General features: G+C 39.4%; 2 protein-coding genes across 21 annotated transcripts in view; both read right to left on the reverse strand.

The window, feature by feature from the left end:
* Positions 1 to 17,611: 17,611 nt before the first annotated feature.
* Positions 17,612 to 50,752, reverse strand: LOC103711972 (RNA polymerase I termination factor). 17 transcript variants are annotated; one of them, XR_005507306.1, is made up of 12 exons: positions 50,550 to 50,752; positions 48,310 to 49,730; positions 44,352 to 44,436; positions 42,784 to 42,895; positions 42,354 to 42,466; positions 39,108 to 39,205; positions 38,784 to 38,860; positions 21,527 to 21,601; positions 19,248 to 19,310; positions 19,117 to 19,178; positions 17,924 to 18,065; positions 17,687 to 17,821 (listed from the first exon to the last, which is right to left on the reverse strand). XR_005507306.1 is itself a non-coding variant. In XM_039116874.1 (11 exons), exons 2-10 carry the CDS (start codon positions 49,624 to 49,626, stop codon positions 17,930 to 17,932), a joined length of 2,076 nt encoding a protein of 691 aa, XP_038972802.1. In that variant the 5' UTR covers positions 49,627 to 49,730; positions 50,550 to 50,752; the 3' UTR covers positions 17,612 to 17,821; positions 17,924 to 17,929. The 17 variants fall into 17 exon arrangements, 13 of the variants coding, with proteins under 13 accessions (XP_038972802.1, XP_038972806.1, XP_008796534.2 ...); XM_039116874.1 differs by lacking the exon at positions 19,117 to 19,178 and having other exon boundaries at positions 17,612 to 17,821; XM_039116876.1 differs by having other exon boundaries at positions 17,727 to 18,065.
* Positions 50,753 to 66,959: 16,207 nt separating this feature from the next.
* LOC103711970 (myb family transcription factor PHL7-like) overlaps positions 66,960 to 72,089 on the reverse strand; it is an 8,021-nt gene continuing 2,891 nt past the window's right edge. For all 4 annotated transcript variants that reach the window (XM_039116882.1, XM_008798305.4, XM_039116881.1 and 1 more), the window contains 6 exons: positions 71,953 to 72,089; positions 70,377 to 70,453; positions 70,227 to 70,269; positions 70,017 to 70,074; positions 68,228 to 68,297; positions 66,960 to 67,721 (listed from right to left, as the gene is read on the reverse strand). The exon at positions 71,953 to 72,089 is cut by the window's right edge. In XM_039116882.1, coding sequence (XP_038972810.1) covers positions 67,302 to 67,721; positions 68,228 to 68,297; positions 70,017 to 70,074; positions 70,227 to 70,269; positions 70,377 to 70,453; positions 71,953 to 72,089 — 805 coding nt within the window. In that variant the 3' untranslated portion in view covers positions 66,960 to 67,301. The remainder of the gene's footprint in view (positions 67,722 to 68,227; positions 68,298 to 70,016; positions 70,075 to 70,226; positions 70,270 to 70,376; positions 70,454 to 71,952) is intronic.

A 72,089-nucleotide genomic window follows, 5' to 3' on the forward strand; every position in this document is an offset into this window, starting at 1 on the left:
ATATGATTTGTTTCGAATCAGATTTATGATCATGTATGTGGATATTTGAAAGATACGGATTTTAATGAATTTGTGCTTGAAAAGGAATTGATTATGTTATTATGTTGATTCATCGTAATTTGTATTTATATTTTATGTTATTATATGAATTGACTAGTTAAGGTGTTTATTACTTACTGGGCTGTCTAGCTCATTATACAATTTCTTGTTGTTTTACAGATTCCGAGAACTAACCTATCGGGGATTTAAAATGGGAGAGCGACTAGAAGAACTGAAGCACAAGTTATCCTAGATTAGGCTTTATTTAAATTGATGTGTTATATTTATTGTTCCGCTGCGTATTTAGAACTGTGAGACTATATAATTTGTATCAGTCAATGGTTGCATTTATTTCAGCTGAATTATTTTATTTATATAACTGAGATGATTGGTTAAGATGCCTTGCATGCTCGTGGGGAGAGTTTCCTACGGGTGTGCGGCGGTTAGCACGGACCCCCGGCTCGCGATCTCGGGCCGGGGGCGTGACAACTTTTATGGTATCAGAGCATAATTGGATAAATTATGAGATAAGAAAATCTGACATGACTTGAGTGTAGGTGGGTAGACACTAGGGACATTGGGACGTTAGTTTATGATGATTATAACAACCATTCTATGTACTTGTAATGAACTCGTAAGCTTATTATTGGCATGCTGCTATCTAATAGACATAGGTCAGGATGCCTCCACGTCGGACGAGAAAGACTACTCGCAGAACTACTAATAAGGCACCCAACCCGCAAAATGACAGCACGCCCCAACAAGTTGGTAACACCCCTCAGCAGGAGAGAGTTGTCAATCCTGCTAGTGATACTCAGACAGGACAACAAGAACCGGGCCTAGGCCAGGTTATGCAGACCATAGTGGGCCTTATGCAGATGCAACAGCAGGTACAATAGCAGTTGCTCCAACAACAAGCGCAGTTGCCCCAGACACAGCCACAGCAAGGACGAGGGGAACAGTGTGAACAACGTAGCAATATAGCTGAATTTAAGAGGCTGGCTCCTCCAGCTTTCAAGGGGACTACAGAACCGTTGGAAGCAGACAATTGGCTTACAGAGATGGAAAAAGCATTTGCTGTCTTGAGATGCCAGAATGATGAAAAAATTTTGTTTGCATCATACATGATGCAAGGTGAGGCATTCAACTGGTGGCGGATGTTGGAACATAAATATGAGCAGGATAGGGAGCCACTCACTTGGGCAAAATTTCGAGGAGCATTTTATGATAAGTATTTTCCTCGGAGTATAAGGACGCAGAAAGAGCAGGAGTTTATTCATCTAAAGCAAAAAAATATGACTGTTGCAGAATATGAAGCTAAATTTACCGAGCTAGCCAAATTTGTTCCAAAGTTAGTCGAAGATGAACTAGATCGAACGCATAAATTTGAGATGGGACTAAAGACTGAAATTAGAAAACAAGTGGTACCTTATGAATTGACTACCTATGCAGCTGTGGTAAATAAGGCTTTGATAATTGAAAGGGAAGTTAATGATGAACGGTTGGAAAGGGAAAGAAATCAAAAAAAGAGGAACAGGTCACATGATTTCCAGGGGCAGAGCAATGAAAACGCTGAAAGTTCAAACAAGAAATCTACGAGTGACAACCCTAAGCAGATGAATATCAATAAATGTTCTAGATGTGGTAAGGCTCATGCTGATAAGGATTGCTATTGGAACACCGGTGCCTGCTTTAGATGCGGTAAGTTAGGTCATAAAATTGCAGATTGCCCACAAAGAAACGAGAATAGATCTACTCAGGCAATGGAAGAAAACCAGGGGCCAAAGACTCAAGGAAGAGTATTTGCACTTACACAGCAAGATGCACAGGCTTCTGATGTGTTGACGACAGGTACTAATCTAGTCTCAATATTTATTTCTATTTATTGTTTTGCCATGCCCACTGCTCTTTGTTAGACAACTCATTATGCTGTTAGAAAAGATTAAATAGTTACATAACATTTTTTTGATTGATTGTCAAAAGAAGAATATAAACTTTTAACTTTCGAAAGTGTTCACACGGAATAAGACATAATAATGAATGTACCAACAAGCAAGTAATTCTAGAAAAAAAAAAATCTAGACTTGACACGGGTATGTTGAGGTTTAAATCAGAGTGTGCAGAGAAAGTATGGTGAATAGAATTATTTGACATTGGTCAGACAAGACGACTTGGATTTGAAGAGTGTTATGACTTGATTTGGAAGAAGTATTCTCAACTTTTTAAAACTGCAGGTACGCAAATTTCGGGGACGAAATTTTTTTAGGAGGGTGGGATGTAAGACCCCGGAACTGGGCCCGATCCAAATGACCGGCCCAGTCCCAAAACCCCAGCCTCACGTGCGATGCACGTGAGGCGACAGGATGGACTGGTTCCATCCCGAAGAAGAAGGAAGCCCTGTTTTTAGGGCTTCCTCTCCTCCTTAAGACCACCGAGAAGAGCCGCTAGGGAGAAGGGGGAGAGATTTTCTTCGCATTGCCGGAGAGAGAGAGAGAGAGGAAGAGGGAGAGCCAAGTAGCACGGGTGACCCTTTTCCTTCATCGCCGCCGGAGAGGAAGGGAGGCGCCGGATCTTCGTCGGGGCTAAGGTAAGCTTTTTCCTTCTCCTTGCTTGGTGATTAGCCATGGTGGGTGGTGATTTTGAGCCGGCCGATCGCCGGATTTTGACCCAAAAAGGGATGCTTCGCTTCGGCTAGAGGCGTTAGTGCCAGCGTGCTCGCCGCCGCCAGCCGCAGGGGGGTGGTCGGGCTTGCTCCGCCGCCTCCTGCCGCCGTCGGGGCCGGCTACCATGGCCGCCTTGGAGTCCGACCGAGAGGGAAGAAGAAGAAGAAGGGGGGGTCACGGGACCCCCTGTTTCACCGAAGGAGAAGAGGGGGAGTCGGGAGAGAAAAGAGAAGAAAAGAAGAAAAAAAAGGGAAGGAAAGAAAAGAAAAGATAATAATAATAATAATAGTAAAATAAAGGGAAGAGGGTGGTCTACGGGTATGAACCCGAACCCGAACCCGAACTCAGAGTGCTAGGCACTCCTGTAGGGTCGGCCATGGGGAAATATTAAATTTAAGTTTTTTTATATATATTGTGATTAATTTTAAAAGAAAATATGATTTTTGGATATTAGGTCCTGCGAGAAATTTGTGAGATTAATTGGATTTGTTGTGGATCGTGTTCAATGTAAGTAATGAACTGCCTTCTCTAGACTCTTCATTTATATAATATTATTTTTGCAACGAATAAATTGTTAATGAATTTATATGTGATTTATGAATTTTACGAGATGATGCTTTGAATGAAAAAATGGATATGCAAATTGGAATAATATTTTCGGATTATTGTTATATTACTGTTTTTGCATCATATATGCATATTTAGATCGGATTATGATACATGTATTATATTACAAAAAGAATTTTGATGTGCATCAGATTTATAACTCTCAGCCTGGCTATGTTCTGGACCCTGCCAATAGGAGGTTATGCATTGGCAATTCTGGCCCCACCACAGGATATAAATGTGGTATTCTGGCCCACTCCGCAGGGTACAAGTGCGGTATTCTGGCCCACTCCGTAGGGTATAAGTGCGGTTCTGTTTCTGGCCTAGCCACAGGGTATAAGTGTGGTCGTAGCTAAAGGCTGATGAGATGAATATGATTTGTTTCGAATCAGATTTATGATCATGTATGTGGATATTTGAAAGATACGGATTTTAATGAATTTGTGCTTGAAAAGGAATTGATTATGTTATTATGTTGATTCATCGTAATTTGTATTTATATTTTATGTTATTATATGAATTGACTAGTTAAGGTGTTTATTACTTACTGGGCTGTCTAGCTCATTATACAATTTTTTGTTGTTTTACAGATTCCGAGAACTAACCTATCGGGAATTTAAAATGGAAGAGCGACTAGAAGAACTGAAGCACAAGTTATCCTAGATTAGGCTTTATTTAAATTGATGTGTTATATTTATTGTTCCGCTGCGTATTTAGAACTGTGAGACTATATAATTTGTGTCAGTCAATAGAATAAGATTGCATTTATTTCAGCTGAATTATTTTATTTATATAACCGAGATGATTGGTTAAGATGCCTTGCATGCTCGTGGGGAGAGTTTCCTACGGGTGTGCGGCGGTTAGCACGGACCCCCGGCTCGCGATCTCGGGCCGAGGGCGTGACACGAGCGGTTGTGCCAGAGTTAGCATGCTCGGTGGAGCGACCTCGCCAGGAATGGGAGACGACGCACTCCAAGCCTCCATCTCGATGGGAACTTTGTCCGAAGCCACCCACCTGTTCATCCCATGGAGGCCCCACCTTAGCGGGTGTCGACCCTGATAGGAGAATTGAGAAAATAGACCGCCAAATTTAAGCCCTCAAATGGCAGGCTTTGAGGATGAGCAATGACCTCAACTTTTTCTCGGAGCTCCTTTTTCTGCCAGATCATGAAGGAACCAATCCTACATTGGTTCAAGATGCTTTTAATGGAGCTGTACGACAGCACCTCGGATCTCTTGGACCACCTTGAGAGCTTCAAAGCTCTCATAATGCCGCACGGAGCCACTGATGTCGTGCTTTGCAAGGCGCTCCTTGCGACCCTTCACAAGGTGGCTCGATTCTAGTTCTGTAGGCTTCGGCCCGAGTTTATTCACTTTTTCAAGCAGCTCACTCGCCTCTTCGTGGCACATTATCTCCAATAAAAGACGCCGCCGCAACTCGGACATGTTGCTCGACATCAAGTAGAGGGAGAGAAAATCTCTCAGAGAATATGTTAGCAGCCGCTTCAACACAGCGATATTGGATTAGTCGGTCGCAATGTTTGCAATAAAGAGTGGCTTGCGGCCATTAAGCTTCCTCTTCTCTCTAAAAAAAGTGCTTCCCCATCGATTTCGGTGAAATATTGGCATGAGCCAACAATTATATCAGCACGTTCGTCCTCTCATGAATTTGGGAGGGATCGAACTTAATGTCAGCGGGAACTACAAAACCAAGGACGAAGTTAGAAAGGAATACGATAAGGTGATAAAGGAAAAGCTCAAGAGGAGCTTACCTAGGAGTTCAACTGGACTTAGACCGATGTTAATAAGTTTCTCCTCGGACAGTAGCTCCTGCAAGGCGGGAGTCTTGGATCGAGACTCAAGAAGCTTGTCCAAGGCCCTTTGATCATCGCCAGACAACTTCGAAGGCCGACACAGTCAGTCTAGGGTACCCTCCATGCGGTCTCGAACCCCCACGGCTGCTCGGAGCAGAAAAAAAACCTTCTTTTCTAAGAAAAAAAATACCACCAGCTGCTGTCTCGGAGATGCTTTTGCAAAGTGAAGCACCCTTGGAAGAGAAGTAGAGGCTCAGATGCCATAGAGAAGACAAAGAGATAAAAAACCGATAAGGACCCACCAGGAGTTCAGCACTACTTGAGTTGGGATAAAGCTGTATGTCCTCATCAGCTGAACGAAGAAAAGATGGAGAGGCAGCCTCACTGTGCCCTCAGAGTTCCCTCATACAGGCTGAGCAAAGAAATAGGAGGTCTGGTAACCTGAAACTAGGACCGACGAGCTCGGAGATGAACTCGAGAGGGATAAAGTTCTGGGCTCGAACGAGGTCCATCTCCTCTTGTGTGAGGACAAATACCTCGTTGTCCGAGCTCGGTTGGGCTCCAGACTTAGCCGAAGGTGACGACCGCCAAGCCCAGAAAGAATGATCCGACAACCGACTCCCCTTTAGGGTACTAACCTCACGGTCACTCAAAATGAGGAAGATGAAAATGAAGGAAAAAGAGACAAGGTAGCGAGGGAGAAGACGAGAAAAGAGTCGAGTAGCCAAGGAGCGAAAACCTACAAAAAATAGAGAGACATAGAGAACGCTGAAGTCGGAGATGGAGGATGCCGAAGCCCAAAACAAAAGATTTTGTCGGAGCACTACCTGGGCGCTTGAACGATTCAAGCACTCGGATAGAGAAGGGAGATGGAGCGAGAAGTGGAGTCTGAAGGATGAAGACACCCTTATATATGGGTGCAGACGATCCTGATTAATATATCGATTCGTCTACTCAGGCGTCAACGGAGGGTATGGCATGGGTGATTCGTTGAATCGTCGCATTAATGAGGCCTCGGAGTCCTGAGGATAGGACTGAGGCCCTTACGGCCATTTTAGGGAGTCCACCCCAGTCCCCACTCGATGAGGTGTCCGCTAGTTCACTGTCAATTGAAATGCGGCTCCTCTTGAGTATCATCTCTAGGACCCTTTTTCCTAAGACCGGCCGCTTTGATTTTGTATCTGAGACGGACCTAGCCCTTATGTTCTACATCCTTCAGGATACTCCAATTAACTTCCCCAAACTCATTTACAGATACCTATGTGAGCCACTAGACAGACCTAGGCTCACCCTTCCTTATGGGATGCTATACACTCTTATCTTTAGGGAGTCTGAGATCCCCATTCCTGAGGGGGAACCCTCTCGCGCACTGCGATGGACAGATCGCATGGGTGAGGGAACCCTACACAGGATGGGATTTCATAAGGTAGAGGGAACCTAGGTCAGGAAACCATCCTTCTCCACACCTACCACTAGACGCTCCCCCAGTCCTGATCCAGATTCAGACTTTCCTACCTTTTCCTCCACCTCAGCACCCTCCACCTCAGCCGGACCCTCCTCCTCAGCTCCACCCACTCAGCCGATGGAGGTCCGGATTTCTCCTGAGCAGCTCCGGGAGTTGCGGCAGGAGATTGTACGGGACCTTCGGGACGACCTACTGAGGGAGCTCCGAGGTCCAGCCACTGCCCCATCTTCTGCATTAGTTCCCTCCCTATCAGCCGTGACCGAGATGACGGCCCATCTGAGGGAAGAAATCTACAATGTCAGAAGTCTGATCCAAGCCCAGTTCTCCAATATGAGCGATGTCACAAGCAACACAAGGAAGATGCGAGATGACATCAGACATGACATGGGCACCCTGAACTAGGGGGCCGAGCGTCTGGCGAACGTGTTGATCGCCAAGCTGGACACACTCCAGCAGAGTGTGACTGAGCTCTCCTCGATTCACAGCAGGGCTACTTCGGCGATCATTACACAGCTAGGGCACGTCACAGATGGGGTCTCCCTACTCATGGAACAATCCAGACTGCCCAAGGGAGCCACATCCTCCTCCAAGAAGCCCTAGCTTACTTATTGTATTTTGACATGTATTTATTGCTTTCCTTTTTTGTATTCACAAATGTACTCACTTATACATCAATACAAGGAGTAGACCATTTTCTTCAAAAATGTGCAAATTGATCTCTAAATTGCTTGTGCGATGTGCTTTCTTCCTTTTTGGTATGATGACAAAAAGGGGGAGAAATATATTGAATAGACATGTAAAGAGAATTAATGAAAATCAATAAAAAGAAAACTTTTAAAACACACAATAATTTGTTCTTAGTGGATTCGATACCTCGAGGCTCATTATCTCTCAGTTGGGGCTCCTAATGGAGTAATCTCCAGAATCTATTCTAGGGATATTCGGAGATTAGTTGAATCATACTTAAGAACAAATTGACAGATTTTTCCTCTAAAAACCAAAAATCTAAGTTCAAAGGCTTCAATGCACTAAAAGAAAATTCTGAGATTCAAAACAAAGTTGAATGCATGTGTTGAGGGGGAGAATCTGAATTTTTAAGAAAGCAAAATCATTAAATATATATAAGCCAAACAATTGATTGCATGATATGAAGGCTTATATAATTCCAAATGAAAGGGGGAGCCTTAACGTCGAAATTTATTGTTTCACACCTTTCAAGTCTGGATAAATTAAAACTAACTAGACACTTGAAGTCATTTTCAAATTTTACTATAATTCTCCTTGTTTGTTGAGCAATTCACTTTACATATACTCAATGTTTTGTCATCATCAAAAAGGGGGAGATTGTGGAGTGATTGATTATAACCCTATTTGATTTTGATGAGCTCAAAGCATTTGAGTATATCTTATGTTTACTAATGAATTCAATCTAGTGTTTCAGTGATATCCTTGTAAATTTATGGCTAAGTGTCTCTAGATTTGGTTCAAGACAATTTGGATAAGTTAAGAAGTCAATGTGAACCAAAGTCTGAGACTCGAGTCGACTCCGGGATATTTCGAGTCGACTCTAAGCGTATCAGAAGCACTGGCACAGGCTCGAGTCGACTCCGGGACATTACGAGTCGACTCCGACTAAAAACAGACAGACGAACAGAAAGATACAACTCAAAATCTGTCAGCGAGTCGACTCCTGAAAAGCGCGAGTCGACTCCGATGCTTGCCGAGTCGACTCCAGAGTAGTATGAGTCGACTCCAGGGAGTTACAGACAGAAAGACAGAGAAGTCATTTTGGACCTTGAGAGCCGAGTCGACTCCTGAGGAACGCGAGTCGACTCCGATGGTTGGCAGGTCGACTCCAAAGGAAGCGAGAGTCGACTCTCAGTGTTATACAAGGCAAAAGTCAGAGAGCAACTTTCGGACACTGAGAGCCGAGTCGACTCCCGCAAAGCCCGAGTCGACTCCGAGACAGCGCGACCCCAAAAAGACAGAAGATAGTATTGTTGTCTCTGAGACGCGAGTTGACTCTAAGACAGTTCGAGTCGACTCCAAGGCAGCGCTACTCCAAAAAGACAGAAGACTGTTTTTCGGATACTGAGAGCCGAGTCGACTCCAGAACAGTTCGAGTCGACTCCAAGACTGCACGAGCCAAAAGACAGAAGATCGGGAGTTTGGGCTCTGAGCGCCGAGTCGACTCTCAGAATTTCCGAGTCGACTCGAGTGAGTGAAGTTGAAGAATATCTCTATGGATTCCTTGGGATGAGCCGACTCCAAAAGTGCCAGGTCAGCTCCAGACTTTGGGGAGTCGACTCCGGGTTAAGTCGAGTCGACTCCCAGTCGAGAAGAACACTTTAATTCAAATCCGGAATAGTTGCCGAGCCGACTCCAGAAAAGCATGAGTCGACTCCTGCTACAGCCGAGTCGACTCCAGATCGCGCGAGTCGACTCCGATCCCAACGGACACATTGTCAGGATGTGCAGAATGTGCAGAACGGCTAGTAAAGTGTGTCTAACGGCTAGTTTCCGGGAGGAATGGCTTAAATAGCCACAGAGAACTGCAGCAAGGTAGAGAAGTAACATTCCTTTCAAAGAAAACACAATAACTTCATCTGCCAAAGGGATTTCAGCGGAAAAGAAGGAAGAGAGCCATTAACTCCATTCAACCAACTCTTCCCAGTATTAAAGAAGCTCCTTCTGCCTTCAAGTCTTCAAGACGTTCAAGAGGATACCCAAAGTTCGAGAAGCCCTCTACTACATCATCATAAACTTGTTTGAGGGCTCTTAACTTTTCTATTATTCATATTGCTGAATATCTGCTTATTTAGAAGCTGTATTTTTCTCTTTGTTCTTTCTATCCATTTGGTCCTTACTTGATTCAATCAGGGGATTGAATCAAGGGTGTAAAGGTTTGTTGGTGAGCCTAGGTTGAAACCAACGTGTGAGGGTTCGATTGTGATCCCGAAAAAACAATCGGGTGGTTCTAGTCGGTGAGCCTGAGAAAACCGACCGAGTTCGTTGTGACCTCGTAAAATAGCAAGTTAGGTTGTGAGCTTGTAAAACAACCGGCTGTAATCCGAGGGGTTATAGTGAATTCCCAAGTGAGGCTTGGGGAGTGGACGTAGGAGCAAGGGTTAGCTCCGAACCACTATAAAATCATTGTGTTTGTAATTGCATTTGTCTCTCTTACTTTCATTTCATTCACTGTACATAGCATCTAATTAATCAACTTGCAAAAAATATTAACTAGCATCTCACAAACTATTTAATTGTAATAATTATTTTAAAACCCAATTCACCCCCCCCTCTTGGGTTGTCTATCTGGGCAACAACCTCGGATCTCTTGGACCACCTTGAGAGCTTCAAAGCTCTCATAATGCTGCACGGAGCCACTGATGTCGTACTTTGCAAGGCGCTCCTTGCGACCCTTCACAAGGTGGCTCGGTTCTAGTTCTGTAGGCTTCGGCCCGAGTTTATTCACTTTTTCAAGCAGCTCACTCGCCTCTTCGTGGCACATTATCTCCAATAAAAGACGCCGCCGCAACTCGGACATGTTGCTCGACATCAAGTAGAGGGAGAGAAAATTTCTCAGAGAATATGTTAGCAGCCGCTTCAACACATCGATATTGGATTAGTCGGTCGCAATGTTTGCAATAAAGAGTGGCTTGCGGCCATTAAGCTTCCTCTTCTCTCTAAAAAAAGTGCTTCCCCATCGATTTCGGTGAAATATTGGCATGAGCCAACAATTATATCAGCACGTTCGTCCTCTCATGAATTTGGGAGGGATCGAACTTAATGTCAGCGGGAACTACAAAACCAAGGACGAAGTTAGAAAGGAATACAATAAGGTGATAAAGGAAAAGCTCAAGAGGAGCTTACCTAGGAGTTCAACTGGACTTAGACCGATGTTAATAAGTTTCTCCTCGGACAGTAGCTCCTGCAAGGCGGGAGTCTTGGATCGAGACTCAAGAAGCTTGTCCAAGGCCCTTTGATCATCGCCAGACAACTTCGAAGGCCGACACAGTCAGTCTAGGGTACCCTCCATGCGGTCTCGAACCCCCACGGCTGCTCGAAGCAGAAAAAAAAACCTTCTTTTCTAAGAAAAAAATACCACCAACTGCTGTCTCGGAGATGCTTTTGCAAAGTGAAGCACCCTTGGAAGAGAAGTAGAGGCTCAGATGCCATAGAGAAGACAAAGAGACAAAAAATCGATAAGGACCCACCAGGAGTTCAGCACTACTTGAGTTGGGATAAAGCTGTATGTCCTCATCAGCTGAACGAAGAAAAGATGGAGAGGCAGCCTCACTGTGCCCTCAGAGTTCCCTCATACAGGCTGAGCAAAGAAATAGGAGGTCTGGTAACCTGAAACTAGGACCGACGAGCTCGGAGATGAACTCGAGAGGGATAAAGTTCTGGGCTCGAACGAGGTCCATCTCCTCTTGTGTGAGGACAAACACCTCGTTGTCCGAGCTCGGTTGGGCTCCAGACTTAGCCGAAGGTGACGACCGCCAAGCCCAGAAAGAATGATCCGACAACCGACTCCCCTTTAGGGTACTAACCTCACGGTCACTCAAAATGAGGAAGATGAAAATGAAGGAAAAAGAGACAAGGTAGCGAGGGAGAAGACGAGAAAAGAGTCGAGTAGCCAAGGAGCGAAAACCTACAAAAAATAGAGAGACATAGAGAACGCTGAAGTCGGAGATGGAGGATGCCGAAGCCCAAAACAAAAGATTTTGTCGGAGCACTACCTGGGCGCTTGAACGATTCAAGCACTCGGATAGAGAAGGGAGATGGAGCGAGAAGTGGAGTCTGAAGGATGAAGACACCCTTATATATGGGTGCAGACGATCCTGATTAATATATCGATTCGTCTACTCAGGCGTCAACGGAGGGTATGGCATGGGTGATTCGTTGAATCGTCGCATTAATGAGGCCTCGGAGTCGCTCAACAATAATGACATCTCAGGATAGCCCAGACCTAATAACGCTTCAGAAAGACCAAACGGTGCACTCAATGCCTCTGCTAAAGGCGTCGCTCTCGATCGAGGTAACCAGTTGACTTCCATCGCCAGAACCAGAGTGCAGGTTGGCCTCGAAAGTGAGGGAAAAGTGATAAGAAAAATATTAAGTACCTCGACCTCAAACTAGATCTCCCCCTTTACCTCAGATGTAAGCCACAATCAAGCAGCCAACCATCCAACGTGAACTCCTCGGCCCCAGCTGAAGAGCCAATCGTTCGACGAGTCATCGGCTTGGCAGGACAATTGGCATGAGTCGACAAAGGCTGACAGTTCCAACAACCGACAACCCTGATAGTCCGCAGTCATGGCGGCATCACATCCTGCGCCCCACTAGCGCACTCTACCACTCATGTGGACTGGCACCCATGCTGCAGTCGTATCATCGGCCATTGTCTGGCTAGTATTGCATGTCACGTCAGCCCAAATAGCGATAATTAAATTGGTTTCTCTATATAAGGGGAGTAAGTCGGAGGGACTTTGGGCACGTAATATACATGCAACCCTATTGACAAAGCGACAATCTGCTGAAACTCTTTCTCCTTTCTATATTGTTGTCCCATTGTTCTAACGTAGACATCGGAGGGTTTCCGTCGGAAACTCTTCGGTAAGCGGACTTTTTGCAGGCCACCAATCAGAGAAAACTAGCATCCGACATCTCACCTAGCCTGCTCAGCTTGTCTTTAGTTGACCTCAGAGCCATCCGACCTATATTTCTATTCCGGCCCAAATTTTGAGGCAACAGTGCCTAAAGGCCAGTAGGGCGCCTTTTATCCTCAAACCACCAATCACACTATATATCCCACCCATCTTTTAAGTGCCATATCAGCATGATGCATTTGAGCTATGACCTAGATCTAATAATCAGTAGCAGTACTTTAAAAATCTGGCCTCATAGTGGGAACAGAATGTACGACATTAGGTACCTAAGGTGCTACAGAAAAAAAGGGACGTGCTCCTCCGATGTATTCTTAGACGACGCAGGAGTGTCCTCTAATAGTTCAATTAACAATATCTTAAAAAAATATACTTTTTAGAATTTAGAGCATAAAGAAAGTGATGACAAATGAAAGCACTTGTGCCACAAGTAATTGAAGAGAAGTCCATCTACAGGTTCATTTGATACATACCCTTGTGTTCGTTTTTCTTTTTATCAAAAAACAAAAAAACACCAAAGATAGGTACCAAAAAACACAAACACACAAACACAAGAGGAGTGTCCATCATAGATGGTGAGCGTGCGTTTATGAATCCTGTTAACAAACAACCCCAGGGCCAACCGGGCCTGTGAGGTACTACCAGACATTCTTGCAGAGGGTTCACATCCACATACATGTCTTCCCTGCTCTTGGACCATTTATGATGTTCTCATGTTTTTTTTTTTTTTTTTGGGGTACATATGATGTACAGATTGCCGACATGCTCATTAACTCCCTCCATGGAGCCGCGAAGAGGTGTACATTCTATCCCTTTTCTAAATGAATGAAAGATCAATGAATACAGTTGCAAGTTAATATAGAATATCCCCTCTTTGACCCTCTTAAAGGGGACCCAATTTTTTTGCTACGTTGAAACGCAAGATTGTTGTTCTAGTTAAGGTGCAACGTGGGTGCTCCACCAACATTTTGGTGGTAGAATGGCTTTATTTTTTTTTATTTTTTTTTTTTGGTACAAAATAGGAGGGGAGGGGGAGGGACCAGCCCATCCGCGTAGCAGCCCCATTACTGGGCCCCCCTTCCACCAGGGAATATTCGATACAGGTCGCAGGTTTTCGCGTGCCTTCCCCGACCCGTGGGCTCACCCCACTGGGTTCACCACCTCACGTGTGGGTACGTCACCCCAGCGCCACCTTGGTACAAGTGGAAGGAAAGCATAACCGCCAACAAGCCAGCCGGGCGTGGGGCATCCGGTCCCCTAATTTAATCGACGCCCGCGCGTTTCGAACCCGGGCAACTTGGGCGGAATTATCGCCCCCTTACCACCAGGCTACTACCTTGGTGGCAATGGCTTTATTCCTTGCGAACAGCGCCCAGTGCATTGGTCCACATTTGATGTGACAATTTAGAGATGCTGGAAAAGAAAAAAAAATGGGAGAGAACAAGGGACAAAAAATGTACTCGTCCTTAGCAAAAAAAAAAAAAAAAAAAAAGGAAAATAATAATGTTTGTTATTGGTTTTGGAGGGGGGGCATCATAACTAGGTGATGATTAGTAGTACTGCGGTGGATTGTATATTTGTATTAATACTTACAGCTTTTGCATTGACTCCATGGGGAATGTGAAAGCTGAGGGAGGGTTTTGGCTCGAGTCTCATGATGGCCTGGGGTTGTGTGTATCCCTGGGAGATCACCTCAAGGGCCCGAGACAGGAACCACTTGTGGCCCACGGGTAAAGCTTGGATAGGAGAGTTTTACCTTTCCTTATGTACGGAAAAAAAAAAAAACAGAAAGTGGGTGGAACCAAAACCCAACTATTTATCATTTCAGTATCAAAATTTAAAATTTAAGATTTTAGAGCTATAAATTTTTGATATATGGTTTGATATAGAAACTTGATGAAGATAAGCATATCAAAAAATCTTAAACAAAAAGTTTATGTTGCTGATATAAATTTTTTGTTTTTTGATTAAATAAAATATAAAGTTTATGTTGCCGATATTATCTTCATAATATTATCTATTTATTTATTTATATTTTATTATAAATTATACATGGCAAGAAAAATTTAATCTAGATGATCTAAAAAAAACTTAAACTAGTGATTTCCTGAAATGAGGAACGCGTTGAATGTGTAGATGGAGCGATTCAAACACCAACATTGCGTGAAAATGTAAGTAAAAAAGGGGATAAAATTCATATTCTAAAACTTTTTCTTTAAAAATAGTTATTTGGCTATAAAAAATAGTTATTTGGCTTGGTTACTGCCTTGTTGCCTTTTTTCCCCCCAACCACGGTTGCCGATTTGTCTCCAGGAACAGGAAGAAGTGATGCAACTATTGATGAACGTGAAAGTTAGGAACACATACTATTAAAAAATACTTGGGCGCTCATATTAAATTTTTCATTTGTTAGGGGAAGAAGCCAGGTTTTATTTTCGAAGATAAGAGTATGGGAGTAATTTGTGGGGAAAAAAATTCAGACGGAAGTGCTTCTATTTGAAAATAACGTTTCTATCATTGGTTCGAGACATGATAAAATTAATAGCATGACAACCAAGGAAATACTGTGCCTGTTTGGTACTTGATATTTCCCTCTTTTATTTCATTCATTATTTGAGATACTGGAGGAAGACTGGTTTTGAAGATGATCAATTGTTAGGTTTGTTGCTCCTCTTTGCGTTAAAATGGTTAGACATTGGGATTTAATGCCCATGTGTATTACATACTTTGAAGCTCAATGGATGAGAAAGTGAAGGGGGCTGAACAAATTGATTCAATGGGGTCGTTCATTTATTGTGAGTTTCAAGGAGGAATTACTGTACATAAACCTCTATCTAAGCTTGATGTATGTAAAGCAAGAGCTAAAATATTAAAAAAAAGAAGCTCCTCTCTCTCTTTTGTTTACTAAAGCTTTAAAGCCGTCAATTTGTGTGTAACACTCCGCTATCGCAAGTAAATGGTTCGATTCGTGATGGAGTTCCGCTTCGAAGATTTTCTGTGCATCAATCCCGATTTTTGAAGTTTATTGGTCATCCCAAAGGTATGAAAAGCAATTTGAAGATCCTAAGTAACTGGTTTCGTGTGAGTGAGATATATGTGAAACCAATAAATTTATGCTTAATTTTTTAAATCTTTTTTTAAAGAAATTTCTAAAAGCAATTTTTTTAGCTATCAAAATTTCTAAACATTGTCACCATGCATATTTTCAGTCTGCCCGATTTTTTCTTTGACCTTGAGAAGCTAAAATAATAAAAATGTTATTCAAGGGGCCTATAGTTATTCAACCTGAAATTTTAAAAATTTATTAGGGGACATCACATCCCCTGCAATGAGGCAGTCAAATGTGCTAGCTATTTTCATGAGTAGCTCATGTTCACCACAAAATGTGGTTTGAATTTTGGCATGGCTCAAAGTATAAGTGAGTTGAGCTAGAATCAAGCATGACTTATTTATTAACAAAGTTTGTATTAAAAAGAACATTTTTCAGCTACAAAATTGGCAAATAATTGTAGAAATCAGCTCAAAGGGTATATATTAAACAGAAAATATCCTTCAAAAGACAACGGCTCTGGTTGGCTTGAAATAGTGGGTTGGGTGCGATACAGTCGGGTCAAATATGTGTGAACCCAAACTGACTTTTTTATTAAATAGATCAAATATTCAAACTCAAGCCTGACCTATTTTTTATTCAATATGTAACCTAACCAATCCCCTAACCCATTTAGTAAATTGGTCGAAGCAAGTTAAATAGGTTAAATGTGCAATAAACGATTAAATTAGTCTTGAATGGGTTAAATGGATCTTAAATGAGTCGGGCCATGATATGATCTAGCTATTCAAAAGGTTAAACAAAGTCCATTCTCTAAATCTAAACCTATCCTATTTAATACATGATGTAAGTTGGCAAAAGAACAAAAAAAATGGAAAAAAAGGAACCTTGAGGCTATTTATCCTTTCTAGGACACCATGGTAGGTTTGGCATTTTGACCCCAACGTAGTAGTTTCGACTCTTTCTAGGTATGCTGATGGAAAAACATCGGAGCATTTGAAGGAAAGCTTTGGGAACCCTTCTCCGACAAGATCACTTAAACAAGCTCCTCATGAATAGCTACAAATCTAGCATGAGACTGAATGAGTTGGGTTAAGCTCAGGACAATTACAAAAGAAGGTCGTAGCTTGAGCTATGTTTTTAACCCTCAGCCTGTTTCACCCTGAATTACCGACTGAACCGAACTGTGAAGCGGAAAAAATGATAGCTCTAATATATATAACCTTATATTTTCGTTTTGATACCTACAAATGCCAAGGCTAGTGTCACATAAATCTATTTGAAGCCCGAGCTTATGCTTGGCCATAGAAAAGCTTATATCTAACTGGACATGAGGTGTGCTTGAATCACTTAATCCAAGTTACTCGTAATATCATCTTTCAAATGTTAAAAATTAAATGAGCCGACTCGAGCACAACTCAATTACAAAATGAGCCAAGTTTGAGCTAAGGATTAGCTGACTCAAACTTGGCTCGTTTAAACCAAAAAAAAAAAAAAAAAAGAAGGAAAAGTACCAAAAGAATCACTCCAAGGCCGCATGCAATACAAGGATTGATGCTTTGCATTTGCACTTGAATCCTATCTGAGTCGAACCTTGCCCCCTTCCTTCACATGGTGTGCCAGAAAAAATTTTTATAAAATAAAATAAAATCTTTATATATTCTTTCTTTTCTATATCTATATTCATAGATACGGAATTCTTATCATTCTTTTCGTGATTCACAAACTAATGTGTGTATATATATATTGATAATAAATATTTTATTAAAAAAATTAGTTATTACCGAATAAAGAAAAATTATCGGGTGAGATAAATTCGAAAAGACTTCCCCCGGTACCAGGGTCATTCGAGGGAAAGAATAAAGAGCGTTTGCTGCGTCTGTTCAATAGCGGAAGACTTCGGCGCTCGTATCGAATCTCAAGATTTGAACCGAGCTTGGAATAGAATAAGCTGAGAAAACAACTTTTATCGGACCAGACATGAACTTTGGATTAAATAATTTGGACATGAATTAAAAAAGACAGCAGAATCAAAGTTCGGACAATCATGAATACGTGCCAGCATCTGACACATTAACTCGTGCTAAGGGCCTTCTCATCGAATCTTATATGCCGAATAATATATTTGAGACCCACCTCGTGCCTACTTTTGTTCTCTTTTTCTTTTTCAAAAATCTGAGAAAAAAAATCAACGAAACGGGACAAATACGTACGATGAGACATATTGGTCTTCAAAATTGTCTAAAAACCTCGTGCCCTTGTCAACAACAATCTTCCCACTTAAAAAAGTGGAAAAAAAATAAGGAACAGTGCAAATGCTCTTTCCACCAATCTCCAAGCAGGTTTTCACTAATTTGTAGACAAACAGAAACAGAAATAGGTAAAAAACAACAGTACCAAGCAGGCCCTTGCTATCCCATATACTTAAAATAGGCACCAGAATTGACATCAATATGCACTATCCCTTAAAATTAAGCCGAGGTCATTTCTTCTTGCCACTGAATTAGCTTCCAGTACTGCAGTTACAAAAATATTCTATCAAGTCTCTCTCAACTTGGAGAATGGGCCATAATCCTAACAAAACTTATAAGCCAAAGGAAAAGAAAGAACAAAAATACTTGTCATCATTTTCTGTATTCAAGCATATCCGGGCAATAGCGTCCGAAGAGAACTTCCAGTTGCTTGATGAATGGCTTCTCCCGGTGCCCACCAATATGACGGATCATTTGGTTCCATCGTTTTCGACAAACTTCTCCAGGCCTGAGAATTAAAAAGCATTAATTAGAAGCCCGAATCTTACATTACATGGTGGAGGCAGCAATAACAGACACTAGAGATTAACAAAAGGCCACACTCCATGACTCTTAGGGCAATATAACAGTCAATCAATGACTATAATGTCACAATTTATCTAGTATAGAGTTTACTTGAAAGAAGTATTCTATGCAATTAACGTGATATTGGTAATGACACTTCTGCACCAGGCATCTGATGCTTCTCCAAATGGGAAACAACGTGAGGCTTATACCAGAGGAACTTCTGGTTGCAGCATGGTTATGTATTTGCCTATTCTTAAGAGAACAGGAAACTACATTTAGAAGGATGGTGTACAAACATGACATAAACTTGGTTCAAGCCAACCAGATTAAAGGTATTCTGTTGAACAATTTCTAGATTTTGCACAATAAAAAACAAAGTATACACAACTAGCATGCAGAAGGGTTGTCCATCGGTGTTCAGGGAATGAAACAGGTATGCAGCTAAAATAACAAATTTAAGCCTTTAGGAAGGAAATAAAGAACATCAAGTTCATATTGAAGCTGGGATGCAAATAACAGAAGTTAAAAAAACCTATTAACCTTTTGCCTCATTGTGATCCTAACATTACCAACAAGACAATCACTTCTTATAATTTGTTTATGTACAAGTGGAAGTAAAAGAAAAAAAAAATCTTTTATACATTTCCATACAGTATTCTTCAAATATAAAAAGCAAGAACAGCTCATATCATTTTTTTTTAATTTTAGAAAAAAATGCAAATGACACAAGCAGGAAATCTCTTTTCCTATTAAAATCCATGTTAACTTATTGATGTTCTTCTCTAAGGTTGTCTCTCTAAGCAATCTAAACTTATTTCTGGATTTGCTGTTTGCAGCTGGTGCAAACTGGGTTCCTCCAATGTGTTTCAGCATTTGGGTGGGTCTCTGGTAACTGTCTCTGCTAAAAATAACAAGTGCCGATGCAGTGAAATGAAAATGCGGTACTTCAACAGAACAGATCATGCCTGCTATATATGAATATGTGCAATTACCTCGGTAGACCTCAATTCCACTGTAAAAGTGTCTGGGAACAACCCAATCAAATTGTGTATAGCTGTAGAGGATTTATTTTTAATGGTTATTCATATTTAAGGGTTGTGAGAACATATTAAAACATATATACCTATGCTCGAGAAGATTATCCCAGTCAACATCTTCTACACAACAAGCATCCGCGTCTTGAAGCCTGCATCCACAAGGAGAGTAGTGCAAAAACATAAGAGTATTGTCGGGCAAAGGATCCTCATCCATACAAGATGATGAACTACTGTAAGACAGTTATGTCCTGGTGTGACATCTATGGTATGAATAGAACAATGTTACTATGTTCATGTCAAGATCAATTCAACTAGAGAACTTCTATAATTTGGGGAATAAGGGAGTCCCGTATAAAAGGCCAAAATATATTAAAATATTAGGAGGATATTATACAAAAAATGAGTAAGAAAATATTTAGAATAAAATAGAATTACTTACAAGGTTAACTAAAGATAAAAAAAAATATATGTATGGTTTTCCTCATGGAAGATAAAATCCAGAAGGACAATTTGATGTGGAAAAAAATCATAAAAAAAGGTCTGCCATTATTCCAAAACTTCCAATATATAGGTTGGAATGGACTATAGTAGTCATGTTTCTTATGTCCACTTTAAATCAAAAAGTAAAATTAATCCAAAGAGCATTGAACAGAGTCATATGATGTTCTGTTTCACTTGTTCTGAAAGCAGGCAGCTCTCATGGGTATGTAATACTTGGGAACCAACGGGGGAATTCACTATGATCAATGCAAGGTTTTAAAATCTGGACTGTGTATCAAACTGAAAAAGTTACTGGGTTGGGTCACTGGATCAACAATTTGGGTTAACCTGCAGCGAACTATAATGTCATCATGACAAAACAAATAAATTAACTTCAATTAATTATAGACATAAATATAATAAAGTTATAAATACATTATAAGAATAATATTTAAAATTTTTAAAATTCTGCAGCACTTGCACAACAACATTCAACCACTCTTTAAAATCATATGACATCACAATAGCTCAAGAAATCATTGGTATGGTCATATGCAATACAAGTTTTAACAAACAAAATAATTGAGTTTTACATTTTCAAAAAAAAAAAGAAACGTGATTTCTACCCTAAATCCCATCTTAGATTTCTTATTGACTCCACATAAACCAATTCCATTACGTGAAGGGATTTACATGCCATTAGGGATTACGGATGATATCATGTCCTATCAAATTTTAGCAAAGCTTTTGTGTAAGTACCAAGTCCGTCACGGACAGAAGAGGAAGAAAGGAGTTAGGTGGGATGGAAGAGAATAAAAAAATGAGTTTACATTTTTGACTTGGGGGTTAAGGGGACAAGGTTTGAGGATTTAGGAGATGGCCTGTTGGGATGACTACAAATGTACTTTCATCCATAATGCTTGACCACGATGATCATCCATGAAGGATACCTTACTGGCCCAGACACCACATGATGCAGTTTAGGGAAAAGGGAGGTGAGAGGAGGGGCATATAGCTCAAATGCTGACCTTGTTGAGGGACAGCTGCATAAGGTCTGATCTTGTGGAGAACGAAGAACACTAAACACCAGAGTCTCATCTTGTAGACAGTGCAGAACATTGGGGATTGGGGAGTAGAGAGTATAGTAGATATTTTTTACACACAGACATGGCTGGTTGTTATTAATAACTGGGATGGTTTGTTCCGGTCACCGGTCAAATAGGCCGTTCAAGCGGTTGTCATGAAATCAAAAGATTTTTTCATTGAATTGTTTGGGGGCCCATCCGGATCATTACTTGGTCAATTGATGCTTTGACCAGTTCAACCATCTGGTACAATGCCACTCTTTTAAACAGGAATCAATATTAGATCTTTTATAGTAGTACAAATATAGCTAAAATATTCACCATAAACATTTACTAACAATATGAAAAATATATAATGGCTAACAAGTTTCGATCAACAAAAAAAATGAGCTTTTTAACTTCAGAAAAATTATAAAAATAGATCATAAAAATCAAGATATTGCTCTCAAAAGTCTCTTCTCCATGCATATTATAATCAAAAGGGCATCGGTCAGAATAACAACCACATTAGTTGACAAGTCAACCTTGACCAAGGATCGCCGAACCGGTACTGGTAGGCGTACCGGTCGGCCACCGAACCGGTTCGAACTGGTACTGAACCGGTACCACTGGTTCGGTCTGGTTCATGTATCCAAAAGCCCAAAAAAATTTGGTTTAGCCGGCACCCGCCAGTACAGGCCAGTTCCGTTTTTTAACACCGAACTGAACTGATCAAAGACCGGTTCGGTACGGGCTGAACTGGCCGGTATGGACCTGTTCAACATTCTTTGTCCCCGATTACTTAAAATTGAGAGCCTTACGCATCCAACAAGCGGTAATCATCTACATCAGACCAGATGCCTTTCTTGACCAAAGATGATGTTAGCTGGTTATACCTGCAAAATCCAGCAAAATTAAATTCATCAATATGACAGATAATCCGTATTAAGCAGAATGTTTCCTAGTAACTACAAACCAAACACATTGATACACTTAAAGTTATAAAGAAACTATTATTAATTTGAGATTGACGATTCTCTACGCATTGTATCATAGTTTACATACACCATAACCATAAACATCTAGCCTTTTTTCAACTATTTGGGGTCGACTTTCTAGATCCTTATTTGCCAAATAGTCCTATTTAGAGCCACCTCTAACATTATTTCAAGTTTCTCGCAAAGCGCAAAACAGTCCCGGTTGGTCACTTTGGAAGGTATCTCAGGTGATCTTTGACCCCTGGCTGACCATATTCTTCCTCACAACCTCCATCCATATCACCTTAGGTCTTTCCCTTCTTTTCTTACCATCTTCAACATAAACCAAAGTATCTCTCCTTACTAGAGCCTCAAATTTTCACGATAAAATATCATACCATCTAATCAATTTTCCGTTACTTGGTTCATAATCTGTGCAACTCCTATAGCACCTCTAATATATTTATTTTTATTTTATCTTTTCTACTTTTTATGTACTTTCTTTATTGCTCAGCACTCTGAGCCATGCAACATGGGGGGCCTAACTGTTGTACTATAAAATATTCCTTACAATCTCCAAGGTATGCGACTATCATATAATATTTCAAATGCACCTCTCCACTTCATCCAACTAGATCTAGGTCTATTACATATGTCTTCATCTATCTCCCCATTATTTGTACAATAGATCCTAAATAATGAAGCCGGCCACTTTGAGGTATGTCTTGGTCATCAATCTTAACTGGTATCACATCTTTATTTCCATTCTTACTAAATTTACATTTCATATACTCCATCTTTGTTCTACTAATCTTTAAACCTTCTAAAGTTTTCCTCTATAAGTCCAATGCAATGTTTAATATAGTTCTCTTTTCATCAATCAACACTAATCGTCTGCAAATAACATACACTGTGGTATATCATCTTAAATGTTAGAAGTAATTTTATCCATAATTAGTACAAAAAGATATGGGCTTGGTGCTTATCCTCGATACAAGCCTATGGTAACTGGAAATAAACTTGTCATAGCGTAGCAACTTCTAGCACTTGTTAATGCCCCAACATACATGTCCTCAATTATTTCAACATATCATTTATATCCACCATTCCTTAAAGCCCACCAAATTACTTTTCTTGGTATCCTATCATAAACTTTTCCAAATCAATGAGAACAATACATAGACTTTTTCATTTTTCTCTATATTTTCTATCAATTGTCTAAGTAAAAAAGATAGCTTCCATTGTTGATCATTCATGTATAACTCCTAATTAGTTATCTAAAATAGTTGTTATTTTTCTCAATCTTTTCCTTAATTTCATAGAGTGACTGATAAGCTTAATTTCCAGATAATTATAACAATTTTGTACATCACCTTTATTGTTATAGTTAGGTATTACAATACTTCTCCACTCATCTGGCATTTTTTCCATTTTCAAGATTTCATTAAATAAGTTACCCAATTTAACCCAGTATCCCCCATAACTTTTCAAACCTCAACAGGTATTTCATTTGGTTCTAATTCCTTACCATTTTTTGCAATTTTTTCAAAGCTATCTCCACTTAACTTTTATGAATCATCCAAATAAAACCTTGACATCCTATTTTGGTTCTTCAATAAAAAATTCTTTAGTAGAATCCTAATTTACAATTTTTCAAAAGAACATCTCCTTCTTTAATTTTAGATGTTTCATAAATTTCATTCTCACCCTCTTTCGGACCCAATCTATCATATAAATTATCATATGCCACACATTTAGCCTTACTAGAATTTTTGCATGTTTTTTAGCCTCCTGTATCTTATAAAATCCTTGCCATTATTTTCTTTGTTATTTTAAAACGAACTCATTTTATTCTAATTTTACCTCTTGTACTTCATTATTCCTAAACTAGGTTTCTTTATTTTTATATCTTTTCCCTTTTGACTCTCCTAGAATATCTTTAGCTATCCCCTTAATATAATTGACCATTTGATCCCGCATTTTATTTGGGCTAATAGCCCTTACGTTTCAATTTCTCTCCTTTAATAATTTATTCCTAAAAGACAACATTTCTCCTTTCAAATTCCACCATCTTTGGATATTTATTACTTTATTTTCTTTACTTATTGTATTTAATATATAAATATAAGATTAATAACCTAAATTTTGTAGTTAACTCTCTCCTGATATCACCTTACAATCCTTACATATCGATCTTTCTCATCTCTTGATGAAAAAGTGATGGGGACATCAGCTAGGTCCCCATTTTATTTGCATATTTGCTTATTGTTATTTCTGGGTTTATTTGTGTTTAGGGATTTATTTGTGGTTTATTTTATTCTGGGCTTATTTTCATTTTAGGGCTTATTTGTGGGGAATTATTTTATGTAAGGGGTTTATTTTAATTGTTCTTATGGGGCCCTATTTAAAGGGAACTTGTAAGCTGATTAGGGTTTTTAATGCAGAATTAAAGAACTCTTTTCCCCACGTCTCCTCTCCTTCTCCTCTCCTCCCTTCTCCTTCTTCTCTTCTTCTTCCTCCTTCTCTTCCCTTCTTCTCCTGCCTCCATTTACAAGTTAGTCCGGCATCAACTTGGTATCAGAGCAATCGGTTTTGCTTCTATTGCCAAAGCCCCGATCCGTCAACAGTTTTTCTTTCCCTCGGTTACCATCAACAACAAGAACAGGCCCCTTCCCTCTGTCAGTCCGCTCACCAAAAAAAAAAAAAAAAAAAAGATTTCTTGTCCTCTCAGTTTGCACAAAAAGGGGCAGAGGGGAGCAACCCTGGTTCACCGAGCTTCTCTCGGCTCCCGCACAAAAGTAAAAAAAAAAAAAAAAAAAAAAGGTTCTGCAGCCGAAAGAGAAGAAAGAGCCACAGTCCCTGCGCCGGATTCTCCCTCGCATCCATCTGACTTGCTCCCTCGGTCGTCGCCGTTGCCCCACCACCTGCAACCACCGGCAGCCGGTGTATGGCCGATCGTCGCCGGATCCCTAGATTTCTGTGGCCGCACGAGTATTACGCCGTACGTCGACCCCGGACGCCGGAGCGTGTCGAAGGGCCACGAGTGGTTCCCGCCGCCGGAAAGAAGACGAACGTCACCGCCCTCCTTGCAGCGTTGTCCCTCGAAGCCGGAGTCACCACTGCGTCGGCCGCACCGCCTGCAACCGCCGATTCGCTCTCCGTTCCGGCCGCAAACGCCGCTGTGTCCTCCTACCACCACCGGCCGCCGCCTGTCGCCTCCGACCACGAAGCTGCGGCCGCAAGCTCCGCCGCTGCCACGCCGTTCGGCCGCCCCGCAACCACCGCCGAAGCGGCCGGAACGACCTCCCGAATCGATCGGGAGGTTGAAGAAGGAGTTACGGTAACGGGTAAGTTCTAAACCCGTTACCCCAAAACCCGTTAGCCCGGGTCCACATCCGGTAAGTTAAAAAAAAAAAAAAAAAAAAAAAAAAGGTCGGATCACGTGACCTGCACGTGTTTCCCCTAAAAAAAAAATAAAAATAAAAATAAAAAAACTAACCTCTGTTCTGCCGAAAAGGAAACCCTAGGGGTTTCCGCCGCCATCGCCACCGACGCCGTCTTCGCCGAGCCGCCGTTCGTCCACGGTGCCTCCCCACCGTCTGAGTGCAACCGCCGTTGCCCGTCGCCGCCCCGTCGCCGAGCGCCGCCGCCGAGCGCCCCTCCGGCTCCGCCACCTCGTCCGAGCACCCCGAGCCGTCGCCGCTCGACCTCCGGTGACCGAGCTGTCGTCGTCTCCGCCGTCCGAGTTCCACCGCCTGAGTGCCTCCCCGCCGTCGAGCCCTCGCCTCTCGCCGCCCGAGCCCTTCTTCTTCATCCCAACATCCTAGATCCTGATTTTATGATCTGGAACACCGCCTGAGTGCCGCCCACCGTCTGCCTCCCGCCGCCCGAGCCCTCGTCCGAGCCTCCTCCGAGCGCCGTCTCCTCCGAGCGGGTCACCTGCAGCGTCCCTTCGCCGAGCTCCATCCGGCCTTCTCTTCTCACCCGAGACTAGGAGACATCCTAGCGGTGCCATCACGCTACACCCGAGCTCCACCAGCCTGACCCTAGCCCGAGGTCAGCAGGCCGCAAGCCCAGCTCCCCCACCCGGCCCGCGCGCCAACCTTCCTTGAGCGCGGCCCAGGTCCAGGCAGTTTCAGAACGGGCTTGGTCCAGGCCCGTGTGCCGTTTGCTGAAGCGCGGCCCAAGGCCCTTGGCTGCAGGCCCTGTTTCAGGCCCGATCCAGAGTGTTCTTCAGCCCATTTCGACAGCCCAGGAATCTTTGTGCTGTAGATCCAGGTCTACAACTCCAGCTAGCTCTGCCCAGCGTCAACTTCGTGTTCGAGACTCCACGAGCAGACTATTCTGGTCAACTGTATTCACCACAGGTAATAGGTTCTTCCTCCTTTGGGCTTGCTTATCTAAATATGTTCTAGTTCTCTTGCATGACAGTCCTATTTTGAAACTTATTTTCTTGTCAAACTGCAAAACCTAGAACATTTTCCACCACACCCGTCCTACCTACCTTAAAATCTAAATATTAAATTAGCACACCTTAGTGTCAGGACATCATCAACATCCATAGATCAGATTACTTTCAGACTTGGAATGACCGTAAAACGTGTTTGCAACCTAACTTCTTATAGTGACTAATTTTCTACTTTAATTCTGAACTAACCAAAGTACAAATTAGTAACATTTAATTTTAAGTTATTTTTGTGAAAAGTTGCTGACTTCCGAATTCATAGTAGGTTGCATTAGTGGATTGCATCAGTAGGTTGTCCTGCATTACATTTGGACAATTAGGGTTCATTAGTAGCATTGCATATCATATCACCAACTAGAGTAGTTCCTGTATGCCCACCCGTAGTGGTAGAGAGTACCTCCTCACTGACTCTCAGACCCCTTCATCCACCATGGACCCCAGAGTCATACAAGATATTCTGGAACAATTAGCTGCAATACGAGCTGATAACGACGAATTCAAACGTGAGATCCGTGCCCTAGTACAACACCCTAGGACTCCGGAACCATCATCCCCAATCGCAGCTTATCCCGAGTTTGGTTTGACCACACCGCCTGCAGCTTTTCCCCATCCCCCTAGGAACCAACATCATTCTGATCACCAGCGCGATCTTGACGAGCGACTACTTCGTACCGTGCGAGTAGAAGCCCCCACATTTGCTGGTCAATTAGAGCCGAGCGTGTACCTTGATTGGAGAGCAGCCATGGATAACTATTTTGAGTGGTACGATATGACTGAAGATAGAAAAGTACGGTTTGCCAAAATGAAGCTTATTGGGCAAGCTCACTGGTACTGGCATAACGTTGAACATCGGCGTGAGACCCAGAGGCTTCCACACATCACCACTTGGGAGGACATGAAAGAGAAACTGAATGAGAAGTATCTGCCATTCTCTTACCGACAACGCCTTATGGATAGGTAGCAGAAACTAACTCAAGGAACTTCAACTGTTGCCGATTACATTGCACAATTTGAGGAGTTTCACATGAGGTGTGGTGTAATCGAAGAGGAGACTGTTACTCTTTCTAGGTTTCGGGCAGGACTCCGTGAGGAGATCCAGAAAGAATTGATCCTTCGAGAGATTACTACCCTTGGCCAGGCATACCAATTGGCTCAAGACGTGGATAGTTTTTTACGAGTCCCTGTGGTGAGACGTACCGACTCTCGGTTCTTACCCCCAGGAGCCCGACCTAATCAAAGCCATCTCCCACAACCCAGACCACTCTCCAACCATCCTTCACAGCCCGGTTCTAGCCAAACACCGACTAGGACGTTCCCGGTGCCTGCTCAAAGTACATCAACTGATAAAGGAAAAGGCATATTAGGGTCCAACCCGCCCTTAAGAAACCAAACCCAGTGTTTCAGGTGCCAAAAGTTTGGCCATATTGCGTCCCAATGTAATGCCAAGACTTATTTAATGACTGAACTGGAAGCAGGAACCCAGGATACTGAATGTGTCGAAGAAGTCTATGAACCAAACATTGAGGATTTTGTAGATGACTTTGGAGATGAAAAGACCGGGTTAGAGTTTGTTCAAACTGAACACCAAAATGAGCCCACTGATAGGAATGACCAAAACCATAGGCTCCATGTGGTGAGGTGCACACTAGCCCAAACAAAGACCGAACAAGACTGGCGAAGAACCTCCCTATTTTATACACTTATTAAGATCAATGGTAAAACATGCAAAATCTTATTTGATAGCGGGAGTTGCATCAATGCCATTGCGTCTGGAGTTGTTTCTCGCCTTGGCCTGAAATCTACCCCTCATCCTAATCCATATAAAGTAGCCTGGGTAGATAAGACGTCCATTTCGGTTTCAGAAAGATGCCTTGTCCCGATTCAATTCCTATCTTATAAAGACGAGATTTGGTGCGACTGCCTTCCGATGGACGTAGGTCAAGTCATCTTAGGAAGACCTTGGTTATACGATAGGGACGTCACACTTCATGGTCGGTCAAATTCGTGTAGTTTTATGTTCCAGGGTCGGAAAATTATATTGAATTCATTGCCTCCTAGAGAGCCCGTTCCTGAGAAGAAGGGTGCTACACCACAAAAGGAAGAGTCACTCCACATCATTACTTCGAAAGAGGTAATGAAAGATATCGAAAGCCATTCACCTGTGTTCGCCCTTGTGGCTAGAGTTATTAATGTGGAGTCAAATGTCGAACATCCGGCCGCCGTAGTTCCTCTGTTGGAGGAGTTTCACTCTGTTTTTCCAACTGATCTTCCAGAGGCACTCCCTCCAATGCGTGATATCCAGCACGTAATTGATCTCATTCCTGGAGCGTCACTGCCAAATCTTCCCCACCATAGACTCAATCCAAACGAGCACACTGAACTGAAACGCCAAGTTGACGAACTCGTCACTCGAGGGTATATTCGTGAGAGTTTGAGTCCCTGTGCTGTACCTGCACTCCTCACTCCCAAGAAAGATGGCTCTTGGAGGATGTGCGTCGATAGCCGTGCTATCAATAAAATCACGGTAAAGTATCGTTTTCCCATTCCGAGGCTGGACGACCTTTTAGACTACATGTCTGGTGCTACAGTTTTTTCCAAGATCGACCTAAAGAGTGGGTACCACCAGATTCGGATTCGTCCTGGGGATGAATGGAAAACAGCATTCAAAACCAAAGATGGACTCTACGAATGGTTAGTAATGCCTTTCGGATTAACAAATGCTCCAAGTACTTTTATGAGGGTGATGACACAGATCTTTCGACCTTTCTTGAACAAATTTGTCGTTGTATACTTTGATGACATCCTCATTTATAGTCAAACTCAAGAGCTCCATCTTTCACACCTAAGGCAGGTTTGTGAAGTCCTGCAGAGAGAAAGCTTCTTTGCAAACCCTAAGAAGTGTGCCTTCCTGACTGATCACGTCACTTTCTTAGGGTTCATAGTATCTTCCAAGGGTGTCTCTGCTGATCCAGAAAAAGTAAGCGCGATAGTCGATTGGCCTGAGCCCAAGACCTTAGCCGAAGTACGCAGTTTTCATGGTCTGGCTACTTTCTATCGTCGCTTCATTAGGAATTTTAGTTCGATAATGTCTCCCATCACAGATTGCATGAAGAAAGGAGACTTTATCTGGACTAAGTCGGCATCCCAAGCATTTAAAGATATTAAGCATAGGATGACCGGAGCACCTGTCTTGCGCCTCCCTGATTTCACTAAGGTATTCGAGGTCGCATGTGATGCCTCTGGAGTTGGCATAGGTGGTGTGTTAAGCCAAGAAGGTCACCCTGTCGCGTTCTTTAGTGAAAAATTAAGTGACGGCAGGTTGCGTTATTCCACCTATGATAAGGAATTCTATGCGGTAGTGCAAACTTTGCGACATTGGCGACACTATTTGCTACCGCAAGAATTTGTCCTGTATTCAGACCATGAGGCTTTAAAGTATCTCAATTCTCAAAAGAAATTAAACTTTCGACATGGCCGATGGATTGAGTTTCTACAAGCCTATACTTTTGTGCTGAAACATAAAGCTGGAGTTGAGAATAAGGCTGCTGATGCGCTCAGTCGACGGATCTTCCTCCTATCCATGATGAGCACTGAAGTAATTGGTTTTGAAAGGATCAGGGAACAATATACCACCTGTCCTGATTTTAGTAATGTATACCTGACCTTACGAGATGGAGTAGAGAGAGCACGATGATTTCTTTTTACACGATGATTATCTCTTTCGCTCCGACCGATTGTGTATTCCTCGAACTTCTTTGAGAGATTTTCTAGTATGGGAAATACACGCTGGAGGACTGTCTGGGCATTTCGGGAGAGACAAAACCATTGAGATGGTGGAAAGACGTTTCTTCTGGCCGAGTCTCAAGAGAGACGTGGCCAAGATCGTCGCTCAGTGCCGCACATGTCACTTAGCCAAACAACGTAAACAGAACACTGGGCTTTACACTCCACTACCAGTTCCTGATTGTCCGTGGCAAGATGTTAGCATGGATTTTGTGTTAGGGCTTCCACGTACCTCGACCAAACATGATTCCATTTTTGTAGTAGTGGACCGGTTCTCTAAAATGGCTCATTTTCTACCATGTTCTAAGACTTCTGATGCTTCTAGGATTGCGAAACTCTATTTTGACGAAGTCGTTAGACTCCATGGTCTCCCTAAATCTATTGTGTCCGATAGGGATGTTAAATTTATGAGCTATTTTTGGAAAACTCTTTGCACATGATGGGTACCAAATTAAAATTTTCCTCTGCCTATCATCCCCAAACTGATGGCCAGACCGAAGTTGTCAACCGAAGTCTAGGGAGTCTTCTCAGATGTCTGGTAGGTGAGCATACTAGGACTTGGGATCTCGTGTTACCAACTGCCTTACCAACTGCCGAGTTTGCATATAATAGTTCGGTCAATAGGACCATAGGCATGAGTCCTTTTGAAGTGGTGAATGGTTATAAACCTAGGCAACCCATAGACTTGATCCCCATGTCTCATCAACATAGAGTCTCTGAGTCTGCACAATCATTTGCTTCACACCTGCATTCATTGCATCAGGAGATCAGCAAACTTATTCACTCTAATAACTTAAAATATAAATCCTTTGCTGATTTGCACCGCCGTTATAAAGAATTAAATGTAGGTGATTCAGTCATGGTAAGAATTAGACCTGAACGACTTCCTTCAGGAACGTTCAAAAAGTTGCAATCTCGTAGTGCGGGACCATTCAAAGTCCTAAAGAAAATCAGTTCGAATGCGTATGTTGTAGATCTTCCTGAAGACTATGGGATTAGTGCGACATTTAATATTGAAGATTTAGTCCCATACAAGAAATCAACATTCATTCCTTCTGACCCTTTTGTTGATACATCCACTGTTGTTGATCACCCTGCTCTAGCACCTGCTAGTGAGCCTCCACCTCCACAGTTTCATGCACGCAGAGAACACATAGAACATATATTAGATGAGCAGGTTATATCTACCAGGAGAGGAAGCTACCAACGTTACCTTGTTCGGTGGAAAGGTCGACCCGAATCAGATGTGTCGTGGATTTCGCGAGCTGAGTTGCAGCGCCTTGACCCGGATCTTCTGGAGCAGTACGACAGCCGCCCCGATTTACACTCGACGGGGTCGAGTTTTTCTCACCCGGGAGGAGTTGATGGGGACATCAGCTAGGTCCCCATTTTATTTGCATATTTGCTTATTGTTATTTCTGGGTTTATTTGTGTTTAGGAATTTATTTGTGGTTTATTTTATTCTGGGCTTATTTTCATTTTAGGGCTTATTTGTGGGGAATTATTTTATGTAAGGGGTTTATTTTAATTGTTCTTATGGGGCCCTATTTAAAGGGAACTTGTAAGCTGATTAGGGTTTTTAATGCAGAATTAAAGAACTCTTTTCCCCACGTCTCCTCTCCTCCTCTCCTCCCTTCTCCTTCTTCTCTTCTTCTTCCTCCTTCTCTTCCCTTCTTCTCCTGCCTCCATTTACAAGTTAGTCCGGCATCAAAAAGTTATCTATCTATGAGTTCTCATCTCTTCTTAATATGTTTTTGCAAGTACTAAATTATAAGCTAATGAAAACTCAAGAATTGAATCTCCTAATAAATTTCTATCCCCAAAACCAAATCCTCTATGCACTCTCATATCCCATATTGTTCTTCGCTATGCCTATGTAATTCACCGCCTACAAGTATCCTTTCTCTTTCAAGAATACCTTAAATCAATCCATCCATTTCTTCTCAAAGTTGTTGCTTAATCCTCCTCTAAGCCTACTTGTAGTGCATAAATACTACCTACATTAATAATCTTCTCATCTAAAACTAATTTAATAGCTATTAGTATATCACTCATTCTTTTTATATCTAAATTTTTATCTTTTATTTCCTTAACCACTACTATTCCTACACCAATTTTATTATTATCCTTACCTACGTATAATAGTTTATAACCATCCCCGATATCCTTGGATTTACAATCTTTTCATGAAGTTTCTTGTAAGCAAGTGATATTGATTTTCCTACGCGTCATTGTATCCACCAATTCTCTGGTCTTCATGATCAAAGTTCCAACAGTCCAAGTAGAAAGCTAGTTCTCATCTTCTATATGGTTACCTTACATGATAAAATTTCTCATATCTCTACGACTCCAATTACCCGTCATTGTACTGGATTACTATAAGAATCAAGGTTTGTCATCTTAGGACTGAAACCCATATTGGTACCATCGTGGAAAAGTATTGGTATGCCTGGGGTCAATTTGGCATATCGACACTTAGCATGCCCCTGATATCACATACCAATTCGGTAACGGTACGGTATGGTATGCCTAATACGCACTAATATCAAACGATACGGTGTACCATGATTAGAATACTAATCCTAAATATTCAAATCAAGGTTTGTCGTCTCGGTACCAAACCCCATAGCGGTACAATCATAGTAAAGTATCGATATGCCTAGAGGTTGATTTGGTATACCGACACTCGATAAACCCCGAGTACCACGTACAGGTTTGGTAATGGTACAATATGGTATGTCTAGTACACACTGGTATCGAACAGTATAGCATACCATGATTAGAATACTAATCCTAAACTCTTGCTTGCCACAACCAAAATACATTATAGCAGGCAAGGTTTTAAAACCCGTGGGATAGGGGTATCCCGATTTTCTCATGGAATAGGGTGTGTCGTCATCTTGTCCTATCCCGAAACTTGGGACAAGGGATGTCCCAAGATGTGTCAATCGAGATGCTGAGATGATGGCGGCATAATTCTGTCCTGACATTCAATAGCTCATCCTGGTATCCCACGAGACATCCCACTAGAATTTGAGACCATTGCTCGTTTGTCACTCTAATTGAATCACATTCTAGCGGGCCATTTATGGACAAAGACCTAACCATCCTTCAGGGTCACACAATAGCGAGTCACTGATGGACAACAATCTTACGCAATTTGCTCCATTTCTCACTGCAATCGGGTCAAGTTGTGGCGCATTGCAAAAAAGAGAGGACGTCCTAACATTCATGCATCTCAAATTAGGATCCATTTCATAATTATTGGCATATTTCTACTACCAGTTGTCAACCTGATGCCAACCCTCCACCTTTTTATCCAACTTGGAACTAGCCACGATGATGTCGTATCATAGTTATAATGATTGCATTAATTTCAAGTATACATGTTTGATTCAAGAAACAGAAGACTTGGTATGAGCTTCTAACTCACTCATCAAATCCACTCAAATGCCCATTCAAATTCTAACTTGACTCAAGTAACTCAAAGGTATCTCATATTGCATACAAAGAACTATATTCTTATACAATTATACCTAATATTATATCATAATATTTATAATCATAACCATCAAGCATCCTCCAATCCAGTGATTTGAGCCATTGAACTGGATCAAACTAGACTAGAGCACAAGTCATAGGTCCCCAATTCAACCACGGGTTAACCGCATGTTGACGGAAAAAAAAAGTACCCCAAACTCCTCTTTATCTGATTCACATTCCTGTAATTTCCTTATCATCCCTAGTGCCCACCATCCTCCCCGTCTCCAATCCATGTACTGCCCCTCTCTCACCATTGCCATTGAACGGTTGAAGACGCCCCTATCCTGATTTGGGTTGACAAGAGCAGACTGTCTAGGTCTCTAAACACTGCTCCAAACTAACTAGGTTCTACTTATGCAGAATCGTTCAACAAGCATTCCTACTTAAATTAATTAAGAATAAATTGATGCATATTAGAATGCCCATGCATTCTATTGAAATTAATGACAAAGTGATGGATATTAATGTCTTATGAATTAATTAAAATTTTATTTCTTGAGTCCTACATTTCATTATCGTGCAAGATTAAATCAAGGTTTCGAGTACCGATCAATTTTGGTCCTTATCAATGAAGGATTGGCGCTTGGACTCGGTATACTCATGCATGCCAGGTTCTAGGCAAACTTGGCTGAACTAAGGTGTATTGCTCGATTCAATTGGTACTTAGACATACTGACAGCCAGCTATAGGTATTGAGTCAACAAAGGCCCAACTTTCTTTCCTTCCTTCAACCCAAGATAGCCAACCACGTGCGCACTCACTTGAATTTTTTTCAATAACGCAGGCTAAGAAATCATCATATATTGAAAAAACTTGCTAAAATGCTCTGCTCAGTTTATTCTCAAATATGTTGTAGTTTTAACACCAACCTACTTTCCAATTTTCTTATTGTTAATATTAATTTCTGCATAAAATAATTAGTAGAAATAAAATAAAAGTTATTTCTGAAAAAAAATGTAGCATGCTTGCAGAATAGATGTGCACATGCTACTATAGTATGCTCCCGTTGCATTAATTTTGGGCGCATGAGGGATTATTTGAATCTATGCCCTGAATTTTGTAATTTTAGAACCAACCAAATCAAAACTAACCCTAAACTAACCTTATCCCCAATTGCATTTGTATAAAAAAAAACAAAAATGTCCCGGCTGTTGTCTTGACACCAACTACCATACCATGTTTGCATCATACCGATACTGGCATGAAGATTTTAAATGGTGGACTAAGTACAATCTTAGATGATTCAATTTATTGGAGGAACAAGATAAAGTCAAAGTTGTTGGCTTGTTGAGATCAGAATTTGAGAAGAAAACAAGCAAAATGTTTTCTTTCTATCAAATTGCGAGTTGAAAACTAACATTTTTATTGGATAGACATACATGTGCTGATGCATGTTGATCCAATAAAAATGTTAGCTTTTCAAATTGCAATGTTAATAAATACATATTTGACAAATTAAATAAAGTAATAGAACAACAAAATGATTTCTTACCTATAATTTTATATGCTTTCTGAAATGAATTCTAAAAATTATGCTACAAAATTTCAAATTAAGAACCGTAAAACGTACAATCCTGCTTGAAGAGTTTTATAAAAATTGCAAATACTAGAATACCATAACCATTCAGCCTTTTCCCAAATATCTGAGGTTAGCTTTATGGGTCCTCATTTGCCAAGTATTCTTAGTTAGGGCCACCTTTGAGGGTGCAAATGCTTGAATACAGACTGAAAAGACAAGCAAAATGAATCAAATATGTACCTTAAAATAAGACAACATTCTTCGAACATGCTTACCTGAACACCCTGAACACCAAGTGAACATCTTTTGTCTAACCTGATTATAGATGGGCTAAAGTATTTTGAACTCTTGCAGTTCCTAAAATCCCAATTGAATCTCACTTTCCTTGACCCAACTCTTAATTACCTAGAGGATTAGATTTGCTATTAAATCCCCAACTAGGCATATGCTTTTGGTATTCTTCTCTGGAGAAGAAAACAACGTTATGTCAATGAAGTTTTAAATTAACAAATCAAACTCAATGAATATATGGTATGGATTATACTGGAGGGGAAAGCAAGTAGTGATTAAAATGGATCGATATACAAACCAAATACCGTTGGATTAGGGATGCCAATTAAAATTAGATCCATAGAGAATCATTATTCCCATCAAAAGAGCCATGTAAAGGAATAGTTATACTCTTTGTATTTTATGTTGCAGACTGCCAGAGAGCAACTAGGCCTTCTTATGATCTACATTATAGAAATTTTTTTTATGCTTTAGAAAAAAGACCTCTTGAATCAGTTCTTCTCAATTTGTCCCCTTGATTAAGAGAAACAAATTAACCAAAAGTGGGATGTCATTCACCATTTCAAGGAGCAAAAGCAATGAGGTGATAGAATCAACTCACTGGTTCCCTCTAAAATTTCACACATTTACATTCATTTTCTCAGTAATTTTCAGACCATTGCCACATTTGAAATCCATTCAATAATATATTTCCATACTTAAAAAATACTTATTAGTTAGACCTTTGTGTTTAGTACACATCACTTTCTATGTGAATCATTTTTTACTCACTTTAAGATCCCACAATTCAATGAAAATGGCTTATAAAACTTGATCCACCGAGACCTAAAGGCTCTATGTTTTCCAAAGGAAAACAAATATTCCTGTCCAATAGAATTATGGCAAAGAATGCAGCTTGTTGATGGGCCTAAAAACTGCATGGAGAAGTTCAAGGAGAATATGAGGCCAGTTCAGTTTGGGTGTATAGGCTTGAGGTTATTGTGAGTGGTTCCAAAGATGGTGATGAACCTCTTGCTCTTACTTGTTGAGACTGCTCAAATTGGATGGTCCCCAACCTTGAACCTGTTCTCATGGTTATGGTGTTTAGTTCTTACTCTTCAAGACCAACTTGGATGAAAGCAAAATAGTATCATGGATTTGCTATGGGATTTTGTGTTGGATGTTCTGGGAGCTATGGAATAGGAAACAGGGGATTGACAATAGCAAAATGAGAGAGAATGCTAATGGGAAATAAAGTTAAATTATGGGTTTACTTTATTTTGTTTGTTAAAAAAATAGGCTGAGTGTGGAATAGGGACACAAGGATTGAAAGAAGCAAAACGAGAGAAAAAGCTAAGGGAAAATAAAGATAAATTGGACGTGTTGGGGTTATGGAACAGGAAATGAGAGATTGAACAAGCAAAACAAGAGAGAAGGCTAATGGAATATAAATTTAAATTACCGGATTACTGACAAATGATGAAGAAGGCTTTGGAAAACAAGGAGGTTAGAGCATGAAGTTTTATTTTTTAACTTAAGACACTAAAACAGAAACATGCAAAGAGACTATTTGCCAGAGGACGTTGACATCAGATCACCAAAGTTGCCTAGGTAGCGCCCAGGCTGAAGAAGTCAGCGAGCCACAGTGAAGAAGAGATAAAAATCCTTTCTTTATTGTATGGCATAAAAAAAAATATCATGACATAGGAGTACCCTTTAGAATTTTTTTAATCCCGAAGAAAAAAGAGCATTAGAAATCGAAGTTTTTTTATAGCTCTAGGAGTACAAGATATAAAAGCACTCCTAGGTAGACGAGTAGGGACTTCTACTATATCCAAAAAGGTTTATTTAGTATTTCTTTTAAAAAAAACTTCAATGAGAAAGGAAATAAATAAGGAACATGCAGAATTTGGGTTCTGAGGGAAACCAAAATATAAAGATATCTAGAACTTATTAATGTCTTCAATAATTTCTTATACATCATATATCTAAATAAGATTTTAGCACCTACTCCACTCAAAAACAAAACTTCACAAGCCCAAAAATAGGCAAAAATTCAACAAAATAATTACTGCATAAACTACGACAGCACTGCCTATCCAAAACAATACTCCCACAATACATATGGTCGAGATAGGACTTGTGAGTTATAATAATATTATGCTTTGAAGGATAATTAACTATGCAAGCCCATAAAATAATTTATGGAGAAATTGCTTTCTGAAATGTATGGAGTCCCACATATGGCCACTTTGCATATAGAAAGAGGCATATGCTCCAGTGGAAGTGTTAATGATTTGTTGTATATGTAAAGATGATGAAGTACTATTAAATTGGCTGTTCATGTAGACCTTCACTGGATGCCTAACAATCTCAGGGAAACAGATTTATTGATTATCATTATACATGTAATAATGAAGTTCAAGAGAAACCGTCAACGAAATTGATTGTAAACCTTAAGGGCTTCACTGTAGGAATCTGAAAAGTTTCTGGAAAAAAAAAAGACTTTTTAAAATCAGCAATTGCAATAATTTTAATGTTGGCTGAAAGGAGGTTAGGTGATGAATGCACCTTTTTGCCCCCCATCCCCCACCCTTTCTGGACTTCTGGAGATGCTGCACCAAACTTTCAACAGACCATTTCAAGGTTTCTAGTTTACTTTACATTGTACTTTCCAAATATCTTGTTTCTTATTTTTACATAACATCCTTTATATGTTTATCATCATCACTTTGGTAGACCATAAATTCCAGACTATATTTCCAAAGATTTAGAACTTTCTCACATAGACCAGTGAAAACTATCATTTATTTAAAGATCCCTGAAAGATCACTGTTTGCAAATTGACCCTCGTAATTACCTGGGTGAATGTGTTGCTGCAAATTCACCTCTAGATTTAAGAAAGGTCGCCCAGGAGGGACTATTCAATAATTATATCTATCAAATGGCTATCAACCAAAAGGCAATACTTTATATGATCATATTGTGCTTCAAAGGAATTGAAAATGGGAAGATTCTTGAACAAGGCATCAAAAAGGGAAGAACGTGCTTACAGAAGGTACATAGGAGGAGGAAAAACACCGGATGCACCCTTGGCTAATACTGACCAGAAGGGTAAATATGTCATTTACCCCTCATGTCTTAACTCCTAAGTTGATTAGGCATATATAGCAGAGATTGACATAAGGGTTTATATGAATGGTCTAACAATTCTACACTGGTGGATGCAATAAAAGATTTTCAAGTGTTTATATGTATGTTGAATATATTTCATGGGTGTTAGTATATGCAAAAACCTTCAAGATTCATCCTTAACCAACAATCCATCAAAACTGATATCCCAGACAAGTATAGAACTCTATAGGATGAACAATGAGAAATTGTTTATCCTAGCAAATTTGTTATTGAGTATGAACTGAATCTAGTTTACACAGACACGACATATATAACATTAAGTTGACCATTAATGTAGAATGAGTTAAATCACAAGTTCAAGTTGAATAACTTAATAACATACTAACCATTTTTCACAGACAGTTGGAGTGCTTCGAGTAGCCAACTTTTCACTGATTGCTTCCCAAGAGATATTGTCCCTCAACTGCCACACAAGAAATAAATCATTCAGGAACATGAAGATACTTGGGAAGGTATCAAGAAACAAAATCAGTGATATCAGATGAGCATATGCAAAAAAAAAGGAGAAAAAATCACATGATATGCACCCCCCCCCCCCCCCCCCCCCCCCCCGCCCCTCCCCTCAAAAAATAAAAATAAAATAAAAAATGAAGAAGTAAAAAAAAGGGGAAAAAGAGGAATAACACAGGGCATGGAAAAGAAATACAAACCATGCCATGCATAGATTTTTTTTCTTGAAAGGCTTTCATCCGCAAATCCGTGTTCACTAAATTAAATAAAGTCTGATACTCATCCTGAGACCAACACCCTGTGTCATAATCAAAAAAAAAAAAAGAAAAAAAGAAGAAAGTGAATCTCAGTTAGAAAACTAAATATTTTGAGGACAAAAATTCCTCCTACATGAACAACTTAAGCATCACATAAAGCTGAGACAATACTCTATGCAGAAAAAAAGAACTACAATTACTACAATCATCAGAGCCGGCCCCCAACCCCCACAAAAAAAAGGAAAAGGAAAATTCAGTGTAATCACATGCTACTATGTTCTGTTTTTCCTTCATTCTACCATAGTCTAACCATAGTAAATATTCATTAGATTTGTCCCATATACCATCTAACTAGTCTCGGCTTAACCAGCTTTGCATTCAAGAACCTCAAGCTTGAAAAACTCAAAGAACTTGGTGCTTATATTGAAAATTTTGATGTACGTCCAGTTCACCAAACAATGGCTAGAGTCATCACCCGAAGAGACATATATCTCCTTACGAAGTAGGAATTATTGCTCTTCATATAAGGTTGGCTACTCATGGTTCAAAATATTGTTATTATGATCAATCGCCAAGGCAATCGGATGTTGAATGAGCCTTGAGATACTTACGAAACCCTTGCCTTGACCACCATATATTATTGTATGCATAGAAATATGAAATGTAATATAAAGTACTGCATGCTTATTTTCTGCTTGTATGTGCGTTTAGTTGGACTTTCAATTTCTCATAAAATCTTTACTTGCAAACTTAACATTTTAGCAATGGGCATGCGTCTTACATTAGCTTCTAGGTTGCTACATGTTTATTGCCCTGTCACTCTAAGAATATCATCTTGTCGGCTTTGAAGTTTGATCAATGATTCAAATACCATGGGCCATTCCAGTTGTTCCATGGGATGGGATGGGACGTGTCGGGTCCTGACATTTGAGATAGTGGCAGTTCTGTCCTGTCCCATCTTGGTACCATCTAGTCTTGTCTCACCCTGACACTTGGTACGGTACCCCGTCCTAACACTTGGGATGGTGGGATGCCCCACCATCACATTGAGACTTAAATCCTTGGCTTTGATGCACATTAACGGCCATAAAGGGTGTTAACTCCACTGACAGAATAAGAAATGTGACGTCCAACTCATCGCCCATGTATCTTTGTATATGTGTTGCATCTATCTATTTGCATGCACATATCTGAATTAAACAATAAATATAGAAATACACCAACTATATCTACCCATCTATATATGTCCACATATGCAGAATATAATTATATTGTAGCAATATAATTATAACTGCCTTGATATATACACATGTATATATGTAGATATTGCACACATATATATGTATGTAGTATGTAGTTGCATACACATGTATATGCACAAACTTACATAAATGCATGTGTCCATGTGTATACATGGAATCATGTATGTTTGTATGTCAAGTATCTCACAAACCTTTTTTTTTTTGGGTGCATGCATATGTGTGTAAATGATGCACGGGTGCTAATCAGGGGTAAGAAACATATGTTTAAATCCAAAGAAAACTCAGACTTCATTGAAAAATAATACAAATGACTTGAGTCAAAAAATTAAACAAGTGAACCCAAAAAGTATTTCATTCAAAACCATTAACAGGAGGTTCAGTCTTGTGCACAATAGACGATCAAGGAAAACCAACAATCTACAATTTCAGCTATGGTAACAAACTAACAATGATACATCAGTACTTGTATTATGATTTATTTACGGCCTTGGTGTATATTTTACAAATTATAATAGATTTTGAAGGTGTATTTATTTGTTGCTGAGAATTCATACAAGATGTTTGTTGTGTATGCCTTGAGTCATGTTAACATACTAGTTCATTGAAAAAGCCAGGTACCTGCTTGGACAATAAGCTGAGTCCATTGCCTTGGGACTTGGGGCCGCTTGCGTGATTTCACAACCACAGTCAAAGTAATTTGTCTACTTATTTGAACATTTCCTATTTAAGCAACCATAAGCTTCTTAACCATAGCCAGCAAGTCTTACCTATCTATATGGATAGGGGTTTATATTACAAACTATGGCAAGTATGGACATAATTTATATGACATCAACCATCAATTACTTGGTGCTGACTCAGACTGAGCCAACTAACATTTTCAAAGGGACCACCAGAATGACTAGGCGGACTGGCAATAAGAAAATTTACCTTATTGATCATGTTGTTTACTTTAAACAATGTAACCAAGGAAAAATCCAACAGAATTCCCTGAAAGTAGGAAATAGTCCATGCAAAAAGGAAGAAGGCATGGTTTGATATAGAGCATTTCATTTATCTCTAAGAAGAAAATCATGCTTATGTAAAATTTTTCAAAAATGCTTCAAGTAATTTAGCCAAATCAATTATAAGAATCTCAAATCTATGAAACCACAAATACGTGTACCCATACTATCTATCTTTGCATTTATGTATGTGCACATTGACAATTTACATGCTGGCGAACAGAGCTATCATAATCCAGTAAAAAAATTAAGGAAATGTAAAACCAAAATCTATAACTGTAAGATTTTAAATTGACTCTCATTATGGGCTTGTTTGGTTCGCGGGAAGCATTTTCCCTCTTAGGTATATGATTTCTGAAAAACAGATTCCTAGGAAGAGGATGCCTGGAAAAGTATTTTTGACATGTTTGGTTGACCATGACAAAGTGACAGATTTTCAGAGTGCTTATGTTTGGTTGACCATCCACTTTTCTGAAAAAGTTATGTGTAATTCCTATTACACCCTTAATAAAAATTAGGTCTTTAATGCCTCTTTAATGCTGAAAAGCCTTTTTGGAAAAAAATAAAAATGGAGTAATTTCCGGCTCATGGAAAAGTAACTTTTCCATGTTTCTCATGGGAAAGACTTTTCCATGAAATGTGGGAATCATATTTCTACGAGAATACAACTTTTCTATCTCTCTCCCTTGAAAGCTCCAACCAAACAAGAGGCATCTCATTACTTTCCCGTTGACCACACTTTTCTTCCTTCTTTTTCCGCGAACCAAAAGAGCCCTACGAAACTATTAAAAGACTTTGTACTTTACTAGAAATGCCACCCACTATATAGAGGCGTGCGCACACGAAAAAAAACATCCATGGTCAGTATCTCAGCACACAAAAAAACTTGAAAAGTCAACAAACTCAATCAGACAATTCAGTACCTTTTCTTAGATTAGGCGGTTTTATCCTTCGCCAAGCATCTTTTACATGAATCCTGTGTTTCCCAAGTTGCTCTGCCAGTTCTTTCCATTTTGATCCATGTTTCTGGTGGAACCTATACGTGGAAATTGACAAATTCAGGGTTAAGTCAATTATTGAGAGGTAAAACCTGAATCTCCCATTAAAACAACAGAGTAAAATAACCTAAATTTATAAAATGTCAGATTTTGCACTCTTATATATAATAAAAATGCAATCTACATTTACGAAAAAAAAGAGGGGTGTGTGCTAGCTTTTGCAGGTACTTGTTGCAGCATGTTAGACAATTTTTGGAACACTAGGAACCAAGCATGATACTTCCAAGCATGTCAATATAAACTACAAGAATATTGAAATTACATACTAATCCCCAAATGATAGCATGTAAAATACCTGCGGATTATCTGATAATCTTCTGGATCCCACTTACGCTCTTCACTTCGTTCAAGTAAAACATGTGCTCGATAACATATAGATTTGCGAGGCCTGTAAGGTATGCAGGATCCTGCAAATTATAACACTGAGTTATTAAAAAAATTATATGACATGAGCAAACATCATCCTGATTTTTACCAGTTAGCCCAGTACAAGCACTTGTACTTGCATGTACCTCCTAGCCATATATACATACATAGACATGCGCACTGATGCACATTCCCAAACACAAATGCACATATGCAGACATATATACATGCAAATATGTTACTTAGCACTTGCATAGTTGCACTTGCACTTGTCACTCAGTAGGAGATAGAGAAGTCTGCATTTCTAAAAACACATGCTCTCTCCCTATACACACACACACACATAGAGAGAGAGAGAGGGACTACTCTCCTGTTAGGGCATTTTTTTGTGAAAATCCCCTGGTTCAGGTGGGATCCAGCAAGATGAGTTGGAGAGAGTGAAGGGAGAGAGAGGGAGAGCAGGAGGTAGAGCTTTGGGAGGTTGCGGACCCAATCCCTATGGGATTTTTTTTTAAAAAAAAAAAAAGACCATGAGCTTGTGCTCACCTTCCCCCTCTCCTGCTTTCCCTTCCTTCTCTACTCCATCCTGCAGGATCCGGCGGGATCTGGCAGGATTTTCGCAAACAAGCCCTTAAGAGGCGAGACTATCTAGTCCCGTCGTTGTTTTAGCCACAAGATTTTAATGGTCCAGATTGCATAGCAACTTACTTAACTCTTGTTTTCTTGTTCCAAAAACATCCCTCTACAATCTCACACTATGATTGTATCTTTCTCTCTTCATGTTCTCACCTCACTTCCCTCATTGTCCTTTTCTACACCCCTTCTCCATCGCCACACCATCCTAGACCACTGGCTCCCTCATCAGATGCTGCCTTCCCCTTCTTCCTTCGCCGCCATTGTCCTCTATGCCCCTCCATTGTTGCACCATCCCTGCCCCATGCCTTCCTCACCAAGCCCCAGCTTTCTGTTTATCCTCCTACGCCTTTGTTTCCCATCTCTCAAATAAATAAAGGCCAAGCAAAACAAGAGCAAGAGCAAGATCTGTCATGAAGTTAGAAAGAATTGGAATTTGAGATTCTATCATAAGAAGAATCAAGATACTTCTTGGAATTAATGGAGATGGTGGTTGAGGGGAACGAATGAATGCAGTAGTATGCAGAAGATGTATCAATAATTTGTTGAGTTACAGAAGCAATCAAGAAAAAATTAAATTGGGCAAATTTGTAGATCCTTAGTCTACCATTCCTCTGGCTAAGTATGTCTTCAAAGTTACTAGGTCGACGCCCTACTTAATTATAGCTTTCCCAACATAGGCTACATGATGCAATTAACTAAAGGATTAAGATTTATAATTTCAAATATATGTGAAGATTTGAGAGGGCAGCAACGATGATACAGAAGACAAGATAATAAAAAGGAATAGAAATGGGACCCAAATTCACATGGCTTGATGAGTGAAAAAGCAAATTGAAGTAACCAATTAATATGCAGGCTTACCAATTTCTTGCCAACAATTTCTGACTTGTCGATAACTTCTATAATTGAGAATCATATGCACACCATCCTTTCCCAGATGATATTTCTAAAAAAGCAAAAAGAAAAAAGAAAACCTATGAAACCTGGGATACAAGATATGAATGCAAGATGATAGGTAATTAAATCTTGAAAAGTATAACATTATACAGCTAGGATACGAAAACAAAATTATATGTATTATTTACATATGTATGTGATAAAACATCCATGAAACAAGATAGGCTAACAAAAGAACATAATCCATACTTTATACATTTTTTATGTGATATCATCAACTTCTGCAAACTCATCATAAAAATCCAACATCACCTTCCATACTCTGTACTCAAAAATCAGCATCACAAACTCCAAAATTAACCACTCACCATGAAAAGCTAAACATTTGTTGAAAAGAAAAAAAAGGGAAAAAAACTCTCCCCACTGTTAGGGATATTGGGGAAGTATATTGAGTATATTCGGAAAGTATACAGTTTTTTTAAAAAAAAATAACAAATAGGATACTTGACATAAATGTCGAAAACAAATCCTCGAAGTATTTGAGAAGTATCAGCATAGTTACAATATTCTCTGAATGATTCTCTTAATTCTTCTCCATAAATGAATCAATCTACCAACAGTCAAATTTTCTCAAATTATGCAAGGATTTTACAATTTATTCATGAGTCATTCATCAGTAATTAAGAAATCTTTGTGTTACAAACTAATGATACCATATCTTGCTGTTACTAGCAACATTTTTACTATTATTAGTTATTCTTGACTCTCCTATGCTTGCATTCAAGTAGAATACAGATATTTTAAGGAACTTAAATATTTTGTTTTGGTATCCTATTTTAGCAAATCCAAGCTCTTTCCAACCTTTTGACGAATTTGCCTGATTCTTTCCTAATTCCTAATCTCTGCCTTACTGAATTCTTCCTGAAGATCGAACTTATGACTTTGAGTATCAATACTTGATATGTATCAAATACATATATGATACAAACATAGTATGTAACTTGAAGTACCTATGCCTCCTAGAAAAAACTTAAATAACCTCAGGTGGTATTAGTTATTAGTTATATAAGAAAGAAAAAGAATATGATGATAAAAAAGAGATAGGATAGTACTTCGATGCAGCGGTCACAAATTACAATAATGGTTCCAACTTAGTTCAAATGTGTATCCAAAAAAAAAAAGTCATACACAGTAACTTAACATCACCTTCCTTCTCTCCAAATGGATCAACTGAAATGGTTAATTTGGATAATTACTAAAATGCATAACTACCTTCTAAAATAGCTATAGATTGTCTCTATTCCAAATTTTTAATATATAATCTATTTTTTATAACTTTTAATTAATTTTATATCAAAATTTTAATTTAAAAAATGCATGCCCCATATTAGCCAATTTGGGTCAAGATGTGTGATGCATATCAGTCCAGGCCGATTTTAGTTTCCCGCACCCTGTACCGATATCGGGATGCCATCGGAACAATATTGAACTGGACTACCAGTGGTACCATAGCACGGCAATGGTATTTAAAACCTTGACCATAATGAACATTAATTGTAGGTCAAAAGTCACCAAATTTCTTGCGTAGGCTAGTCAATGAGTCTCCATATAAGGATGCAAGTGTTATTTAAAATTATAGAATTTTATTGGTTATTTTACAATGAATTTCATTATGATTTGTCTCTCATCTTTAAAGTTAAACCTCTCCTCATTGAACTGCAAAGTTGTCCTTGCATTTCTTCTTTCCTTCTACTTTTGTAGCACATCACCTTAATTTTTGTAAACCCCTATTGTTAGTTGCATTGAATTGCTAAGAGAGCAGCAGTTTATATTCTTTTTCATGATGATGTTACTTCTGGGAATATCCTAGAAGAGCATCACATGTATCTTGTGTTCTTGCATCTTCCATCAGATGAACCATAAAAATTAAGATTTATCTACATGATTACAATCAAATTATGAGATGACAAAAATGTCTTATGAAGATCCCTTTATGAATATAGTCCAACTATTGGAGAAATGAAGAAGATATCACTTTCTATATTTCATTTTTGATAAATTTAAAACCTCAAGATCTTCAAAATTAAATCTAACCATCTAAAAGCTTCAAACTTGAAATACTAAGCGCAAGATCTGGACATTAATGAGTCCAGATTTCCTTGACAATAATGAATATGCCCAAGGAATAGGAAGCTTGGTTGCTCAAGCTAGGAGCAAGGGCAGGAGCAAGACTCTAGGATGGGAGAATCGACTTACTTAATGACTTTGGCTACTAAGCTATGGAAATCTATGCATCTTGATTTTTTTCTCAACTGCCACTATAGTTCATCTAGATTAGCAATGACAAGGCCAATGGACTAAAAGGAGCTTTCTCTATGATTTGATGAATTTGTGATGGCACATGGTGTATTTCATGTATGCACAATATATTGATGACAAACACTGCACAATCAGACTTCACAAGTCTAACAGACTGGATGGATCTGAACATAATATCTCATTAAATCAGATATAGCAAATCACACTAGTTGGAACAGCAGTAAAAGCAACATGTTTAATAGCTGATATACCTAGTTCTAAACTAAAATTGGGTCTAAACTAAAATCGGGTTGAACTAAGATCTCACGCATCCAATAAATGGGCCATAGAATGGGTTAGTTGGGCCACCTACTAATGCCATAAACATAGGTAATATTTTTTTCTTAGTTTTCTTTTAGTGTCAAATTGATGTAGCCAATACCAACTAGTTTGGGATTAAGGCTTAGTTGAGCTGAGTATTGATGTAATTATACACTAATATTAGTTGTTAATTTACAAGCTGTATAAAAGCTACAAAGTTATGATTTTGATAAGGTTATCTTAAGAGCCCTAGTTTTGTTATAGGTTGGTTCTAGAAAGCCCTAAAGTCATGAAACTTGTATTCAGGCTAGTTCAGTTCTTTTTCTTGTTAGAAATTATAAATATATACTGCACTTGGTGGAATCTATATTTTTTCTTTTCTTTTTGATTTGTGCCAGGGGTGCTGATATTTGACACTTATGCTCTCTTCTGTGGATTTCAAGGTTCTCTTCATCTCACCTTTTCCTTCATTTTCTACAGAGACTTGTCCCAAGCTGCACCAGGACAATAACATAGGCCAAACACAGCCTGTCAAGGTGGGCCTTCAATACAATTTGTGAAGGAGTAAAGACTAAAGATGTGCTAATGAAAGAAGACTTGGATGGAAGCAATGGCAAACAAGCCCTTGATACATCCCATTTTGGAAGACTGAGCCTTGAACCAAAATTGAAAATAAAGTAGTATTTATCCGGACATACTGACCCCAAATTAATGAAACAAATAATGATATTTAAGTCTATGAATGTGTATACGATCTGTATATTGCATGATCTGTAAGTAAGGTCCACCAGCGAATTATGTGAAATCACTAAAAAGACCCTAATCCGCCTATTCTGCAGCATTCTAAAAATCTGTATAACGAGCCGTTCATGCTCTCTCACAAAATCATGCATCATACAATTTCTTCAATCAAAAAAGATCAAAGCTTAGGACTTGTGATGAGATGTTTGAGGCTTAAATTTTTTAAGAAAAGGATTAGAAGATTGAGAAAACAAGAATTTTGAATTTTGAGGTAGTACTCTTCATATTAAATCTTAGAGAATGTGGATTGAAACTCACAGGGCCTTCATTCTTTATAGTAAAATTAACATCCTGTTAGCAAGTTTCTCACTAGGAGGGGTGTAACTTTGTACCCGCATAAAAAAAAAAAAAAGTATTGAATGTCTAGAAAAAAGAATAACTAAAAGGGCAACAAAAAAGTACTTGGAAAAAAAATGATTAACTGTTAGATACTTGAATTCTAATCGCAATAATATGAAAAGAAGATTAGCTAAAGTTGTAGTTAAATTATAAGAGAACAGACCTCTACGTAATTTTCAACAGCAGCTTTGATTATTTTATCTTCCTCTGGAGTGAAGCGTTTGCCTTGCACTAATTGCATTTTGCCATCTTCTTCATGCTCCGTGTCGTTGCCAGGAGGAAACACCTCCACTGTACCTGAAAATCTAACCCTTCGATTTTTTTCCTTTGATCGAGAGGCCTTAGAATCACCAGCACGTCTCTCACCCATCATGTTAGATGTCTCCTCATTTTCTTTATCTTCTGCAAATCCAGCATTCATTTCATTCTTGGAGACTCCTTCTGAAAACAAATTTAAGCTTATGTTCTCTCCATCCCTCTTTTCCTTCTTCCTCTTTATTTTCTTATCACTTCTCAGTGTAGTAGATGGTCTCCCATCAGCACCATCATCTGCAGTCTTTGTATCCTCTGCACTCAATGCCTGCTTGACCCTCTTCCTTTTATCATTCTCAGCCATTTCAAATCCAGTACCATCCTTTGTCCTTTTCCTCTTCTTTCTTTTATCTCCATTTGAACCTTTACATGCTTCATCGCAAGTTGGCTCTTTATCATCTGCAATGGCATGTTTTCCATTATTTGATCCATTTATACCAGCTGCCAATGAAGATGTAGAAACCTCATTATAATTGTCCTCTTTCCTATTCCCCTTCTTCACATCCTCCACCATTGTTATACCAACCTCATGATTAGCATTCCTTGCTGGTTCTATCTTTTTGACATTTCCAGCCCTTTTCTGTCTATCATCAGTCACTTCATCAGTGGCATCCGTTTCAAAAGATTCTGAAAAGTTACCAACTTTCGCACTCCTATCCTTTTTCCGCTTCTTTTTCCTGTTTACTTGCACGTCAGTGCACACTTCATCCGCTTCCTTCTTCTTGTTTTCCCCTCTCTTCTGCCCCTTATCTGTTCCCTTGTCACCAATCTTCCCATCATTGTCATTCATACCATCGAGTCCTTTATGAAGGAAATCTGAGGAAGAGGAAATGCCATCCTCTTTTTCACTATTTCTCTTGTTCTTTTTGTTCTTTTCCTTCTTATGATCCTTCCTTAAATCCAATTCAACCTCTTCTTCATCCTTCTCCACATCAGTCCTGCTCTCCTGCCCATCAGAACCCCTTTCATGTATAAAAGTGTGACCGTCCTCATTCTTGAAACATCTATTCTTCTTCTTGCCACGCTTCTTTGAAGCTACTTTAACTTCCCCCAAGGCATTATCCTTATTCACATCCCTAGCATCTTCTTCAATGCCTTCAGTTTGTTCAACGCAATTGCTCTTGTCTGCCTTCTTATCCTTCTTCTTTTTCTCTTTATGCTTCTCCATCTTTTGAAGCTGGTTCCTTTCCTCTTCTTGCAAAACCAGAAAAGATAAATTTCACAAAAATTTTCTCTCTCTCAGGTTGTTACACTAATCACAACGACAATTACCTGAAAAAAAGGAATATTCCGAATTAAGAAACAAACTTTCAGTTCAACCGACAGATTACTTGGATTTGGGTGCTCCCACAGAGAAAGAACCTCAGTACAGTGTACGCAGGTGTCCTCGCAATCATAACGGGTTTCAACTAAAGCAGTGAGGATTCTTGCAGAATTTTATGGGAGCTCTTTTGAACTTTAAAGAAGAGAAGAGAGGGGGGGGAATTGGGGGAGGAGAGGAAGAAGGAAACCAGTGGGAAAGGACGGAGGGGAGGGTGGCGAGGTGGGGCTGGAGAGGGGCGTGGTGCGGGTGATTAGAGCAGGTTCGCGAGGGGAGGCGGTGGTCAGAGGGGGCATCTAGGCGAGAGCTTGTCGGAGATGGCGGCGGCGGCGAGGGGGCCGAGGTGGGAATAGGTAGCTAGGGTTTCGAAGGAGGTGTGGAGCAGGAGAAGAGAGAGAGATAAAGATTTTCAATAAAATAAAATCTCTAAGAAACTTCTATGCAACCCGTATAATTTACTTGTTGGAACTCCATTACAGTAGACACCTACAAATTAAAACAAGAATGTAAGGGATAATCAAAATAACTTCACTCCTGAATTCCACTGAAATATTGAACCACTTATATTCCACAAATCATAGGAACTTGATGAGGGCCTTCAAGTGGTAGTCCAAGTCTCCGTGAGCATCAAAAACCCTCCAAAAGATTGAATATTTTCCCACTTTCCCACCACGCGCCACCACGTGGATTAAAACCCCGAAAACCGCCCATAAATCATCAAAACTGATACAAAAACAGAAAAAAAAAACCAAGATTCAATAGTCCACTACCTGATACAGCGCCGCCACGAACTTCTCTAGGGTTCACGGCTTCTTAGACCAAGATTCGAGAATCCAACATCAGTTGTATCTTGGATGCTCGTTGCCGATCGTCGATCGCCGGTCGGGAGGAGGGAAGGGGCGGGGAAGTGGGATTAGAAACCCCTCCAAGACTGCGAAGCGGACCGAAGGAAATTGAGAGGGAAGGGGCGGGGAAGTGGCACTTTAACATGTTTTTGATAAACAACTGTTTATCAACTGAGAAGGTACTTTTGTGTAACAAAATAGCCAAATATTACCAGTATTATACAATAAAATATAATAAAATATAATACATATTAATACATAAATATATAATATAATATAATATTAATATAATGTAATATAATATTATTATAATATAGTACTATAACATTATGTATTATAGAATAATAATTTAATATAATATTAAATTATTTAATATAACATATCAATATATTATAATATAATGTAATATAATATTATATTTATAGTATAATACAATAATAAATATGTAAAATATTATAATTATTAGTGTAAATTAATTTTTCATCCTTCTAATGACCATGTATCTCTCTAACAAATTTTCTAGCTAGGTGATAAAATTGGTTAAATAATTACTAATATTTTTATTTATTTATTTAGATCAGATTATTTGTCACTCACTCATTATTTTTCTTTTTATTTTATTTTATTTATTTATTTATTTATTATTTTATTTTATTGAAATATAGAAGGGTCGCCGGCCATGGGTGGTGGCCGGCATGGTGGCTGCCACTGTGGGCAGCCACGAGCTCCCAAAACAAAAAAAAAAGAAAAAAAAAGAAGAGGAAGAAGGAACAGAGGCGGCGGCGTTGAGAGGAAGAAGAAGATAGAGAGGGAGAGGGAGAGGATGGGTGAGAGAGGAAGAGGTAGGATGAGGGTTTTGGGGAAAAAAGTGAGATTTAAATGGGGGTATTTTGGTCCAAAAAATAGCTTCCCGACAATGCTGAAAACAACATTTTAGGAAAGCTCCAAATTGGAGCTTCTCCCCAAAAACTGTTTTCAGCTTTCCGCAAAAGCTGAAACAGCTTTCCGAAAATTTTACCAAGCACCATTTTTTATCTAAAAGTACTTTTGGAGGGCCAGAAAGTGCTTTTTGGCCCTCCAAAAGCTCCCCCAAACAGGGCCTATATTATAGAATTTTTTACATGAATAACCTTCTAAATATCAAATTTTGCATAAATACTTTTTCAAAAGTGATATATCACCGTAAAACACTTGTTTTATTATTTTATCATTCCTATAACCCTTGCGATGAAATTCTGACATACATGTGAGGCTTGTGGCTTTTTATGTCGCTTCTTTTCACCTCCCAAATGCTGAGAGACCTGAACGTAACATACCATACCTCAGGTATCCATTTCTTCAAGAGACGTCAATCTGAGCTGTTTTGGATCAGACTGGACACAACTTGGTTTGTGATATAAGGCATGATTCAATCTTTTCACACTTTGGTTAGTCTTCGTACACTTTCTTATGCAAGCGAAAATTGTTTTTGCTGTTGGATCTGCCATAAGCACCACATCTCATCATAATTCATGTAGTTTATGTTAATCATAAATAATAACATGCTAAGATTTAGAATCACAACAATAGTGTATTCAAGTTTGCAAGATATACCTACGGAAGACATATTGAATATGATTCTTCAATCACCTGGAATAGTAGCGCTGGATCTTCCCTTCCTTTCTTCTCACAAAAGATAGCCGTCAATGAGGCAAGCTATCAACCATATGGAGAGGAGAGGGGGACCTAGCCTTTATATAGGAAATATAAGGGAGCCTTCCCATTAAAGGCTCCAAATCCTAATTGGGTTTTCTGGCCTACATACCAAAATTGTCACAATAAATAGGACTCAATCCTATACATCCAAGGTACACGAAAGCCCATAAAACAAAATAATCACACAGCATATTGGGCTTAACCATAGTACCATTCTGAGCTAAACATCTAACCTGTTTTATGAAACAAAAATACGCAATCAGTGTAAGCCTATATTTTGAAATTATTCTAACATTCTCCCACTTGGGCGAACACGAATTGCCATATTAATTTAAAACTTTGTTTTGAAAACGACTCTCGGGTTAGACTACAAAAGTGGCCACACATATAGCTCAAATGATAATCACCTTGGATACATAATCTGGTCCGACAAGAATATCAACATTGAACATGGAAGTCGTTACACCATTTAATCGATGTAAGACCACTCCACAGCTACAAATGCTAACATCCTTATCGATATGGATCCCCATCCTTCAACCAATGGGGTAGTATGTAATATGAACTTAGCACCACAATGTGATCAAGGGTGTGCTAATTCATATTGGTCCTTATAAATGCTTCAAAAGAAGTCACATGTCTCAAAAGAGACTCACATCATGTCTTTATGCATTATATCTCGAGATCAAAATGGTATCATAATAAAAGACATATGTGAAATGTATGCTCAAACATAATTATAACTTCTTTGCACAAAATATAGAATTATAAATAGGAAGATAAAAATTATTATTATTAGAAGAGGTTGTATTCCAAGTATATGGGTTGCTTACGTATCCCGTAAAACGGGATCAAGCCAAAATGTAATTCTTTTACATACATAACTCTCACTAACCAAAACATCAAGGTTTCCACAATGCCCATATTAGTAATATATGTCTTAAAGACTTTCGGTGCGAGTTCCTTATTCAATGGGTTGGCAATCATTCCCTCTGTATTTATATGCTCTATTTTTGTTTGTCCTTCTTTAATTTTATCTCTGACCACCAAGTACTTGATGTCTATATGCTTAGAGCCACCAGAACTATTGTTATTCTTTGAAAAGAATACGGCTGCACTATTATCGCAATAGATGGTAATTGGTCTCGAGATGGAATCAACAACTTTCAGTCCGAAAATAAAATTTCTCAACCAAATGGCTTGGACTGTAGCTCCATAACATGCCACAAATTCAGCCTACATAGTAGAGGAAACCACTAGAATTTGCTTAATGCTTTTCGAAGAAATAGCACCACCAGCCATCATAGAAATATAACCTGAAGTTGACTTCAGATCATCTTGACATCCTGCAAAATCAGAATCTGAGTAGCCTACCATCTCAAGATGATCTATATGCTAAAAGATAAGTATATAACATTCAGTCTTTTTCAAATATCTATAACTTTCTTAGCTGCTTTCCAATGCTCTTATCCTGGATTCAATTGAAATCTACTAAGGACACTCACTGCATAGAATATGTCTAGTCTAGTGCAAACTTGAGCATACATCAGGCTCTCTACAGCACTTGCATACGGTATGTTCATCAAAGATTTTCTTTTAAGTTCATTCCTTGGACACTGAGTTTTGCTAAACTTATCTCCTTTTACAATAGATACATCACCAGGTGCACAGTTTTGCATATTGAACTTCTCTAGGACGCGTCGTATGTATGTCTTCTGAGAGAAAGTCCCAACAAACCATGGCTTCTATCATGCTGTATCTCAATACCAAGTACAAAAGAAGCTTTCCCAAGATCTTTCATTTCAAAATTAGCAGATAACATTTTTCTTTGTTTCATGAAGTAACCCCAAGTCACTACTGGCAAATAAAATATCATCAACATATAAAACAAGAAAAGTGAATTTTCTCCCACTGATCTTGAGATAAATACATTAGTTTATTGTATTTTCAACAAAACCAAGAAAAGTTACAACTTCATCAAATTTCAAATACCATTATCGGGATGTTTGCTTGAGCCCATATATGGATTTGTTCAACTTACACACTAAATTTTTCTTTCCCTCTATGACAAAACCTTTAGGTTGCCTCATGTAAACTTTTTTACAGAGATATCCATTTAAAAATGTTGTCTTAACATTCATTTAATGAAGCTCCAAATCATAGTGTGCTACAAGTGCCATGATAATTCTAAAAGAATCCTTGGATGAAACCGGTGAAAAAGTCTCATTATAGTCTATGCCCTCTCGCTGAGTGAAAACTTTAGCAACCCGTCTAGCCTTTTGTCGTTCAACATCCCTTTTTGAGTCTAACTTGGATTTGTAAACCCATTTGCAACCTATGGCCTTAACATATGGTGAAAGTTCAACAAGTTTCCAAACTCTATTTTTTTCATAAAAAACATTTCATCTTCTATGGCATTCAGCCATTTATCTGAGTCAAGTCTTGTTAATATTTCATTAAAAGAGACGTGAACAATATTACGCCCAATACTAAAATCACTTTCTTGTAAGTAGATAATATAGTCATTAGGTAATGCAGACCTTCTTTCCCTTTGTGATCTCCTAACCTGTAGTTCAGAAACTAACTCAACTGTAGTTGGAGGAGGAATGTGAGGCTCTTCTTGATGCCCAGGTTCTTCATTAATTGTTGCAAACGGCTGAGAAATAACTCTTTCTTGTCCAACAGAAATTGGAACCATCAACTTGATCTGGTTCAGCAAAAGTTTTCTTTAATATAAAACTCTCACTATTACCAATATCATTCCCCAGAAACTTCGCCATAATGGACTCAACAATTTTGGTGCCACAATTAGGACAATAGAACTTATAGTCCTTTGATCTATAAATTCTGGTGTAGATTTGGGGTCTAATTTTTTTTTTTTTAGTAGGATTATAAATCCTAATCTCATTTGGGCAGCCCTAAACTTTAAAATGGGCTAACCTGGGTTTATGACCTATCCACAATTCAAAGGAGTTTTCTCAACAGCTTTACTAGGGACCCTTTTCAGAATATACATGACAGATTTCAATGCTTCACCCCTAGGAATTCTGGCAAATTTGTTCTACTTATCATACTCCTAACCTTATCCTTCAGAGTCCGATCACGCCTTTTAGAAATATCATTTTGCTTAGCTGTTCCTGGCATTGTGTATTGAGGAACTATCTCATATTCTTGTAAAAATCTCGCAAAATTATCCATGTTCTGACCGGACTCGTCATACTTACCATAGTATTCACCACAACGGTCAAATTTCACAATTTTAATACTCTTCCCACATTGCTTTTCTATTTTCATTTTAAATATCTTGAATTTCTCAAGAGCGAGAGATTTATCATTACTCAAGTAAATATAAATACAATGCGAGAAATCATCAATGAAGGTTATGAAGTATTTGTTCCCACATATAGTAGAAAGTAATGGTCCACTAATAGGTGTGAATAAGATCCAAAAGAACCATCGCTCATAGTGGATCCCTTCCTTATAGTTTTAGTCAGCTTTTTCCTAATGCAATCTACGTAAGTGTAAAAATCTGAAAATTTCAGAGAGGGCAGAATGTTAGCTTTCATCAATCTTTCCATTCGCTTCTTTAAAATGTGCCCTAAATGCTTATGCCACAACACAGAAAATGAATGTTTATTGATGGCTTAAAATATGTCAGTTGCATCAAAACCAACAGAGGCTCGACGACCTGTTCTTTCGTTCCAAGCAACTGGGGAAATTGCATTTTGCCATTAATAGTAGGTGTAGTACAAGCCTTATTGTAGGTGACTATATCATGCAATTGGACCATAAAGCGACCATGCTAGCAGGTTCATATTGAATGTCATGGTTGCCAAAGGAGATACTGCATGCCAATAAACTGTAGTAGGACTTGTGGAGTCCGCCACATATTTAGGACATAATGACGCTATAGCTTCAATCCGATTGATTCTTAACAAATTAGTATCTGCAATTTGTGAGGGTCGTTCTAGTTATATATAAAATCGTCCTCATGGAGTCTGCCATGATTTCAGAACATATTAAAGATGTTGGATGAATCTTGACAAAAATGTTGAGATGAGTTGACCTTTGTATTGGTTATGAAAAGGTCACATATTACCTTCTCTAATGTTTTGATTCCTTAAAAATTAATTTCAAGTTTGAACCAACTTAGGGGCTTTATTGTTTTAGTAAAAGGCTTGATCAAGATGGGGAGTCTGGAGCAAGTCTTCTTTCTTCCTCCCCTTCTCAGAATATTTTCTATTCTTTTCCTTTTTTTTTCTGCACCCAACCAGCCTAAATCAGCTTCAAGTTCTACATGCATATAGCCTCAACTATCAGCCACTAGCCTGAATAAGGGTTTCTGGTCTGACTTAGCTCAGATTTGATTATACTGGCTTGGTCTGCTCTTGAAGCAGCCCCTATAAACTCTTTCCGATGCTCAAATCAATCTCTTAATTGTCTATAAACATGTTGTCTCAATACTTAGCTCTTATAGAGCCCTCAGCTTACTAATCGTGACCAGCCTACCACTAAGTGCAGATTTTTGATCATCAAGCTGGTCTGTTGCTCACATCACTCCATCCATTGCTGCTAAGTATGGATCTGTGATCAACGGGTGGTTTGTTTTCCATGTCAGTACAACTGTTGTTTGATTCCAAAAAACCCATCATCATTTGTTTTTCAAACTTAAAAACCCTCATTAACTTCTGCCTAAAAAAGCCTAATGCTTATCAACACCTACAGAATTTCCTAATAAGACCTAGTAGATGAGCTTGGGATCTATCTATTTGCCTGCATAAAACTTAAACCATTACTCGACTATCAAAATTGAACCCGAAGCCTAGCTCATGACTTGAGAGGATATGCAGATTAGTGAAGAGGTGCTGAAATTACTAGTGCATCAGAGAGGTCTTAGCTCGGTGCTGCTCCTCTAAAGCAAATCTAAACCCAAAAGACCTAGTGCTATTTCTATGTCTCGTTTCCATCTCACATAATTATTTTTAGTCAAGGTTTCAATAGCAGACAATTGGCTTGAAAAGAAAAGAGGCATTCAAAACTACAGGAACAACATATTTTATTTAATATCATCCAAATGTGATGCATGCAATCAATGGATGACAACATATCTATCTAATCAACTTGGGCAATTAATTAGATAGTCCGTAATCAAACTTGAAAAACATATAAGTCAAATTACGGTAAGAGCCTCGATGCATCATTGTAGAGTCACTTTTGGGCTAACAATACAACACGCTATAAGGTACTCTTAAGACATATCATGAAACCATTAATAAAATCACATCAACTTTCGAAACACCATCACCTTTGGGCAGAAGAATAATTCTAGGCTAATGCAATCCCATTAATTACTTCATGTCATTTTTCCAAATTATCATCCACAATAACACCTTTGGGCAAGATATTGCATGCAATGATCTGGAAAAATACATTGCTACCCTTTTTTTTTGAGAAAATCAGACAATATCAGTGCGTGTGCCACTTTGGCGGCTATGACCTACTTCAATTTCAGAATATTTTCTTAATGAAAAAATAAGAATAGTCTTTATGCCCAACAAATTTCAATCACAAAAAATAATCATTATGTGACAAAATCATAACTATCAAACATGCTACAATAATAATCAACATCAAATGTGATTGATCAAACAAAGATATTAACTACAAAATTTAAGGCATATATGACAACAAGATGTGTCCAAAATTTAATACCTCATTAATTTAACACTTTAATAATTAATATGCATGAGGGCCTAATTCAAATTATTCATTATTTAAATAATAATTAAATGAGTTTTTAACTCTTAGCCCCAGCCCAAAACCCATTCTGGTCCATTCAATAAAACTGGGCTGGTTATAAAAAAGAGCCCAACTGCAACCATGGACCCATTGGTTGGGCTTCACAAACCCAAGCCCAATCAACAGAAAACCTAAACAATTTCTCCCTATCTTCTTCCTCTAGCTGCCGCCCCAGTTCCTCCCTCCTTTTTTTTTTGTTTTGGGAGACCTGTGGCTGCCTCCCATGGCAGCCACCATGCCGGCCACCACCCGTGGCCGGCGACCCTCATCCCGAGGGTGCCACGACGCCACGAGGCGCGCAGTCGGCCCGTGGAGTTGCCGAGCTCGGCCGTGGGGTGGCCAGGCTCGTGGGGTTGGGCGTTCTCCCGCGGCAGAAACGCAGAAGCCACCTCGGCTTCCTTTTGCCGCCTCACACGGCGTAGAGGCACCAGCTGGCGGCGACGAAGATCCCATGCCAACCTTCATCTTCTTCTTCCTTCCCATAAACAGAGGATTTGTAAAAGAGGCAAAGGATTTATAAAGCAGAAGGAAGATAAAGGATGTCTGCGAGAGAAGGAAAAATAGAGAGTTTTTTTTTTAATCCAAAAATAATATACAATCATATTTTACAGTAAATCTAAAATAAAACCAAATCAAAAATTTGATTATCAATGGAAGATCCGTGTATGAAGATTTATGCAGAAGATCAATTCACCATATATCACCAATGCATAAAATCAATCCGTAAATCCAGATAAAATAATAATTGTGTATGAAGGATTCTAATCCTAGCATGAAGGCTCTAATATCAATTGTTAATCATAAATGATAACATACTAAGATTTAGAATTACAATAATAGTGTATTCAAGTTTAAGAGATATACCTGCGGAAGACATATTGAATACGATTCTTCAATCACCTGAAATAATAGCGGCTGGATCTTCCCTTCTTTTCTCCTCACAAAAGATAGCCGTTAATGGGGCAAGCTATCAACCATATGGAGAGGAGAGGGGAACCTAGCCTTTATATAGAAAATATAAGGGAGCCTTCCCATTAAAGGCTCTACAACCCTAATTGGGTTCCCTGGCCTACATACCAAAATTATCACAATAAATAGGACTCAATCCTATACATCCAAGGTGTACCAAAGCCCATAAAACAAAATGATCACACATCATATTGGGCTTAACCATAGTACCATTTTGAGCCATACGTCTAATCCATTTTATAAAACAAAAGTACGCAATCAGTGTAAGCCCATATTTTGAAATTATTCTAACAGTTTAAGGTAAGTTGCAACAAGACATTGAATTGCAAAGAATTTTCCAGCTAATTTTCTGATTTTCACAGCAATTAAAACTCGTTTGTCGACTCTCCTTGCAGCTGGTATTTATGCTGAAGTTCTGCAAAATAGTTCTTGCAGCTTCTGATATTCAGCTGTATTCATAAAGCTGGAACAAAAAAGAAAAGTAGCTCTGTAACCCATGCTGAAGTTGAAGTAACTTACTGTAAAATAGACACGTGATTGCTATTTGTAATGTTTAACATATTTGGCTTGTTATGAGTGAACATTCCTGGTACATTCCTGGCTTGTTATGATGTGAAAAATAAAACAAAGCTATGTAGCAAAAAAAAAAAAAAAAAAAAGCAAATCTGGACCATTTTTATCAAACCCCTGCTAGGATATATAGACAATTAGAATACAAAACGATTGGGTTAATTACATGCATGGCAGCAAGTCTGCTTTCTATTCAAGCTAGTGACATTCAAATATGATCAATATATTGTAAGAGCACATGGAAATATTTTGCCAAAACATATTTGAACAGCCTGAGAAGTCACATTACAGTACAGAATCTACTGTTTAAACAAACATCGTTTCTTGTTAACTTCTTTGATAACCTACGAATCTTGATGTAAAATGCAAACAAACTTGACTTAACACTAACTAATATTTTAGCCAACACCTTATATTAGTTTAGATAAGATAGATCCTACAAACATTTCAACCAAAGAAGGCAAAATTTCTAAGAAGCATTTCAGCAAACATCTTACGCTCACATATATAGATTTTAAGCTACAAACATTTCAACTAAGATATTTTAGCTAATATTTTAGCAAACAATTAAATCATAGACCAATGAAATCTCAAATATTTGTATTCTTCTTCAGAAACATTTCAACAAGCACAATTCTGCTCACCTCACATGTTCAACATGGGATGTTAGCAAATCATGGACCTTGAAATGCCGAGATGAAGGATGATCTCGCCTCTTTGTCCCCACAGTGAAGAACCTGTGGAGCCGTGCAGACACCAATTGTCTCAAAGCCTTAACACCAATGGTGAGATAATTGTCTCAAAGCCTTAACACCAATGGTGAGATGACGCCAGTAGAACTGGGCCCACTTGCCCGGCCCAGATGAAAGTCTTTTTAACCCAAAACAAATAAACAAAAAAAAAATTGGACGCACATGTGAGGAAGGGAGTCCTCTACTCGAACGAAATCCGGCTTTAGGTCGAATTTTGGTCACGGTTGAACCTATTTAGGGCCTTTCCTGATCACCTCACCGGAGCTCACCGTTTGAGGATTTGTTCGAATCCCTTTTCAAATGTTGATTGTCATTTGCACCATCCCCGCAGCCGAATGCCGCCGAGAACCAAGTAAGGACCCGGCCTCCTTCGATCTACCTTTCTTCTCTTTCTTCTGAACTCCTTGGAGCTTTGATTCTGACCGGCGATCACCGAATTTTTGGTAAAAAGGGGATCTCCTTCTCGGATACTATCAGAATTAATCACCCTTGATCTCTATTGAACCAACTGTATCATAGTATGAGCATGATCAGATAATTTTTATTTTGATCGGAGGGGTATCGAACACTCCCACTAAGTCAGCCCTATGAAGGTATTAGAATTTAGGATTTTTGTTTTTAGAATAATCATAATAAAATTCTAATGATAATTTAATTTTTAAATATCATGCTATAAGAGAAATTTTGAAAATTAATTGGACCTGTTGGTTCATTTCGCTTGCAAGGTAAGTAATGTAACCATTTTTTAGAATTAACGACAAATTATAAAATGGTTACATTAATAAATTTTGAATCATACTCTTTATAATGAATGAATTTGATGAACGGTATTTTATTATTAAATATACTTTATCTTGAATTACTATAATGATGCATGGTCAAAAATATTGAACACATTTGATTAGTTTTGATATCGCATAATTTCTTATATTTTTGTTGAACTAAGATATCAGTTGTATAATTATTTTTAACTCTTAACCTGACTATGTTAAGGGCCCACCAATGGGGCTAATACGTTGGCACTTGATTAGGTCGGAAGGTTAGGTCGCAAAAACATATGCCACATACCACAAGCAAATACTCAGTTTCGAAGGACTTTGCTCTAAGGTGATGCAAGGCACACTGCAAAAAGATGCACAGTATCGCGACTCTTTCATAGGAAAAATATGGTTATAACTCATAATTGACGAAACAAACTTGATGTTTTGAAAGAATTTGGATTTATGAACGAAATTTGAATTTTGAGAAAGATTGAATTTGGCATGCATAATGTTTTGATAATGCTGCATAGTTAGATTTGATTTTAAATTGATGAATCTATATATTTTTTTGTAAATAATTTTTTAATTATTGTTTAATTAATTTGGGTAAAGTATTCATTGCTTATTAGGTTTTCTAACTCATTATTGTATAACTTACTATTTTTACATATTCTGAGAAGTAAAATGATACGAGGTTATGATCGGAAGAATAATTAGAGGCCGAATTTGACATTTTAATTTGAATCAATATTTGACTAGAGTTTGATGTAAGATTTTTTAAATACCATTGATTCCGTAAGATATTAAAAATTAATTATAGTGATTTAAATAAAAATTTAAATATTGATTATTTAAATTTTTTCGTTGCTTGTTTATGATGTTATGCAGAGATGCTTGCATATTTGTGGAAAGAGTTTTATATGAATATGAGGTGATTGCCGCGATCCTGAATCGCAATATCAGGTTGGGAGCGTGACAGCCTATAACGTTGTTGGAGAAGAAGAGATGAAGGAGAAGGTGATGATGCTAGTGGGATCCAGCAGAAAGCGGTGTCCGTGCTAGTGGAGGAAAGGAGGAGGAACGAAGGAGGAAAAAGAAGATGACGACGGTGAAAGCATAGTGGAGCACGAGGGCGGTAGGTGGAGCATAGTGTAAAGGTGGATGGAGAGAGTGGTGGTAGAGAGACAGATGGAGACCGGGGAAGAAAAGGAAGGGAGAAGAAGATGACGGCCATGCAAGCATGGTGGAGAGGGCACGACAGGGAGGTGGATGGAGATCGAAAAAGAAATGGCAGAGCTAGCTTTCCACCTGGCTCAGCTAGTTCAGTACAAAAAAAATCCTTTTCAATAAAAAAAAGGCTAGTAACTTAAAGGTAACCTACTGGTAATCTGTTAATTATAAAATATTCTAAATATCTAGACGATCAAGATATTTCCTAATTTTTATAAAATAATATAAAAATTTACCATAGTATTTTCCATTGTTTTAAGGTTAAAGAAACTTCAATGAGAAATATACACTTAAGGCTGCAAATGGGTCGGGTTGACTCATGACCCGACCTGATCCGACCTGCTTAGACTCGACCTGATCTGAATTGGAGGATCCGTGGGACTGGGTAGGGTCCTAAAATTGGACATATTTTTTTTTCGGGTTGGGGTCTGAGTTTACTGAATCTCGACCCGATCCGGATCCGACCCAATTCATTTTTTTTATCAATTTTGGATCGTTTATCCAACAACCCGATCCGACCTGACCCGAACCTAAATTATCCGTTTAGGCCTGTAGCTTGCAAGCCCACAATCTACCGATAAAAACTAAGCTAAAACATTTTGTATTAAAAAAAAAAAAAAGACAAAAAAAGCATCAAAAGGAGGCGGAGGAGTGGTACAATAGTACTTGCCCACAGTTTACTCGTTTTTTATTCTTACCCTCCCCACTCCCTACGGCAACAAGTGATCATTGTGGCAGAATATCATGTCGCCCTTAATGATGATGGGACAGCCCCTCTTTCCCCCTTCCCATGCGAAATTGGGTGGCTTTCCATGTTCTCACCATTTCTTTGGGTTTTTTGAGCTGCAGGGCAGTGGAAATGGAAGGAGCCGCAGTGGCTGCTGCTATTGCTTCGATTCCAAGAGGGCGGAAGATTTGCTCAAGCGGAAGACTTGTGGATCTTGTCAGAGAGCACAACATCGAAGGCATCAAGGTCCTCCATTGCTACTGTGAGATGGTCGGGGTTGTGGACAAGGCTCTCCCTATGATCGCAAGCATAGAGATCAGAGAAGAGGGAAAGAGAGAAGATAGGGAGAAGGGAGGGGACTACTGAGGTTAGTTACCAGTAGGGGAAGTCGCCCTTGTTGCCATTAAAGCCGTGGATGAATTCTTTGAACTTGCAAAGGGTTGAGTGGCGGGTGAGGGAGCCTTGGTCTGGATCTCCGTCGTAGGAAAACTGTGCCTAGTCGTTGTTGAACACCGCCCTCTCATCCCCCCCCGCGAACATCTCTCTCTTTCTCTCTCCCTCTCTCTCGATCTCAATCTCACTTGCTCGTTAGGCCAGAAAAAATCAGAAGCTCACTCGCTAACTCCTTCTTCCGCTTCCTTTTAGTGGTAGTAGTAGGAGTAGTAGGAAAACCGTTCTCTGCTAACTCCATGCCTTACCTTCATTTATAAATTAAAGTAGCAAGTTCGGACCAGACCCAGACCCGAACTCGAACCAGGCCTAACTTAGATCCGATTTTTTTGGGTCAGATCTGGGTTTATACATAGACCCGTCCTGACTTGAATGACCCGTTGGGTCAAAAATTCAATCGGGTCGAGTCTAGGTCCAAAATTAGGATCTAAATAAGAAACCGGGTCAGATTGGGATCACTCAAGACCCAACCCAACTCGACCCATTTGCACTCCTATATACACCCTACCTAAACTGTTCAAGATAGGGGAATGTGTTGTATCTTTCAGATTCATCTTTCTTCATGCAAATCTACTACTGGATCATCCACTAATTACTTTGAGATCTATGCAAATGGATGAGTAATGGAGTTTGAAGTGTGCGAGCAGTTACCGTTGGGCTCCAAACCTTTGTTCGAGCATTGAATCTGTTGCGCTCCAATATTTTTTCTCCAATTTGCTTCAGGGGGCAGTGAAGGCCCCCTGACACCGAGGGATAAGAAGGGGGTGGAGCCCCCCTTTCAAAGCAGATTCGTTTAATAAAAACCTCTTCCAGATCCGTGCAGTGGGAGATCCAACAATAGATTAACGCCAAACAAGTTGGATCGTTAGGCGAGAAAGATAACCCGTGTCCTTGAGATAGCAAGAAAATTGGTTTTGAATCTGGAAAAAAAAGATTTTGCCCAGCAAAATAAAAATTTGATTTATTGTTAAATTATTTTATTATTTACATATTATTTACTTATTTTGTGGAAGATTTTTGAAGTTCTAGATAGAAATATCCTTGGCTTTTAACAATATTGCGGTGTGCTAGCCTATGCTTCTCGTTTGGATTTATTTTTTCCCAAAGGATCAGTCACTTCCCATAATCCTGGGGTTCAACCATCCAAACAGTCTACAAGGGTGTTAGTAGTTATTTTATCTTGTAATCCCGAAGTTCTGCCACCTAAACTCTCTGCAGGATCGTTAATAGTTATTTTATTATTAAGATCCAGAGATCCTGCATGATTCGAGTCAATCCCACCTTTTCCGAAAACACGCCCTTAGATCAAAGAGGAAAGCTCCAGTCTCGATGGCTTCTGTTTGGATCAAAGAGGAGATAAAAATCTGTCATCTGAAAGCTCCAAAAACCTAGCCCCTTGATCATGATAGCAGCTTCAGCTGGATGTTTTCAACATAATATTCGAATCTGACATCATTTCGTAGGTTTTTGTTTTCTTGCTTGGCACACGACGATAGCATTAGTACCATATTAGAAAACACATTGAATTTTTATGCTGGCCTCACGGAGATTTTTCACCATTGTCAATCACCATCAGGAGTACAACATATCATCTTCCATTTTGACACCATCAGACCTTCTTCAGTACATTGATCCTGGCATTTTCATCTGTAAAGCTGAAGATACCTGAAAAAATCCATGCCCTGAATTTGCCAGCAGCACCAGCAAAAAGACTTGGAATTCTAGAGAAAAGGTTCCATCAAATCCATCCAAGTGGAGTGGTATATTGTCATTATGCATGTAACAACCCAGGATCTCACCCAAAATGGCTAGCCGGAAGGTATTATTTGGGTTCCTTGATCCTGTATAAGTACCCAAGATCTACCCAGCGAATAACCGATGTGGGACTAAACACACGCCCGCACGGGTCCTCACATACTCCCCCCATTCAAACCCTGACGTCCTCGTCAGGCTAAGGGTTCATATCTATTCAAATCTAATCACAAACACCACGATTGGCCCGTGGTCAGCCCCAATAGATCCGTGCTGCAGTGTCCCCTAGTCCACATAGGTTATGACCCGGGTCCGCTCTGATACCATTTGTAACAACCCAGGATCTCACCCAAAATGGCTAGCCGGAAGGTATTATTTGGGTTCCTTGATCCTGTATAAGTACCCAAGATCTACCCAGCGAATAACCGATGTGGGACTAAACACACGCCCGCACGGGTCCTCACATACTCCCCCCGTTCAAACCCTGACGTCCTCGTCAGGCTAAGGGTTCATATCTATTCAAATCTAATCACAAACACCACGATTGGCCCATGGTCAGCCCCAATAGATCCGTGCTGCAGTGTCCCCTTTTTTGGTATCAGAGCGGACCCGGCTCATAACCTATGTGGACTAGGGGACACTGCAGCACGGATCTATTGGGGCTGGCCACGGGCCAATCGTGGTGTTTGTGATTAGATTTGAATAGATATGAACCCTTAGCCTGACGAGAACGTCAGGGTTTGAACGGAGGGAGTATGTGAGGACCCGTGCGGGCGTGTGTTTAGTCCCACATCGGTTATTCGCTGGGTAGATCTTGGGTACTTATACAGGATCAAGGAACCCAAATAATACCTTCCGGCTAGCCATTTTGGGTGAGATCCTGGGTTGTTACAAATGGTATCAGAGCGGACCCGGCTCATAACCTATGTGGACTAGGGGACACTGCAGCACGGATCTATTGGGGCTGACCACGGGCCAATCGTGGTGTTTGTGATTAGATTTGAATAGATATGAACCCTTAGCCTGACGAGGACGTCAGGACTTGAACGGGGGGAGTATGTAAGGACCCGTGCGGGCGTGTGTTTAGTCCTACATCGGTTATTCGCTGGGTAGATCTTGGATACTTATACAGGATCAAGGAACCCAAATAATAACTTCCGGCTAGCCATTTTGAGTGAGGTTCTGGGTTGTTACAAATGGTATCAGAGCGGACCCGGCTCATAACCTATGTGGACGAGGGAACACTGCAGCACGGATCTATTGGGGCTGACCACGGGCCAATCGTGGTGTTTGTGATTAGATTTGAATAGATATGAATCCTTAGCCTGACGAGAACGTCAGGGTTTGAACGGAGGGAGTATGTGAGGACCCGTGCGGGCGTGTGTTTATTCCCACATCGGTTATTCGCTGGGTAGATCTTGGGTACTTATACAGGATCAAGGAACCCAAATAATACCTTCCGGCTAGCCATTTTGGGTGAGATCCTGGGTTGTTACAATGCAGCTCACTCATTTTACTTCAGAGTTTTCATGGACCTCTTTTAAGTTTCTTTCAAGAGCTACCCTCAAAAATAATACAGGCTATCCATATAACTTTTTCCCAATTTAGTGACGGTTAATAAAACCTTGCATGCATATCAAAGTTTCCCATTTTAAATTTTGGAATAAAAATGAAGACAACTCTCCTAATGGGTACAACATTCATGGACGAATGCATCTCACTAGATAACAAGCACAACTAAAACACTCTTCCATCATGATAGAATCTCTGGCAAAAATTAGCAACCAGAAAAGACATCTTCTAAGCATTAGCACTACCTAAATCCAACTCTACATCACTCCCTGATGCAATTTCAGACCAATCACTGTTGCGAAGATTCATTCATGAGCTGATCAGTTTGACAGTTTGAAGTGCCTTGTTAATCGATGCAGCCACCATCAATAGGGTACATCGAACAAGTGCATTGGAAATCTCAGCCTGAGCTTGACTCGAGAATGTGATTAGCATGCGTCGACCCTGCATTTTCGAGGCTGCCTGTTCCCTGCTGCTTCTTGATCGGTTGCTCGCTCTTTGGGCTGTCAGGGGAGCCAGCACAGCAGGAGTTTGGGGTCATCGAAGAGGAGAATAATTCATCATGGGTAAGACTTTCGACAAGCCTGCAGTTGACTCTATGATTGCTGGTACCCTTGTCTTGGATGGGGATATCAGAGGTTGAAGCAGGGGTTGGGGGGTCAGTCTTGTCAGAGTCTAGATTGGGGTTCCCAGATGTGGTAGCTGTGTTACCCAGCCCCGATGCTCCAGTCAGCACACAACTAAGACGCTGTTGCTCCTCAACGATCTTCTTCAGATATTTGCCCTGGGCTTGTATTCTAAGCTGCAGCTGCCTCTGGACCTACAAAAATTCTGAAAGTTAGGGTCATTTAAAAGTAACCTTGCTCAGTTCATTATATGATTCTGATAGATCTATTGACTTACTGCATCATGGATGATTAAAGCAAACACGTGCTGAAACACACATGCATGCACACATGCACATGTACAAATCCTTGGTACCACCCGAATACAAATAAAATGTTCCTCAAATTTGCTATGTACTCATTAACTGATGCTGTTGATTATATCATATACCATCAGCATATAATGCTTCGAGCTTATCAACATATTTATCTTCCGAAGGTCACTATGAGTCATTTATATGTTATTCCAACTGACTGAACTATGAAAGAGTTAGCAACCTATTTTATGTTTGCAATTTTCAATGCATTGAAGTGCGGCAGCTCCTATTTATACTCAACCATCACATCAACTATTCGTCTAACTACTATCTGTAAGCCCCAGTAAATTTGCAACACTTCTGCAAAAAACTTGTACAAATCAATAATTAAACAAAACACTTGCCTCTAGTTGTTCCTGTAGCCTCTTTTGAACCTCCATCTGCAATTTTAGTGCTTCAGTTATCTCCATTCCACTGACAACAAAAGAAAGAAGCACACCTTAGTTACAATTTGATCCTTCATCAGATATTTTTCATGAAGATTAAAATAATCAAAGAGAAGGAGAAATGCAACTGCTAAGAATAAATAGAAAGACAATTACAACAATCCTCAAGTGATTGAGAGCTTTTTTGATGCAGGAACACCAAGGATTGGCCTGCTTTGTGCAAGAGGACTCTAGGGATAGGACAGTTTAGGTTCAAAGCAACCTTATTGCTTGCTGTCCAAATTCTAAGAACAGGATGCAAATAAATAAGCTGAATTTATCAACAAACAGTAGATAAATAAAATTCTGTCTAGGGTTTTGAAATGATTTTGGAAGGTATTAGGGAAAAGGAACAGAAGAAATACAGGCCTTAATTGAAAGATCTGCTGCATATTTCAAACTATAATATAGAAAATATTGAGCACAGAAATACGTAGAATGCAGAAGATAAAAAATTAGCAAAACCACTAACAAAGGATGCAACACGGATCCTAAAAGAAACAGACTGACATATTAATCTAGCAGGCTATAATATAGACATAGTGTATATTGACAGAAATCCGGTAGAGAATTTAACAAAACTAGCAGTCAACAATGGACAAAACAAAGAATAGAGTAGAAAATAGAAACGGAAATGTAGAGAAAATGATAGAGATGGAAGGGAAGAGGGAAGAGGGAGGAAGGAATAACCGGCCACAAAGTTGGCTCTTTTCGTACCCTAACTAATTAGCCACTTGTTCCGGAATTACTACTTCTCCTAATGGCCCAAGGCACTGTAGTACGACACCATTTATGCTGCACTAATATAAACAGTAACAAACCCCTTTATGTTATCAAGATACACTTCCTAAACTACCCCTAAACTCAATTAAACACCAGAGACATAATACTAAATTAAATCGGAACCATTCAAACAGCATTTAGGCTTTGATTTTCTCCTCCAAAGTGCCAATGGGATGGGTATGGTCCAAGCACACCTTCATAAATCAACGCGATTTCAGCCCTCCATTGCTCAGATCAAAGATTGGAAACCTTCTAGGCCAGTTCTTTCATCCACTGCATCTTCCCCTAGCCAATAATAACATTTCTTCAACAGCAATTGCATCATTTTTCCACCAAATTCCATTTTTTTCATTTCATTTTTCTTAAAAACTTCTCTAATCTCATCCTATATTACCATTTGTTTTAATATCTATTTATCTAATAAAGAGATAAACATCTTCTCATTTAATATCTAAAAGCCTTATTAGGAATTTAGTTGGAGATATACGTTGAAACATGTTCATGACAACAAAATCAAAGGAAACCAAGCCCACTTTGCTTAAGATGGTTACAAGAGTAACAGTCAATGGGTAACCCAGTAACCAACCCAGTTTATGTGGCAACTACATACTAGGCTTAAACCAGCTGCCATGGCCTGACTGGAAATACGAGCTTACAAACCTCAGATCTAAAACAGCTAAGTTAAATCCACTCCATATATAAGAATTATTAGATATCAAAAACTATAATTTTGATTTGCAATCACATTAGCTACTATAAAAAATTGGAAATGAATTAGTTTTGGACCGAATGAAATGGAAAAACAGATGAACTCAAGAATAGTATTTAGCAGAAAAAAGAAAGAAGAATTTAAACAATTCTAAGAACACAAGCACCATAATTGTTTATATTTTGCATACTACTTGTACCCCAAAAAAAAACTCACGATGAATTATAAATGGTTGAAAGTAGGTCCCCAGGTTCTTTCTTTTCAGACTTAGTACCTACATAAATGAAAACCTATTTAGAATGGATAATATAAAGTATGAAAACACTATAGTTTTACAAGTGCTAGTTTGGTTTAAAATAGGCTTCCGCAATTATAGAACATTTGACTTCTTATCTATGAAACTCCTAAGAAACCATATGCCCCTACCATCAGATGAAGACTCTGGAATGTACTTTGCAAGCCGATACTTCTGGATGAACCAAAGCAATGACATCAGGAAATGCAAAAATAAATAAAATGAGATAGTGAAGATGAAAAAGTATCTAGAAATAAAATCAGGGATCCTCAGCAAATTACCTGTAAGTGACTTTTGACATGGTATATAGTTAAGCCTTGTACACCCATGACCCTAAGGACACCTTTAGGAGTGGCTCCTGTCACATTAGATGAGAACATGAATATTTCTAGAAGCTTGATGATTTCTCAAACTCCAGTTGTAGATAAGTTCATTTGAGCTTTTGATGCAATCTATCATGCTTTGAGACCTTTACATGTAGACTAGTATAGGTTTTGGCATACTCCATTGATTCTTTGAGTACACCATCAAGTACATTTCTTTTTGAGCACCTACTGGAATAGATATTCAATTTCTTAATAGGATGAAAATCTATTGGATTCCTATAAGCAGCATTTTTGCTCAACTAGATTGAAGTGTTGACTTAAATGGGAGGACCATATGTGCTTTTTATCAATTGAGGCGAGAGTGAATTATAGTAAGAGAAAACAGTGTCTAAATCATTGTGTCTGATAATATCTGATGAGGCCGAAGGTATCCCCCAGCCCCAGAGCTCAGTCCCCACCGGTCTCAGACAGCGGAAGCGACTGCTTCTCCTTAGAAGTATTGTCCGCTTTGAGAGGGGTTTCATAGTCTCTTCCTCCCGCACGGTTTTGCCCCTCAAAAGGCGCCTCTAAAAAGAAAGGGGTAGCTCCCCTCCATTTAAGGAGCAGACCTCTCCGCTATCTAGTCGATGTGGGACTAAGTTCAGACCCTTTATTCCCACAACATAGCCCCCCCAGCGGAGGGGTCTGTGCTGGGTCAAGGGCTCTCAACGAAAGCACCATTAATGAGACCGAAGGTATCTCTCGAGCCCCAGAGCTCAGTCCCCACCGGTCTCAGATAGCGGAAGCAACTGCTTCTCCTCAGAGGTATTGTCCGCTTTGGGAGAGGTTTTATACTCTCTTCCCCCTGCACGGTTTTGCCTCACAAAAGACGCCTCTAAAGAGAAAGGGGTAGCCCCCCTCCATTTAAGAAACAGACCTCTCCGCTATCTAGTCGATGTGGGACTAAGTTCGGACCCTTTATTCCCACAACAATATCAGTACCTCCAGAATAAAATTTTCGTAGCCCCTCTGTTAGAATGACAATCCAAAGTGGTGCTTGCACACAATCTTGACATATTGTATTTCTTAAATGAAGAATTGTTGTCATAATTACCAAATATGTAAGTATGCTGCAGATATTGTGAAACAAAACCAGAACATTCTATTGCAAAGGTAACCTTATTGCTAATGCATTCTTCCAGTAAATTTTAGGTCAATAGGCATAATGTTAAGACTTGAACATATTGCAGCAGGAAATAAAATCAATCATTTGTTTTGGTTTTATATAATATTAGCCTTTTGGGATCACACAGTACAAAAGGAACAAAATGAAATTTCATATTTAGTAGTTTGTGGGCCCAAATTTATATGGAAGACAATGTTAGAAAATCAGTTAAAACAATGACATTTCTTTTTTTTTTTTGGAGGGGTTTTCTAAAAATAATTAAAAAAACAGCTACATCTGTCAATGCATGTTTTAGATCTCATCAACTTTATCTAAACACAAATTCGAGCTGGCATAAACTCTGAAAGAGAGATAGAAAGTGCTCACTTTCTGATCCACCAAGTTGTGTAACAGCTTCTACAAAACGTTCATGAAGCTCAGGCGTCCAACGCAATCGCTGCCTTGAGGCCAACCCAGGGTTACATGGGTTGTTCACTTCACCCTTCAAGCCTGAAGTTTCAACA

Source organism: Phoenix dactylifera, unplaced genomic scaffold (genome assembly GCF_009389715.1).
Source record: "Phoenix dactylifera cultivar Barhee BC4 unplaced genomic scaffold, palm_55x_up_171113_PBpolish2nd_filt_p 000143F, whole genome shotgun sequence".
Lineage (NCBI taxonomy): Eukaryota > Viridiplantae > Streptophyta > Magnoliopsida > Arecales > Arecaceae > Phoenix > Phoenix dactylifera.

Coding starts and splice junctions, on each gene's coding strand:
- LOC103711972 (XM_039116874.1), bottom strand. CDS start 49,626: ATGGAGAAGCATAAAGAGAAAAAGAAGAAGGATAAGAAGGCAGACAAG. Junction 42,467..42,783: donor GATTATCAGATAATCCGCAG/GTATTTTACATG, acceptor TTCCACGTATAG/GTTCCACCAGAAACATGGAT. Junction 19,311..21,526: donor GATTACCGCTTGTTGGATGC/GTAAGGCTCTCA, acceptor TTGTGGATGCAG/GCTTCAAGACGCGGATGCTT.